This window comes from Miscanthus floridulus, chromosome 10, assembly GCF_019320115.1.
Source record: "Miscanthus floridulus cultivar M001 chromosome 10, ASM1932011v1, whole genome shotgun sequence".
In the NCBI taxonomy this organism is placed as follows: Eukaryota; Viridiplantae; Streptophyta; class Magnoliopsida; order Poales; family Poaceae; genus Miscanthus; species Miscanthus floridulus.
This window is the reverse complement of record NC_089589.1, coordinates 85,770,295-85,842,383: the sequence shown is the minus strand read 5'-3', so window position 1 is coordinate 85,842,383 and position 72,089 is coordinate 85,770,295. Positions and strand designations below refer to the sequence as shown.

The 72,089-nt window shown below is 43.6% G+C and overlaps 2 protein-coding genes, 1 long non-coding RNA gene and 1 pseudogene across 8 annotated transcripts; 3 read left to right on the top strand and 1 right to left on the bottom strand.

The window, feature by feature from the left end:
* The first annotated feature begins 16,992 nt into the window (after positions 1 to 16,992).
* LOC136485006 (uncharacterized) lies at positions 16,993 to 19,957 on the top strand. 3 transcript variants are annotated; one of them, XR_010766294.1, is made up of 5 exons: positions 16,993 to 17,174; positions 17,318 to 17,461; positions 17,586 to 17,652; positions 18,291 to 19,143; positions 19,599 to 19,956. It is a non-coding gene; the product is annotated as an uncharacterized lncRNA (long non-coding RNA). The 3 variants fall into 3 exon arrangements; XR_010766293.1 differs by having other exon boundaries at positions 17,318 to 17,652; positions 19,599 to 19,957; XR_010766295.1 differs by having other exon boundaries at positions 17,318 to 17,652; positions 19,593 to 19,957.
* Positions 19,958 to 41,215: 21,258 nt separating this feature from the next.
* On the top strand, positions 41,216 to 45,276 carry LOC136485005 (TRIBOA-glucoside O-methyltransferase BX7-like; annotated as a pseudogene).
* Positions 45,277 to 50,379: 5,103 nt separating this feature from the next.
* LOC136486827 (alpha-ketoglutarate-dependent dioxygenase alkB-like) lies at positions 50,380 to 58,532 on the top strand. Of its 2 annotated transcripts, none has more exons than XM_066483859.1 (8): positions 50,380 to 50,739; positions 52,435 to 52,555; positions 52,652 to 52,809; positions 53,352 to 53,533; positions 57,385 to 57,523; positions 57,654 to 57,720; positions 57,806 to 57,927; positions 58,029 to 58,532. In XM_066483859.1, the coding sequence occupies exons 2-8, from the start codon at positions 52,446 to 52,448 to the stop codon at positions 58,166 to 58,168; spliced, it is 918 nt and encodes a 305-aa protein (XP_066339956.1). In that variant the 5' UTR covers positions 50,380 to 50,739; positions 52,435 to 52,445; the 3' UTR covers positions 58,169 to 58,532. The 2 variants fall into 2 exon arrangements, with proteins under 2 accessions (XP_066339956.1, XP_066339955.1); XM_066483858.1 differs by having other exon boundaries at positions 50,381 to 50,739; positions 53,181 to 53,533.
* Positions 58,533 to 59,037: 505 nt separating this feature from the next.
* Positions 59,038 to 64,997, bottom strand: LOC136485003 (uncharacterized). 3 transcript variants are annotated; one of them, XM_066481955.1, is made up of 7 exons: positions 64,821 to 64,997; positions 64,698 to 64,738; positions 64,236 to 64,293; positions 62,699 to 62,792; positions 59,609 to 59,693; positions 59,440 to 59,538; positions 59,038 to 59,347 (listed from the first exon to the last, which is right to left on the bottom strand). In XM_066481955.1, exons 1-7 carry the CDS (start codon positions 64,906 to 64,908, stop codon positions 59,261 to 59,263), a joined length of 552 nt encoding a protein of 183 aa, XP_066338052.1. In that variant the 5' UTR covers positions 64,909 to 64,997; the 3' UTR covers positions 59,038 to 59,260. The 3 variants fall into 3 exon arrangements, with proteins under 3 accessions (XP_066338052.1, XP_066338053.1, XP_066338054.1); XM_066481956.1 differs by having other exon boundaries at positions 59,440 to 59,517; XM_066481957.1 differs by having other exon boundaries at positions 59,440 to 59,505.
* Between the last annotated feature and the right edge of the window lie 7,092 nt (positions 64,998 to 72,089).

The following is a 72,089-nucleotide window of genomic DNA, read 5'->3' as shown; positions in this document are numbered from 1 at the left end:
CGACTGTGTGTTCGTAGCGATGCGTAGAATCGTGTTTCAAGCTCTTTTACTTATTTTTCTATGATTGGTGTATTGTTCTAATTTAGATTTTTTTTGCTTCGTGTATGATTGCTTCTGGATGCTTGTGTGGTGCTTTATGATCATGTCTAGTCGGTGAGCTTTACGTGTTGATCAAGGAGGAGTTCCATTGAAGGTTTGGACTAGAAGAAGGATCTAAGTTTAAGGCAAGTATAGTATGGGACCATCCTTGTTGCCTATTCACTGTTAATCACTTAATTCATATTGCATGTGTCTACCTTGGTTGCCACTAAGGATTTCCTAGTACTTTGTACCTTGTGCCTTGATACCTTTGGGTTATTGCATTGGGTAGTATGATGTTAGTGCTCAACTAAAGCCATGATCTTGTAACTTGACTAATGGAATATGCAATAAACACTAAAAGATGCTTTTTAGCAACATAGAACAAGGGGGCTAGAGCATTGGGTTGTTTTATGGTGCTCTAGATTCCTCTCTCTAAGGACTTATATGTAAGTGATCATCCGGGACTTATAGTACAACTATGAGGGCTACATGGCTCTGGCTTTAGCTCAGTATGAGGACATTTTCTAGCTTGTTAGAGGTTACCTTTATTGGCGTAAGAATGGCTTGACGAATTGGGTATAGGAACCCCCTGTCAAATGGCATTATTCCCTCACGGCTATACACATAAGAGTAGAGGTTGTCCTATACCTGATTCGTCAAGCCATTCTTACGCCAATAAAGGTAACCTCTAACAAGCTAGAAAAGGTTCTCATACTGAGCTAAAGCTAGAGCCATGTAGCCCTCATAGTTGTACTGTAAGTCCCGAATGATCACTTACAGATAAATTCTTAGGGAGAGGAATCTAGAGCACCATAAAACAGCCCAATGCTCTAGCCCCCTTGTTCCATGTTGCTAAAAAGCATCTTTTAGTGTTTATTGCATATTCCATTAGTCAAGTTACAAGATCATAGCTTTAGTTGAGCACTAGCATCATACTACCCAATGGAATAACCCAAAGGTATCAAGGCACAAGGTATAAAGTACTAGGAAATCCTTAGTGGCAACCAAGGTAGACGCATGCAATATGAATTAAGTGATTAACAGTGAATAGGCAACAAGGATGGTCCCATGTGTAAGGTCAAGATGGTGACTAGAGGGGGTGAATAGTCGTTACTAAATTTAATCATGTCGGCTAACCGAAAACAAATGCGGAATTAAAACAATTTGGTCTAGCCAAGACTACACCCCTCTATCAAAGTTCACAAGCACCTTATAAAGATCCTACTTAGGCAACAAAGGTGTTGGGCTAGCTAGAGCTCACCTATCTAATTCTAGGAGCAAGGTCACACAAACCTATGCCACTAGTATTTCAAACAACGAGTGATCTCCTACACATGCTAGTAAGCAAAGGCACAAAGCCAACTAAGCTCACTAGCAATACTCAATAACAAGGCAACCAATGCTAAATTAGAGAGCGCAAATACTTAGCTACACAAACTAAGCAATGTGACTAACAAGGTTACACAAACCAAATTAGCCACGCAAGGGAGCTACTTCTATGCTACACAAGCAAGAAGGTAACTAGTGAGCTACACAAGCTAACTAATTATAAGAGCAACTACACAAGCACAATGTATATGAAAGTAACCACAAGCTTGTGTAAGGGGATTGCAAACCAATGGGAAGAAAAATGTTGACACGGTGATTTTCTCCCGAGGTTCACGCGCTTGCCAACACACTATGTCCCCGTTGTGTCGACCGCTCACTTGGTGGTTCAGTGGCTAATTGGCATCACCCTCCAAGCCCGCACGTCAGGCACCGCAAGAACCTACCCTGAAAGTGAGGGTAGCTCAATGACACGCTCAACTAGAGTTGCTCTTCGTGGCTCCCTCGGGGGCGAGCACAATGCCCCTCAAAAGTTCTTCTCCGGATCACCGCACAACCTTCTTACGGGCTTCGACGGAGACCACCACCAAGCCATCTAGGAGGTGGCAACCTCCAAGAGTAACAAGCACCACTGGCTTGTAACTCGATCACCTAGTGCCACTCGATGCAACCTCATGATGCAATCGCACTAGAATCGCTCACTCACTCAATCGGATGAACACTATCAAGCTAGAGTGAGTTAAAGGGCTCCCAAGTACCACCACATAAGCCACCAAGGCTCTAGTGTGCTCAGCAGCCAGCCCAAGGCCGAGACCCCTTCTATTTATAGCCCCCACAAAAATAGAGCCGTTGTACCCCTTCACTGGGCACAGCTCAGGGTGACCGAATGCTCTGGTCAGATTGACCAGACGCACCCTGCTAGCATCCGGTCAACGGATGGCTGCCACATCATCCCTGGCTTTAAATACTGAGCGCCTGATCTCAACGGTTAAGTTGCGACCGAACGCAGCACAGTGTATGACCGGACATAGGACCCCAGCGTCCGGTCACTTCTAGTAAGGTTCCACTCGCGACCAGACGCGTTAGTTTGAGTGCGACCGAACGCAGAACCCCAGCGTCCGGTCACTTCCAATAAGGTTCCAGAGACGCTCAACTACAAACGAACGCGTCTGGTCGGTCATGATTAGACATAGCATCAGCGTCCGGTCCTTCTCCTCTTCTCTGCATTGCCATGTCAGCGGGACCGGACGCACCCACCCAGCGTTCGGTCATGAAGTGACCCAGCATCTGATCGAAGACCGACGCCTGCACCTTCACTGCTGCCACTGACTAGACGTAGGACCCCAGCGTCTGGTCACTGTGTGACCAGCGTCCAATGCACTCTATGAAACCCTACCTTTTCTAAACAGGGCGCCAGTGGCATCGTCGGACTATCCACACTCTACGGGCGGACACTCCATCGGTGAAGTTTTAAACCCTTTTCTTTACCGAGTTGATCCACATCAACTCCAACTTCTCCTTTATAAATGTGCCAACACCACCAAGTGTACACCACCATGTGTATGTATGTTAGCATTTTCACAATCATTTTCCAAAGGATTAGCCACTCAACTTGCCACGCCACTCGATCCTAGTGACGATGCAAAGTTAGATCACTCAAGTGGCACTAGATGACCGATATGCAAACAAGTTTGCCCCTCTTGATAGTACGGCCATCTATCATAAACCCAGTCATCAACTTCTCTACACTCCTATGACCAGTGAAATAAAATGCCCTAGGTCATACCTTTGCCTTGGGCATTTCATTTCGTTTCCTCAAATGTCGATGCAACACATGCACCAACACGATCAACAATGATATGATCCACTTCATATCATCACATGATCATATTGGTTCATCAATCTTGACTTCACTTGCTTTTCACCGTTGCCTTCATCTATCAGTGCCAAGTCTTGCTCAAGCTTCACCGCCACGCGGTCCATCGCTCCAAAGCCTCCGACTTGCCCTTCACTCTTGCAACCGGTCCATCAAGCCAAGTCTTGTCTTGATCTTCCCCACCTTGATCACATGACTCAATGTCATGTCTCATGTGCAATGAGCTCCTTCAGCATCACATGTGTGAGCTTTATAATTTTTCTGAGCCATTTCCACCTATATGGCATATGTTGCTCACACACATGTACCTATGGACTAATCTCCTGTGTATCTCACATAAACACAATTAGTCCACCTAGGGTTGTCACTCAATTACCAAAACCACACAAGGTCCTTTCACCATGCTATACTTGCCTTAAACTTAGATCCTTCTTCTAGTCCAAACCTTCAATGGAACTCCTTCTTGATCAACACGCAAAGCTCACCGACTGGACATGATCATAAAGCACCACACACGCATCTAGAAGCAATCATACATGAAGCAAAAAATAGATCTAAATTAGAACAGTACACCAATCATAGAAAAATAAATAAAAGAGTTTGAAACACGATTCTACACATCGCTACGAATCGGAGCTACGGTTGAATAGATACAACTACCGAAAGATTTGCTTTATACGTGGAAAAGAAAAACTATAGGCCTCATTTATTTTAACTATATAAAAGCTTATATAAATTGAATTAAGTCAAATTTAGATTCGAATTATAAAACTAAAGTAAAATAAATCATATTTTATTTATAAAATCTAGTTGCATAATTATTATTCAAATTAGAGTTTAAACCATGAAATTTCAGAAATAGTGTCATGATAGACATTGTTACTAACGTGTAGATCACGTTGCAATGAATCTAGCACAACTTGAATGGGTCAATTCGGAGTTAAAATGCAGAAGATATGAATTAAACAAGATTTCCTTTATTAAAATAATAGATTAAATCTAACCTCAGATTTTAAAAGTTGAAAACATATCTAATAGTAGTATGAACATGTAGATTATGAAATTATGAACCTAACACAAGTTGAACGGATCAAATCAGAGTTAAAACGGAGAAGTTATGGCTAAAATAAAATTAGTGGCAAATCTGTAAATAAGTGAAAACGTATTTTTGAAGTCAACCGAACAAAATACGCTTTTAAAAGAAGAAAGCATAAACTGTGAAATTGGCAATGGACTGCGGGTTCTATTATTGAAAAGTGCAGGGACTCTTTAGCAAAATGGCCACGCGAAGGGGTATCTTTGCTTTTGGGCCGTCGGATTAGATTTATACAACCGAGATGGAAGCGGGCGGTGAGAGAAAGAACCTGGCTACCAGAATAGGGCCGACGGTGAGGTATCCGTGGTGGCGCCATGGATGGGCTCACCGGCGCTGTCGATTAGGAGGCTACGATGCATGGTTTGATGAACCGAGACATGGGGAGACAGGGGAGAAGATGGGGATCTCACCGAAAAGCTTTTCACGGGTGGAGAAGGCGTGGCAACGATGGCCGATGCGAGATGGTGCACGGCAGCGCTTAGGGCTACAGCGATGGCTTGGCGAACTCTATGCGAGGCAAAAAGCTTGCTGCAAGGAGGGATAGAGAGGAGGCGTGGCTCGGCCGACTATTTATGAGACGTGGGGCTGTATTGGGAGGCATGGCACAAGGCTCATAGCAGAGGTGGGCACTGACGGCGGTGATGCGGTCGTACTCGAGATGGACACGGCGCGGAGAGGATGAAGACGCCCTGATGGGCGGGCCAGGCATGTCAGTGGGGTGGAGAAGAGGAGAACGGCATGGCGTGGCACAGACCTGGGCTGGCTGCACTACTGGGTCGTGCGGAGCAAGCGTGGGAGATGGGCCAACGTGGGGAAAGCAAAGCCACGTGGGACAAATGCACTTTTTAAATTCTTTTATTTCCTAATTTTCTTTTCTTTTACTTCAAAGGCAACTCCAAAAGCATCTTGGAATATTTTCAATTTGAATCAAATCCACACCATTCAAAGAAACAAATGCACCGGCATGTATGCACAAGCATGTTGCTACCTTATGATGAATTTTAATTTAATGAAAATTTTTATTTTCCTATGTTTTCATGAGCACATAAATTCCAAATTAAATCATTCTAGCTCTATTTCCAAAAATTCAAATTTTAGGGTGTTACAATTCTACCCCCCCTTAAGATAAATCTTGTCTCTGAGATTCAGAGAACATCGACTAGGAGATAGAGATACTCTGGCTTTCGATTCTTCTTTACTTCCTCGTGTTGTTCCATCCTCTTGATAAGGATGCCACTTTACCTTGCATACCCGTCAATCTTACTCCAAGTATCTTGCTAAACTGATAACAAGGTTCTAATAGATACTCCAAACGATACTCAGGTAACTTGAATCACTAAGCCACCTTTCCTTTTTAGTCTGTAATATCAATTCTCTTTCTTAAAATATTCACCTTCTAACGAAGCCTGACGAATCTCTTGGTCAGAAGGAAATTCTACTACCAGCCTTCAAAATATTAATGATTCCGGTCAAGTTGCTCAAACTTGGAATACAATTCTTAGTCCTTGGTGTCACCCGAACCTTCTTAGCACAACTCTTCGTTGCTAAGGGCATCGGCTATGACTTTTACTTCTCCAGGTGATAGCACTTTTCCAAGTCATAAGCAATTTCATTCCAATGAAGATATCACAAGCTCAAGACCAACTTAGTGAAGATATTCTGTAGATTCTTGTGATCCTCCTAGATGTCACTTTTACTTCCAAAAAGACAGTACTTCCATGCTTCACAATGGATAACTCTAGATAACATGCTAGGTAGTTTAACTCATGCTTCCTTAGTTGACTTAATGAACAAGGTACTACATTTTTCTTCTTGCATAAGGGCACATCCCACACCTTGACAAGGTGCGTCATTGTAGATATGAAGCTCTCATCCGGATCTGGCAAAGCTAATACATAGGTTTTACTTCAACCTTTTCTTGGACTCCTTCAACACTTAGCTGAGGTCTCTTGACCCAAACTAACTTGAAAACTTCTCTGGTAGCTCTACCAAAATCTTGATGATCTTGGATAAACCTTCATTGAACCTTTAACCACACCTCATTGAAACTCTAAGTTTCTCTCACATCTTTGGGTACCACCACGCTTCTGCTGCGCAACTAGAACGTATGATTCCTCTTCTTATAAATTCTTCCACCTGGCTACCCCCTTAAGAAAAGTCAAACTAGGGGACACAAAAAGGTAGCTTGCATCTTCCTTCTAGATGAGCTAACTAATATCAAGATGTTCTGTCATCCCAATGATACTATTGTGTAGGGGCAACACAAGAAATTCTGAAATTCCTCGCGAGCAAAAAAAACAACAGCGTAGTAAAACAACTGTAACTCTCATTCTGTTAATTCAATGATATTGTAGCTTATACTGTTGGAAAGCTTATAAAATTGTACACAACTTCCTTATATAACACTTTTCCAAATTCCTCAGTTTTCTTGGTCGAAAACAGTGCAGTGCACAAGAGAAAATGTTCTAGGTTCCAAACAGCACAAATGCATTGCCTTGTGATTTTCGTATCTCCATAACCAAAATAGATATCACACTAATTCTTATGCTCAGAGAAAGATATTGAAGTCTACTATTGTCTAGAATTTTCTCATGATTTTTTGTAGTCCAAAAACAAAGATATAAGCCAAAGAGTGTAGACTGCTCTGAAAAGACAGGATAGAGAAAACAGAAGAATACCATAACCCAACTATTTATTGCACTGATCCTTATACCTTAGGCCTATAAACTAAATGAAATTGTGGGAACACCCAACAAGATCATTGCAATCATTACAAAGATTCAAAACAATCATAAGCATAATGATAATTCAACAAGCAATAAAAATGCACAACTCAATCATTGACTCAACTTGCGATACTATCGTTTTTATTACATAAAGGGCACAAACTCCTATTCCTTATCTTAAGGATCTTGGGTAGTCTAGCATGACTTCTTCATTCATCACTCTCATCGAATGCTTCTTTCGGGTTGGGTATCACTGACACTTGTTGGTGGTAGTCCGGTAGTGATCTGACTCTGGCTACTTCCATGGTATAACTATTGATTCTTCTATGGACAAGATTTAATATAATGTCCTTCCTGTTGGCAATGATAACACTTTTTCTTAGTTGGATCCTTCGTGATGTCATACTCCATACAATTTTTGCTTAGAGTATTGTTAGCTTGCTGACTCTGAAGGTTCATCTTTGTTAGACTTGACCACTTTTTAGCTCGCTTGATCTTTCGGGGTTGAAACTCCTTATAGGTGATCGTCCACCCATCTATGCATACCTCTAGTGGAAAGAGTGGAGTAATCTTAGCTTGAGAAACTTCTGACTCTTTAGAGTATGAGTTTATCTAACCAGGGATTGAAGCTGAATGTGGCAACATAGTAGAACTCAAATGTTGATTACTTCCCAATTCTGGCTTTGATGAGACCGCCTTCCTCTTCTTATCCACATTAGCTTCACAACTCAGGTTCACCTTGACTTCCCTCTTATTAGACTTGTTCTAAAGACAAGGAAAACCATAATGTTTACAACAATGACATTGATCCTGACTTCCAAGCGTCTTACTATGAACACCTTATTGAACTTCATCTTCTTCCAAGCTTCTGCCACTTGTCTCTTCACTAGTCCCTTTGGTATGTTGGTTTGACCTTGTGGCAAGCACCGTGGAGAACTCCCATATTGAGTCATTCCTTCTAATACTTGTTGTTGCATAGCTACAAGCTTCTCCTTGTCAAATGCAATTACGGCCAACGTAGCTTGATCCTCCTGACCTTTGATGCTAGTGGTCTCCTCATTATGACCCATCTATATAGATGAATAGAGAAGGTTCAGAATAGAGACAAGGTTTTCATAACAGAATAGAGGCCGAAGTGAGCATAAGTTTTAGCAAATATCAAGGTTAGAGAGAAAGCAAGAACTAAGCAGAGATAAAAGCATACTAAAATGTCCAATTCTATCTAGGCTTACGTCCTACAGTCAGCATTACTCTAATACCACTTTGTAGTACCCGGTTTTAAGGACAAAACCATATACACACCATATGTCAGCCCAGGAAGTCAAATCTCACATATAGCTACAAATAAGAGTAATATCAATAGACAATGCTTAAATACATAACGTATTAGTATAAAGAATATAACCTCTGAGTATAGACAGCAGAAAGACAACTCTGATCTTCAGGCAAAGACTCCAAATCCACAGGGACAACTGACTGGTTGACCACAAGCCTAACTCCTCTAGAATAGCAATCTAGTACCCATCCGAGATTTTTATCCAAATAATTGAAAAATAAAGCAAGCGTAAGTATATATCATACTCAACAAATATAATATGGGGTTCATGAGGATCAAAAGGTTGACACTGGTTTAACTGCAATTAGCTTTTAATTATCACAATTTTAGCAAAGGAGTAGCAACAAGTTTATCATAAGCCCATATAAATACATGATCAGGTAAACATGAATAATGAACAACATAAATAGTAATCATTAGTGAGCATCTTTATCATTAGTATCATTAGTATTCATCATCTATTCCATAAGGGTTCTAAGGCCACTCGTGACCATGAGCACGGCTGATATACCAGTTTTACACTCTACAGAGGTTATACACTTTCACTGCGAGTCGTGATTTACCCTTTTGCCTAAGGCGGCTAACCTCTTAACCCACTACCAAAGAAGGTCGGTAGGGTTCACTATGAAGCCTTTCAAAGGTACGTCTAACAAGTTAGGGCTATTAGATTCACTCCTCAAATGGATATAGGACCCCCCTGTCAAATGGCACAATTCCCTTATGGCTATACACATAAGATTAGAGGCTGTCCTACACCTGATTTGTCAAGCCATTCTTATGCCAATAAAGGTAACCTCTAACAAGCTAGAAAAGGTCCTCATACTGAGCTAAAGCTAGAGCCATGTAGCTCTCACAGTTATACTGTAAGTCTCGGATGATCACTTACAGATAAGTCCTTAGGGAGAGGAATCTAGAGCACCATAAAACAGCCCAATGCTCTAGCCCCCTTATTCCATGTTGCTAAAAAGCATCTTTTAGTTTTTATTGCATATTCTATTAGTCAAGTTATAAGATCATGGCTTTAGTTGAGCACTAGCATCATACTATCCAATGCAATAACCCAAAGGTATCAAGCCACAAGGTATAAAGTACTAGAAAATCCTTAATAGCAACCAAGGTAGACACATGCAATATGAATTAAGTGATTAACAGTGAATAGGCAACAAGGATGGTCCCATGCTATACTTGCCTTAAACTTAGATCCTTCTTCTAGTCTAAACCTTCAATGGAACTCTTTCTTGATTAACACGTAAAGCTCACCGACTAGACATGATCATAAAAGCATCACACAAGCATCTAGAAGCAATCATACACGAAGCAAAAAAAATAGATCTAAATTAGAACAGTACACCAATCATAGAAAAATAAGTAAAAAAGTTTGAAACATGATTCTATGCATCACTACGAACACACAGTCATGAAAAGCAAGCTAATCGAAGCTATGGTTGAATAGATACAACTACCGAAAGATTTGCTTTATACGTGGAAAAGAAAATTATAGGGTTCATTTATTTTAACTATATAAAAGCTTATATAAATTGAATTAAGTCAAATTTAAATTCGAATTATAAAACTAAAGTAAAACAAATCATATTTTATTTATAAAACCTAGTTGCATAAATATTATTCAAATTAGAGTTTAAACCATGAAATTCTAAAAATCGTGTCATAATAGATATTGTTACTAACGCGTAAATCTCGTTGCAATGAATCTAGCACAACTTGAACTGGTCAATTCAGAGCTAAAACGTAGAAGATATGAATTAAACAAGATTTTCTTTATTAAAATAATAGATTAAATCTAACATTGAATTTTAAAAGTTGAAAACATATCTAACAGTAGTATAAACATGTAGATTATGAAATTACGAACCTAACGCAAGTTGAACGGATCAAATCGGAGTTAAAACGGAGAAGTTATGGCTAAATCAAAATCAGTGGCAAATCTGTAAATAAGTGAAAACGTATTTTTGAAGTCAACCGAACAAAATACGCTTTTAAAGGAAGAAAGCATAAACTATAAAATAGGCAATGGACTGCGGGTTCTATTATTGAAAAGTGTAGGGACTCTTTAGCAAAATGGCCACGCGAAAGGGTATCTTTGCTTTTGGGCCGTCGGATTAGATTTATATGGCCGGGATGGAAGCGGGCGGTGAGAGAAAGAACCTGGCTACCAGAATAGGGCCAACGGCGAGGTATCTGGGGCAGCGCCATGGATAGGCTCACCGGCGCTGTCGATTATGAGCCTACGGTGCATGGTTTGATGAACTGGAGACACGAGGAGAGATGGGAGAAGATGGGGATCTCACCGGAAAGCTTTCCATGGGTGGAGATGGCGTGACAACGACGGCCGACGCGGGATGGTGGACGACGACGCTTAGGGCTACAGCGGCGCGAACTCTATACCAGGTGGAAAGCTTGTTGCAAGGTGGGATAGAGAGGAGGCGTGGCTCGGCCGGCTATTTATGAGACGCGGGGCTGTCTTGGGAGGCACGACACAAGGCTCGTAGCGGAGGCGAGCACTGACGGCGGTGATGCGGTCGTACTCGAGACAGACATGGCGCGGAGAGGATGAAGACGCCCTGATGGGCGGGCCAGGCACGTCAGCGGGGTGGAGAAGAGGAGAACGGCGCTGGGCCATGCGGAGCGGGCGCAGGAGATGGGCCAGCGCGGGGAAAAGCAAAGCCGCATAGGACGCGAACCACGCAGGACGGGAGGCGCGGGGCGTAGGCCTAAGCGGAAGGACGGCCTGCAGGAGGAGAATGCTGGGCCACGGGAAGAAAAAGAGAAGCGGGCCACTCAGGCCTAATAAGAGAAAGGGAGAATTTTCTTCTTTTCTTTTTCCAAATCCTTTTTCTTTTCTTAATTCAAAACAAATTCAAATATGAACCGAATTAAGTATAAATATCATTTAAATACACTTTTCAATTCAATTGAATTCAAAATGAACAATTTTGGTAGACTTTCATAAATAAATTTTACAACTTTTTAAATTCTTTTATTTCCTAATTTTCTTTTCGTTTATTTCAAAGCCAACTCCGAAAGCATCTTGGAATATTTTCAATTTGAATCAAATCCACACCATTCAAAGAAACAAATGCAACGGCATGTATGCATAAGCATGTTGCTACCTTATAATGAATTTTAATTTAATGAAAAATTTTATTTTCCTATGTTTTTATGAGCACATAAATTCCAAATTAAATCATTTTTGCTCTATTTCCAAAAATTCAAATTTTAGGGTGTTATAAGTATATTTTTTCATAATATTATAACACAGTCATATTTAAATTATCATTGTAAATTTTTTTTGGTGCAATGCATGGGGCGTGATTATGATATAATATAAAATAATATATATACATATACATATATATATAATAGAGAGATAGAGTCTGAGGGGCAAAATGGTCATTTAACTAAGTAGAATTATTTTATCGTGTATAAATGATTATGTTGAGTTCACAGATTTTTTTTGTTTATATAATTGTTGGATCTATCTGTGGTTTTATACACATTTTACAAGTTCTCACTTTCTCAGTTTTATTTAGCAACCTTTCTCAGTTTTATTTGAAAAGGACAAAATCGCGAAAAAAATAAAAAGTACAGCGTAGAGGCGTTTGTGGGCCTCGGCCCGGTCCACTGCGAGAGCGCGGCCAGGCGCAGGTGGCCCAAGGCGTCAAGGCGCTTTTGCAAAAATCGCCTTTCGTTTCTAACGAATCCCGTCCCAGCCCGACTCACCATTCATTTTGTCACGGGGTTTGCGGTAAACACCCCATACTAGTTTCTATTCGTGTTTTTCCCGGTCCCTAGCTTCATCGGAGAAGAGCACACGTGCAAAGGGTGCTGGCCGGCGGCCAAACCGGCCGGGGAACGGCACGATGACGGCAGAGAGACGGCCCCGCGGGGCGCGGGGATCTCGCGGACCCAGATATGGCATCATTTTAGTAGGAGGGTGGTTGTGTCCGCCCCGGCCGCGTGCAGCGGCGGCGACAACCATGGCCGGCCGCGGCGGCGTGGGGCGGCGACGGTGCGGTGGCCCGCCAATTTGCACGCGGAAGCAGCGCATACTCGGTGCCGATATATGGAGGCTGCGAGGCCAAGGGGCAGCGGCTATAGCCTGGCGCGGCTAGCCGTTGGGGTGGCCGCGGGCCCGCGGCGGCCGCGGCACCTGCGGCGTTCCGGCGAGGTAGCGGTTCCGCAAGGCAAATGGAGCGGTAGAGGATGGACAGGAGCTTACCATGGTTCGAGCGTGGGCGACGATGGGATCAGAGACGGCCCGAGCAGTGATGGCCACGGGAGCAGCAGGTATGGCGGCCACGGCGTTCACGAGGCTCTGGTGGAGCTCAGAGCACGCGGAAATGACGGTGAAGTTGGCAGCAGTGTGGGAGTGGATCAGGAAGGGCGGGATGGCGGGTGGCGGCGCCGCGAGCTGGGCGTCGCCGGCAATGGCGTCTGTGCGCGCACCGTTCGCGATGACCTTGGTCGGAGAAACGCTACGAGAGCGCGCAGGCAGAGGAGGGGATTCAGGTCGGCACGCTGGTGCGCTCGGCTGAAGCAGTGGTGGTGTGGTTGGCCGGGAACGGCGGTGACGGGCGCGAGATCTAGAACTCGGCCATGTCGTCCCTGGCGAGCAGGAGCAGGGGGAGTGTGGGAGGGGGTCGCAGTGGCCCGCCTTTGGAGAGCGAGGGCGCGGCAGCGGGCAGAGCGTCCGCGGCGCGTGGCACAGCCGTGGGCGTGCGTGGCAGCATTCTGCAGACGCGTGGGCGGCACGCGGCAGGCTCGGCGTTTCGTCGAGCATGTGGCGGGCGATGTCAGACGAAACTGCAGCTCGTTGCTTGTTTTGATCCGTGGTTTCGGCATATTCTACTTTCATTCGGATCCAGAGGCTGTAACGAAATATCTTCACCATAGCGTGTTCTACAAGTTTGATTAAAGGCTAAACATTATTAGAGCCATGGTTTAGGATTTAATTAGCCATAAAATTGGGTTAGTCAAGCTGATTTCTGGGTTCCAGCATTAGGTTTTGAAATTCTGTTTTGGCTCTGTTCGAATGTGAATTTCAATGTTCGAATCAAGTTCGACAGGTCCCAAACTTTGCTGAGCTCATGTAATAAGTTTAAACTACAAACATTATATTTGGTTCACGAGTTATCGTTTATAAAAAATCGGAGAACATAGCAAGACTCGATCTACTAGAAAAATTTATTAAAAACGATGGATTTCTACTTCCTCCGGCCTCCGACGATATGTTGGAGGAGGGACGGACAGAGACCAACGGTGGTGGAGGCGAGGGCGGCAGTGGCGCTGAGTCGCGAGACCCTAATAAATTAAATGTTTTGATCTATACGGGTTCTATGCAATCTTTCTGCAGTGGAAACTAAATTCATTCCAAATAATAAATTAAATGTTTCTTTCATCTACATATATTTCATACATTATTGGCGGCTGCATACGGCTTGTATGCAATCTTTTGTGCAGTGGATTCTGCATGACTGGGATGACTGCTAAGTGCATCAAGATAATGCAACGGTGCAAGGAAGCAATTTGTGGCAAAGAAGGGAGGGGGAAAGTGATTATAATAGACACGGTGATTGGATCTAAGCCAAATGATGACATGACATGCAAATCATTGACTAATTAAGCTTAAAAGATTCGTCTCACAAATTAGTAGCAAACTGTATAATTAGTTATTTTTTTACTCTATATTTAATATTCTATGCATGTGTCCAAACATTCGATGAGATAGGGAGTAAACTTTAGGGGAATGAACTAAACCAGGCCTAAATATGCATGTATATAGAAGAACCTGCTTGTATGTGTGAGTTTATATTTGTGTGTGTGTATATGTGTGCATGCTGATTATTTGTATTTGCATTTGTGCTCCGTTAATGAGCGAGAGTTGTGCTGCATTCCCAGATTTACTTATGGATTCAGGAAACATATTTGTGCACTAGTACGGAACCAATTTCCACAGATGATTAATAAGAATCGATTTCCAAATGTTAGTATTGCAATTCAATTTATCCTTGCTCAAATAACATGTATTTTTCCTCTGTTAAGTCCAAATATTCGGTATATTTCTATTTTGCTAACTTTTTCTCATTATTTACTTGTCGCCTTTTTTATATTCTTTCCTGATTTGTCGGTTTGCATGATGTCGGCTTGCAATTTGCTCATTAGATAACCCGGATACAATGATGTTTTTCTATCCTTTCTCATTATCTCTAGCTTGTTCAACTGTCTAACACTACGGAATCTGCCCTATACATCATGTAGCATCTAAGAAAGGCCATCGTCTAACACTACAAAATCTGCCCTATACATCATGTGACATCTAAGAAAGGCCATCGTCATTCTCGGTATCGTCAGCCATCGTATTCCTAAACGCATCATCATTGGTATCCGCAGGTTGTAGGTTGACACCCGTTTTCTCGTAAGTAACTGCCTCGGGGGCGAGGGGGTGGGGGGGGGGGGGCTAAGTTAGGCAAGATCCCATCATCAAAGGTTTGTTGCGGAACATTCTCACTAACATCTCCATGCCTACTCTAGATTGTGTAATCTTTTACGAACCCTCTTGTAATCAAGTGACATCGTATCTGCTCCACGTTACCAAATTGCCTGAGATTTTTGGAATTTCCGCATGGGTAGAATATAGGCTCTTGATCCCCTGGATGACGTTTAGCGTAAGCTTTGGCAGCCGTGATGAAGGTGCTAACGGCCATCAAGTAGCACATGTCCATAGATGTCAAACCGTACATCCACCCTCGATCCATCTCTGCATAGAAAAATTATTCTACTTTATGCCACATAAAAATGGGGAGAGTAATTATAGGAAAATAAAAATTGGAGCCTTCATGAACAACAATTATAGCTCAAAACAATGGGTTTTTAGGTGTCACGTGGATGTGCTCATCAAAATTGAAATTGGTAGCCCCCTCTTGAAGAACAATTATTCTACTTCATGCCACATAAAAGTGGAGAGACTAATTATAAGAAAATAAAAAATTGGAGCCTTCACGAACAACAATATTATTGTAGCTCAAAACAATAGGTTGCCAGGTGTCGCATGCATGTGCTCATCAACATTGAAATTGGTAGCCCCTCTTGAAGAACAAATATTTATTTCATGCCACATAAAAATGGAGAGACTAATTATAGAAAAATAAAATATTAGAGCATTCATGAGCAACAATTGTAGCTAAAAACAATGGGTTCCTAGATGTCACACGGATGTGTTCATCAAAATTAAAATTGATAGCCCTATACAAAAACTAAAGCATCACATACGAGCAATCATCAAAACCATTTGATAGAAATTAAAATGGGTTTATAGGCACTAACCTTTTGGAAGATGGATCACCACAATTGAATGACTTCCTCAAGATCTAATTGAAAAGTGCTCTCTAAAATAGAGAAATAAGAATCAAGCAATCTAGTCATCAACATAATTAAATTACTATAAGTTCAAAAGAGTAAATGCGTGTTACTAACCTTAAAGTAAGAAGACCATGCCCATTCTTCAAAATCCAATACCTTCCATGAGCATTTTATGGTAAAAACTGGCCACAACAACGGAGAGAGAGGTGGGGAAAGGTGCCTCCTCGGATGAGTGTGCCTAGAAAGGGAGGAAAGAAGGAGGAGAATGTAAGGTTTTGTACTATGCAGCTAGCAAAGCCGGCAGTGATAGGGTGCCGGCTCAGGGTGTGTTTGGTTGAGCTGTGGCTGTAGGCTGTGAGCTGTGGAAAAGCTGCTGTGGGCTGTGAGCTGTAGAAAAGCTGAAAACTGTTTGGTTAAATAAGTATAAAATATACCTTCTATCTTTATCTCTGTTGAAACAATTATGGAAGAGCTTTTTATTCCATCAATTTTGAAAAGCAGAAAGCCAAAAACAAAAAATATGATCTTTCAAAAATATACTATGAAAAAATAACTGCTTCTGGAAAAACCAAAAACAGCTCTTTTAATTAGGCTTTTGGCTTTGGTGGGGGCGAAAAGCGAAAGCCAAAAGGCCGTTTGGGCCCTCAAGCTACGAACTGGCATGACATATGACTGTGGGTTCAAACAGGAACCTTCTCGCCGGTTTTTAATATTAGATTAGATGATCTTCAACCGTGAATAAAATGAAGGACAACCGCGGCCTCCGCGTGGATTTGCCGTACGATGTTTTCGACACCTGGTAATTTTTACCGTCTGTCACCGGTTACTCGTCTGATTGTCTACGGGTTAAAACGGTTTGCTGTGGACCGGCTGCGCGCGCGCGGTTGCGTGAACGCGACGTGTTTAGCTGCCGCTTTTGGAGAGAGAAAGAAAATGTAGCATTTTTGTTTTTATTTGACAAAAATTATTCAATTATGGACTAATTAGGCTTAAAAGATTCGTCTCACGATTTCTTAGCTAACTGTGCAATTAATTTTTTTTCATCTATATTTAGTACTCCATACATGTACCGTAAGATTTGATGTGATAAGTACTATGCAAAAAAAAAAAAAAATTGATTTTTGGCTTCAACTAAACGGGGCCTAAGTCCTGCCCAACAGCTCTCGCCACGTATACCTCCCCATCCTCGCTCCTTCCGTCGCCTCGCCTCCTCCGCTTCCGGCCCGCGCCGCCTGCCAGCACGGACACGGTACCCATCTCCACCCGCAGCATGGCGCCATACCGCGTCCACGGCCCGCCTCTTCTCTCCCAGCGGCCGACGAAGAGGCGACAACGACCCCCGCGCAGGCCAAGGTACGGAAGCGAGTACCGCCGACCCGTCCCCTCCTCCCAGATCGATTTCCGTTCTCCACGGTATCCAGCACTGGCAGCCCCGACTTCGTTGGGCCCGCCATCAGCATCCATACTGAGAGCAGCATGTTTGCCTTGTGGTGCAGCATCCGTGCTCGAGCTCAGGATCCTCAGCAACGAAAGCGACACAGCTCGCCAACGACAGTAGCCCCGTGCCTAGACCGTCAGTCGGGACCTCTTCGCGGCCGCCAACAATCCACCTGTGCAGTGAAAGCCAGGCCTCCACCACGGTCCTACGACCCTCCTTCCACATTTTAGATTTTTCACTAGGAGCTAGAGTTTACAGATGTGGTGCTTTGGGGCTTTCGGTGCTCTCTTTCCCCCAAACTAATTGACTTCTTGTGCTACGGTTAGGTTAGGATCAGTGGCGGCATACATCCCCTTGCTTCAGAGCTATCGCAGAACTGCCATTCTTACAAAGGTCAAATTTCGTCCTAATTGGTCGTCTTTGTTTGTTTGTTTTCTTATTTTTTCTTGGTGATACTACTTTCAGTCCTATTCCACTGCTTCCAAGGATTATGATAGGTTCAGGTCCATCCAATAGTTGATTTATTACAATCAGTCAACGAATAACATATACCTCAAAAGTATTTTCACCTTCTATTTTGGTTCAGTTAACTGAACCCATTTGTGAAAATTTAACTTACAACTAAGTACCTCAGGAAGTCGGACATACCAGCAAAACCTGGTATCTCATATGAAGCACTGGTAGAACTTGAATTTGAGCATTAACATGTCAAAAGAACAGTGTATCAGCAAGACAAATCATGACATTGTGGTTGTGGTTATATGTGTGCTTTATAGACTGCTACTCATTTTTCCAGCGGACAATTTAGCTGTTTCTGTGATTTGATTTCCCTTCCATTTGTTACCAAGGGGATACTGCAATCAGTTCAGCATCTAGCAGCCTTACAAGCTGCCATATTTAGTTCCACTTTCTTTCCTGTATTCATGTGTCAGATAAGGATCCGATCTTGTGCCTGGTATTTTAGATATGTGAGGTCTGTTCTTGCTTCCAATACAACTAAACATGATTATATATTTATATCTTCTATGCAGATCAATGGAAAGATATCCTGTACAATAGCTGCTGCTCAACAAAATGGTCAAGCTTGATGTATGTCGGTGTGCGGTGTCGGTTCTACCTGTTCGCCCTGGGTTCTGCTCGAGTGCATGTTATTTCTATTGTTCAATTATGTCTTTTCTCCTTCACTGAGGCCCGTTTTCATCTGCAGCATGTACTTAGTAGATCATTGTCCTGCACGCATCGCACCTTCTAGCTTTGCAGGAAAAATGCGTTGACATGAATACATGATGAGTGTTGGTTTAACATTTGTTTCCTTTCTGTGCTCCCAGTGTTGTTTTGTACATTCATTGACTCAGTGAGTATTTATTAATTAGGTTCAAATTTTTCTGTAGTTCAATGGATAGCATCAGGGAATTGTACAGTTAGCTTGCCTTCATCGTCATTCAACCATACCGCTATTATTGCATCAAGTTGCTTAGAAAAAAATGACAAAGTTCGTGGACGCTTACAATTTTGGTTCTATCGAATAGAAGACTGATTACAGCTGCATCAATTTATATCACTGCCTAGAGTATTCTCCAAAAATACTTCTACCTGAAATAAAAATGACATGGTTTTCCTTTTCCCTGCTTATGGCTGAGATCATGTGTCATGTTGTTTCTTGCATGCTGCCTATTTTCCTGATGCGGTGCTTGCAACCTCAGACATGGATACACATATTTTCAGACAAAGTTCTCATCCATACAACGGACAAGTATAACCGATGACCCCATATGATCAGTTCACTGCCAGGCTCATCAGTCTTCTACACTGCAAACCCATTAAATGGCCTCCAAAACTGCTTCCTGTCAGGTCATGTCTGCGAGTGTGTGAATCTATAGTCAGGTCTCTCCTACTCTCGGTCTTTTTGCTGCTTTCTTTCGGCCTTTGTGTTCTGTACAATAATACTCTGTTATGATAGTATGGATTTAATCTTCCCAATAATGTTTCTGTTGAACTGAATCAAACAGTACATAACACAGATGTATTTTTGATTCACCACTTAAAAGTTCTCCCATCCTGTAATTATCCTTCTGTTTTTAAGCTCATGAATGGCATTGAAATTTAGTTGGCATCGAATTGAATCCAGAGATCCTGTATAATTGTTCCCCTTGTTCTTTTGGTTTTACTTGGGTTCTTAGCTTTACCTGGGAGTATAATTTGCTATGATTCCTTTCAGAAAGACCAGTTTCCTTACAGTGATACATCATGTGTACCAAAATGATATCAGTTAGTTCAAATTTTCATTTTCATTCTTTATGAAGCAATCTTTTGACAACATGCCTTTCCCATAGGAGCAGTTGAGCAGCGGCAGACATGGCTAACGGCCAAACTGAATTGGAAAGAAAGGAAGGGTAAAGGTCAGGAGTATCTTGCTTCAAGATGTGTACTGCCGTTTGTCAACAAATGAGAAGGGTCCAAGGTTGATGAAAAATAGACCTAGTGATATACCGTCTTTTCCCTACAGTCCCATTTCAAAGTTGACCATATTCTAATCAGATCTTCCCCTGTGGCTCATTTGCGCATGTAATCCTTACTTAAATTAATGTGTAGTTTCTGTAGAGGCCATTTAGGCCTGGTTTAGTTCCTAAAAATTTTTACCCAAAACTATCACATCGAATCTTACGGCACATACATAAAGTATTAAATATAGAAAAAAAAACTAATTGTACAGTTTGGTTGAAAATCGCGAGACGAATGTTTTGAGACTAATTTGTCCATGATTAGCCATAAGTGCTACAGTAACTAACATGCGCTAATGATGGATTAATTAGGCTTAATAAATTTGTCTCGCAGTTTCCAGGCGAGCTATGTAATTAGTTTTTTTATTAGTATTCGAAAACCCCTTTCGACATCCTCGAAATATCCGATGTGACATCCAAAAATTTTTATTTCGTGAACTAAACACAGCCTTAGTGTCATTCATGTCAATGTGTATTTTTTCTATTTTCTTCGGCCTTTATTGCTCCAGCCCTAAATAATGTAAAATAGCTTCTCCTAGTAGATAAAAGAGGAGAAATATCTATAATACCATTTTTTGTTTTCTCTATTTTCAGTCTTTTTTTTTCTTCTCTCCTCCCTTGTATCGAGTATCTTCTATTCCCTTCCTTAACCGTTCGCTCATGCCGCCACTCCCGCTGGGAGCCCCGTCCATCCCCCACCACACCCTGCCATCCCTCCCTAGTCCTGGACGTCGCCCTGCCCTCTCCCTCCTCTGCCTTGTCCCACCACCGGGAACCTTGACTTGCACGTTGCCCCGCCTTCTCTCTCCTCTGCCTCACCCCTCCTGTCGAGAGCCCTGCCCCTGGTCCTGCATGCTGCCTCTTTTGCCAGGAGCCCCACCATCCCCGGTCCCACAAGCCACCCCTTCCTGCCACTCCATGCCGCCCTCACCCTTCTCTGCCTCAGTGGCCCCCGCGCGCACCCCTCTCTCCTTTGTCTTGGGACTACCGACTCCAACGTCGGTTCCACCGAGCTCCATTTCCGAGTGTCGCTCACGCCCATGTCGCCATGGAGGAGGCATAGTGTGGGGCAGGCCCACAAGCACGGAAGATGGAGTTGGAGGAAACTATAATTTTTAGCTCCACGACGTTCTTCATCACTCTCTTGGCGTGATTTTCGGGCGGAGCAGGTGAAGCTGTTCCTCCTCTTCCTGGTTGGTTCATAGAGCATAGAAGCTGTAGACGAAGTGGTGTCTGGAACGGTACCAAACGCGGCCTTAGTTATGTCATAGATTATTAGACAGTTATTTGGCTTACTGCTACAACAATAGTACGTCACACTTTCTCAACATCATGTCCCAAACATTACTGACTTTTTTTATTGCTAAATTTTACCACAATTGTAGTAATTTTACTTACCATATTTTGTCTGACGGCCATAGTTTACTTAAGACTAGATGTGACAAACTAGGACACTAACTTAACACGCCTTTATTAATTTTATATAGTATAATTGGTCTGTTTTTCTTCGTTATTAGAATACAAGATGATATCGGATTGTCTCATTTACGTAAAAAGAAAAGGTTGACTAACTATTGATTGTCAAATGGACAAAATATCTAAACACCGTATAGTGCTTGTTTGCATAGATGAGTACCGGACCACACGTGAGAATAATAACAAAAACAATGCAAGGGGCCCACGCACTGGTCTTATCTATGTGATGATGGTGCGAAAGCGCTCAACAATATATATATATCCTACTGCTGGAGATCCTCCGGAGTTGGAGAATAGACTGTGGAATAGCTCCTGCATAGCTTTCTTGAAGACGCGCTTATGCACGCGCCTGCTTCTGCCAGCACCGTTATCAATGAATAGTCGCTTTAGTCTCTTCACTGGAGCTGCGTCTCCCTCTGCCTTTTGTTGGGTCATTTGTATCTCTAACTTTAAGTTGCTTAATCTGCATTGTGATGTGGAACCTGTCAAACTTTGTGATCGTTTACCCCATCAACGGTTGAGTTATTGCTCACTGTCTTATGCCCAATCCTACTGCTGCATCATAACTATGTGTTATCTGCATGTACTAGCCATCGCAGTTCTGTCATACAATCATCCTTATTTTAATGAGTAGTAGAAGCTGGCAAATTCTATGTTGGAACATAAGAGGTATCAATGCAACTGGTAAGTGGGACGCAGTACGAGATAAGATTGAAGAAAGTGTGTACTCAATCTTTTGCCTCCAGGAGACGAAAAAGAACATTTTGATCATGCTTTCATCAGAAAACTTGCTCCCAAGCGTTTTGATTCTTTTAATTTTGTGCCTTCGATGGGGGCTTCGGGTGGCATTCTAGTGGGCTGGAATAGCTCTATTTTCATAGGGCAGGTCCTTGACAAAAAGCAGTTTGGCATCACCCTCTCTTTCACCTCAGTACATAACATGGACACATGGCGTCTCACCACGGTCTATGGACCTTGTGCCCAACCAGATAGGTCAGAATTTATCAATTGGTTCAGGGGCCATCTTATCATAGATTCGGATAACTGGCTCTTCCTTGGTGACTTCAATTTCTATAGATCCCTCCAGAACCGCAACAAGCCGGGAGGAAACCTATCTGATACCCTAATCTTCAATGACGCTATTGGACATTTGGGCTTAATTGAATTTCAATTGAAAGGGAGGGCCTTCACCTGGAGTAATATGCAGCAAGACCCTCTCCTAGAGCAGCTTGACCAGTTTTTTACTTCGCCAAACTGGACACTCGACTATCCTAATACTGAAGTTCTACCAATGGCTAAGATAACCTCTGATCACATCCCTTGCAAAGTGGAAATTGGCACTGAAAGCATCTAGGCCCCTAGTTGAATTTCGGTGATTAATGACAATACGAGATTACTATGACTAACGTGTGTTTTGCAGAGGCAATTTAAGTTAGGTCATGGTAATGGCAATTGATTGGACAGTCATGGTTGTCATGCCCCTATGATGGAAATCGTTTTGGTTTTCAAAGGATGGACGACAAGGTTAAGGATGTACTAGTTCTAAGTATCGTTTGGTGTTGAAGAGACACTTAGAGTAGTTTAAGACTTTGTTTTTCCTTTGGTCGTACTATTAAGGGGGTATGAACTAGTAGCTTGACCTAGGTGAGTCTAGTGAGTTAGGTGTGGTGCACACTTATCAAATCTAGCACTAGGTAGCTCCAGAGTAGCCCTAAGATTAATTGGAGCAAACTTCATTCACATATGATTTCGAGTTGGAAGTGAATGGAGGGTCAAATGACTGACCGGACGCTGGTCTGGTTGTGACCGGACGCTGAAGGGTGAGTCCGGTCAGTTCATTTGATCAACTGGAGCTGTCTGGTTGCGACCGGACGCTAAGTGAAATGTGACCAGACGCTGGGTGCCTGCTTTCGGTCAACTCCAGAGAGGTTCTAGAGAGGGAGATTCCTGATCAGACGCGTCCGATCAGTGCTGACCGGACGCTGGTTAGGATCTAATAACTGACCGGACGCTGAACAGCGAAGTGATCGGGCTCTAGGTGTCAGCGTCCAATCAACATCAGTAAGGTTCCAGAGAGCAGTTTTCATGACAGGATGCAAGTCAGAGTCCGGTCAGAACTTAACGGCTCTTTCTGACACAGTGGCGGGGATAACTGACCGGAGTGTTTGATCACCCTGACCGGAGCGTCCGATCACCCTAACCGGAGTGTCCGGTCACCCGGTAGAGTGATGACTCAGCCTCCCAACGTTATGTTTTGAATGAGGGGGTATAAATACTTACTCCACTCGTCCAAGGGAGACCTCTTACCCATTTGTTCAGCTGAGAAACATCCTTGAGAGTGCAAAGGAGAGCAAAAGCCTAGTGAGATGATTGAGATTTAAGAATCCAAGATTAAGCCCTCATTAGTGAAAAGAGAGTAGCAAGTGTGCATCCACCCTTCTCATTAGGCTTGTTGTGGTCAAGTGAGAGTTTGTGCTTGTTACGCTTGGTGATCGCCATCACCTAGATGACTTAGTGGTGATCGAGAGTTTGGTGATCATCCAGCGGAGCTTGTGGATGACCCAACTCAAGTTGTGAGCAGTTCACCATGATGGAGTGTTAAAGAATCAGCCCGTAGAGAGCACTTGATCCTTACGTGGATCAAGGGGGAGCTACACCCTTGCACGGGTGCTCCAATAAGGACTAGTGGGGAGTGGCGACTCTTTGATACCTCGGCAAAACATCGCCGCGTTCCTTCTCCTCTCTTTACTTTAAGCATTTACATTTGAGCAATTCATTTCTTGTCTTTATATTCTTAGAATTGTCATGCTAGAGTATGATTGGAACCTAGGGTGCAAAACTTTTGTACGGTAGAACAATAGAAACACATTATAGGCACAAGGGGTAAAGTGGGCTAAGTGTAGGGTTTAATTATTGCAAAGAATTTTAGAATTAGCCCAATTCACCCCCCCTCTTGGGCATCTTGATCCTTTCAATTGGTATCAGAGCCTTATGCTCGCTAAATTAGGCTTAACCGCCTAGAGAAAGATATCCCACGGGGATAGACCTCCTCCTATTTTTGAGGAAGATGATTTTCCTTATTGGAAAATTTGCATGGAGGCTTATTTAGAATCCTTAGATGTTGGAATTCTTAGAGCTGCCTCACAAGGCTTTCCAAAACCTAAGGATCCCACCATCCTTCAAGGCGATGAAGTCAATTACGAAAAATAGAATGCAAAGGCTAGAAACACCATCTTTAGAGGCCTTTGCAAAGATGTTTTTAATCGTGTGAGGAACCACAAGGACGCCCATGCACTATGGTCGGACATTTATGCGCTCCATGAGGGAACAAAGAGTGAGCGTGAGGAACGCTATCATCTTGTTATGAAAAAGCTTAATTCTTTTGAGATGTTTCATAAAGAAAGTGCTAATGAGATATACTTACGCTTGAATGTTCTTGTAGAGGAAGTCAATGGGCTAGGACTTACACAAATGCAGCCCTCCGGTGTTGTAAGAAAAATCTTGAGTGTCCTCCCCATTGATAAATATGGGCATATTGTGACTGTACTTCATCAAGGTGATCTTTTCACCGTTACACCAACTCAAATATTAGGAAAGATCAATGCACATGAGATGTATGTGCACATCACACCACAAGATGGCTCTTCTTCCACCAAGAAGAAAGACTTGGCATTCAAGGCTAGCCAAGAGAACAAGGGCAAAGCAAGAATTGAACATGAGAGCTCAAGTGATGATGAAATTGATGATGCAAGTCTTGCTCTCATGGTAAGAAGAACCGCCAAGATGCTTAAGAAGCTCAACAAGAACGGTGTCAAGTTTGATGGCAAGAAGTTCTTCACTAGCAATAGAAGGAAGTCAATCTCTGAGATGGATTGCTATAATTGTGGAGAACTTGGATATCTAGTTCATCAATGTCCCAAGCCCAAGAAAGATAAGTACAAGAAGTATAAGGGCAAGAAAGATGACTCAAGTGATCAAGATAATGATGAGAAGAAGAAAAACAAGCCATACAAGAAGAAGGATGCCAAGAAGAAGTATTTCCATAAGAAAAAGAAGAATGACAAGGCATACATCGTCGATGATTGGCTCATGAATATTGATTCATCAAGTTGCTCATCCGATGATGATAGTGAGAACAAGAAGGTAGCCGCTATTGTGATTGACTCTTCACTATCTTCACCGACACCACCGCCATCATCCTCTATACACCTATGCCTTATGGCCAAGGGTGAAAGAAAGGTACAAAATGATGATGATAGTAGTGGTGATAATCATGCTATCAACGATGATAGCGATAGTGATGATGAATTTGAATCACCTTCATATGATGATCTTGTCAAGTTGATAAATCAATATACTAAAATTATTAGAAAGACAAGAGCAAAAAATGAAAAGCTAGAACTTGAGAATGACTCACTCTTAGCTAAACATGACATAGTGTAAAAAGCTTGTGTTGAGCTTAGAGAAAAAAATAAAACTATGTCATCCAAACTCAAGGAGCTCAAATCATCTAAAAAGGAGCTTAAAGAAAAACATGATAAACTTGAGGGGATACATAATGAGCTCACCACTAGCTACAATATGCTAAAAGAAGAGTATACAAATCTTAAGGTTAATCATGATAATCTTGTTGTCTCTCATGAGTTATTATCTAATGAGCCACATGATGCTACTAACCATGTTGTTAAGATTGATATAGCTACATCGTGTGATGATTTGATTATTGAGAGCATTGAGCAAGGTTCTAATAGGAAAGGCAAGCTAGTGGTTGAGTCCGACAACTATGATGAGTATGTCAAGATCAAGAATGAGAATGAGAAGCTCAAGAAAGATCTTAAAAAGCTATCAACCACCAATACCATCATGATAGAGAACCTTGACCATGATTGTGATCTAGCTCTTGAGAATGAGAAGCTTAAAGAAGTGAACAAGAAACTCAATGAAAGGATCAAGATGCCCAAGAGGGGGGGTGAATTGGGCTAATTCTAAATTTTCTTGCAATAATCAAATCCTATGGATAGCCCAATTAACCCCTTATGCCTAGAAAAGTGTTTCTATCAAATTAACACACAAAAGACTTGCAACCTATGTTCCAAACTTACTCTAGCATGGCAATTCTATGAATGTAAAGACAAGTATTGAATTTCTCAAAGTAAATACTTAAAGTAAATGCTCAAAGTAAATGGAGAGAGGAACGCGGCGATGTTTTGCTGAGGTATCGGAGAGTCGCCACTCCCCACTAGTCCTCGTTGGAGCACCCGCGCAAGGGTGTAGCTCCCCCTTGATCCACGCAAGGATCAAGTGCTCTCTACAGGTTGATTCTTCGATACTCCGTCACGGCGAATCACCCAAAGCCACTCACAACTTGAGTTGGGTCACCCACAAGCTCCGCCGGGTGAACACCAAGCTCCCAATCACCACCAAGCCATCTAGGTGATGCGATCACCAAGAGTAACAAGCACGAACTCTCACTTGACCATGCAAAGCCTAATGAGAAGATGGATGCACACTTGTCTACTCTTGATTCACTAATGAGGTTTCACTCTTGGATTCTCAAATCACAAACACCTCACTAGGACCTTGCTCTTCTTGGCACTCACAAACGTGTTTCTCAACTGTTGAAATGAGCAAAAGTGACTCCACACACGAGTGGAGCTTCTATTTATAAGGCAGCCTGAAAAACAAACTGTTATGAGCTTCTGTGGGGTGACCGGACGCTCCGATCATGTTGACCGGATGCTCCGGTCAGTTCAACCCATGAACCAGTAGTAATGAGTTGACCGGACGCTGGCAGGGTCCGGTCAGCACTGACCGGACGCGTCCGGTCGCATAAAACCCTTACTAGAACCTTACTGGACTCGACCAGACGCTGAACCCTCAGGGTCCGATCAGTATTGACCGGACGCGTCCGGTCACACTTTCTCAAGTCTGGACCCTTACTGGAGTCGACCGGACGCTGAATCCTCAGGGTCCGGTCAGTATTGACCGAACGTGTCCAGTCACACTTTCTCAAGTCTGGACCCTTACTAGAGTCGACCGGACGCTGGCCCTCAGCGTCCGGTCACACCAGACTTGTTCTCCTTGGTCAAATGAACTGATCGGACCCTGCGACCAGCGTCCGATCGCACCGAAGCCAGCGTCCGGTCAGTATTTGACCCTCCATTCACTTTCAACTCTCGATCATTTGTGAATGAAGTTTGCTCCAAAGGATCTTAGGCATTCATAGGAGCTACCTAGAGCTAGTTTTACCAAGTGTGCACCACACCTAACTCACTAGTCTTAACTAGGTCAAGCTACCCGTTCATACCCCCCTTAATGGTACGGCCAAAGGAAAAACAAAGTCCTAAACTACTCTAAGTGTCTCTCCAACTCCAATCGACACTTAGAACTAGTCATCCTTAACCTTGTCGTCCATCCTTTGAAAACCAAAACGATTTCCATCGTAGGGGCATGACAACTTTGATTGCCCGATTGATCTCCATTACCATGACCTAACTTAATTGCCTCTACAAAACACACATTAGTCATAGTAATATTGTATTGTCATTAATCACTGAAACCCTACTAGGGACCTAGATGCTTTCACTCAAGATGGAGAAAAATCATGATAAACTCAAAGAAGAGAACAAGAAGCTCAAGTTGGAAAAAGAACATCTCAAGACCGGCTTGAGCAAGTTCATAAGAGGTCAACATCTCCAAAGTGAGCTACTCATGAATACCGTAATGAAGATGGATAGAAGTGGCATTGGGTACTAGGCACATCAAGAGAAGAAGGCTCAAGCTCAACACCAATAACAACACAAGTCAAAGCCAAAGCCAAAGCCAAAGAGGTGTTTTAAGTATGGACAAGAAGGTCACTTTGCCCATGAGTGTCAAACTCCACCACCACAACCCTTGCCCAAGCATGCTAGACCCTTTGCTTTCAATGCTCATTACATGCTTAGAAAGGATTCTAGTAGAAAAATAAAAGTCATGTTCTTAGGACCTCCCAACCAGAATAGGCCCAAGAAAATTTGGGTTACAAAGTCACTTGTTGAGAAAGTCAAGGGCCCTCAATAAGTTTTGGTCCCTAAACAAGCTTGATCTCTTGTGTGTAGATGAACTACAAGACCGGTAGAAGTCATTGGATAATTGATAGTGGTTGCACTCAACATATGACCGGTGATCCTCGTATGTTCACCTCACTAGATGAAGAAGTAGATGGCCAATAAATGATAACATTTGGTGATAATTCAAAGAGCAAAGTTCAAGGATTGGGCAAAGTGGCAATATCAAATGATTATTCAATTTCAAATGTGCTATATGTCACTTCATTGAGCTTCAACTTGCTATCCGTTGGTCAATTGTGTGATTTTGGTTTTCAATGCTTATTCACCGAGAAGGAAATGGTTGTATCTAAGAAAGATGATGATCAAATTATATTCAAGGGATTTAGATACAACAACCTATCTCTAGTAGATTTCACCTCCGAAGATGCTAACTTAAAGACATGCCTATTCACCAAAACATCACTTGGGTGGCCATGGCATAGAAGACTTGCTCATGTTGGGATGAGCTCACTCAAGAAGCTTATGAAGAATGAATTGGTGAGAGGGTTGAAGGATGTGAAATTTGAGAAGGACAAGCTTTGTAGTGCATGTCAAGTCGGCAAGCAAGTTGCAAACACTCATCCTACAAAAGCTTACATGTCAACAATAAGAGTGCTAGAGCTCCTTCACATGGATCTATTTGGACCAACAACCTACAAGAGCTTGGGAGGAAATCTCTATTTCCTTGTGATTGTTGATGACTACTCTGGATACACATGGGTATTCTTCCTTCATGACAAGACCAAAGTTGCATCATGTTTCAAGAAGTTTGCCAAGAGAGCACAAAACGAGTTTGAAGTGAAGCTCAAGAAGATAAGAAGTGATAATGAAAAAGAGTTTGAAAATACAAACATTAAAGCTTATTGTGATGAAGTTGGAATCAAGCATGAGGTCTCCACAACATATATTCCTCAACAAAATAGTGTAGTTGAGAGAAAGAACCGGACACTTATCACACTTGCAAGAACAATGCTTGATAAGTATACTACACCCGAAGCTCTATGGGCGGAAGCTATCAACACCACATGTTATGCATCCAACCGCCTATTCCTTCAAAAGTTTCTTAGCAAGACACCTTATGAGTTGCTCAATGGGAAGAAGCCGGATGTCTCATTCTTCTAGGTGTTTGGTTGCAAATGCTACATCTACAAGAAGTAGCAACACCTAGGGAAGTTTCAAAGATGTTGTGATATTGGCTTTCTTGTTGGTTACTCATCAAAGTCCAAAGCATATCAAGTATTTAATCATGCCACCGGCTTTGTTGAAGAAACATATGATGTGGAATTTGATAAATCTAATGACTCTCAAGGAGCATATGAGAATCTTCATGATGTAGGTGATGAACCATTAAGGGAGGCTATGAAGAACATTCCAATTGGAGACATCAAGCCTAAAGATGATAAAGATGATATACAAGTGATTGATCCACCTTCTTCATCAAATGTGCCACAAGATGGTGATAAAGATGGGAGAGTTGAAAATGAAGATACTCATGTCTCTCATGATCAAATGGTGGCACAAACTCAAGATGTTGATGCTCCACAACCTCCCCCTCAAGTGGTTGATAGAAGAAATTCACCTCTACTTCAAGCTCAACCATAAGATCTTATCATAGGGAGTCCTTCAAAGGGTGTAATGACTCGCTCTTAAAAATTTGCTTTATTTATTGAACATCACTCTTTTTGTCTCTTGTGTTGAACCTAAGAATGTCGAAGAAGCTCTTCAAGATTCTGATTGGATAAATGCCATGCATGAAGAGTTGAACAACTTCACTCGCAATGAAGTTTGGACTCTCGAAGAGCGACCATAAGGTGCAAGAGTCATTGGAACAAAGTGGGTGTTCCACAACAAGCAAGATGATCAAGGCATTGTAGTGAGAAACAAGGCAAGACTAGTTGCAAAGGGGTTCTCTCAAGGTGAAGGGTTGGATTTTGGAGAGACCTTTACACTAGTTGCAAGACTTGAGGCCATTAGTATCCTCCTTACATATGCATCGCATCATGAAATAAAATTATATCAAATGGATGTTAAAAGTGCATTTTTAAATGGCTTCATAAATGAACTAGTCTATGTTGATCAACCTCTCAGGTTTGAAGACCCTAGATATCCTAATCATGTTTATAGGTTGTCCAAGGTGCTATATGGGTTTAAGCAAGCCCCAAGAGCTTGGTATGAACGTCTTTGGGATTTCCTCATTGAGAAGGGCTTCACCATTGGGAAGGTCGACACCATACTATTCACAAAGAAGCTTGATGGAGAAATTTTCATTTGTCAAGTTATGTTGATGATATCATTTTTGAATCATCAAATGAAGATTATTGCAAAGAGTTTGGTGAATTGATGTCAAAGGAGTTCGAGATGTCTATGATTGGAGAGCTTACATTCTTTCTTGGTTTTCAAGTCAAGCAAATGAGAGATGGGATTTTCATCTCTCAAGAAAAGTATACCAAGGATCTTTTCAAGAGGTTCAATATGGATGAATGTAAACCAATCAAGACACCAATACCATCTAATGGACATCTTGACCTAGAAGTGGGAGGTAAAACGGTTGATCATACTCTCTACCGCTCTATGATTGGTAGCTTATTATATTTGACCGCATCAAGGCCCGATATCATGTTTAGTGTGTGTATATGTGCTAGATTTCAAGCTAATCCTATGGAAGCTCATTTGATTGCCATTAAAAGAATCCTTAGGTACCTTAAACACACACCAAGCATTGGTCTTTGGTATTTCAAAGGAGCTAGATTTTAACTAGTTGGCTATTCTGAATTGAATTATGCCGGTTGTAAAATTGATAGGAAAAGCACATCCGGAGGGTGCTATTTGCTTGGTAGATCAGTAGTGTCTTGGTCCTCCAAGAAGCAAAATAGTGTGGCTTTATCCACCACCGAAGTGGAATACATTGCCACGGGTGTTTGTTGTGCACAAATACTTTATATGAAGCAAACTTTGCTAGACTATGGTGTAGTTCTAGAAAAGATACCTTTTTTGTGTGACAACAAGAGTGCGGTAAAACTTGCTAATAATCTGGTTTAACACTCTTGCACCAAGAACATAGATATCCGCCATCACTTTCTAAGAGATCATATTGCTAAAAATGATATATCACTAGAAGGCAATGTTTTCCTAAACGTTAAACGGTCTTTACACAGTCGCCCTTCATTTAGCGTTTAGGCTGTTTACACGGTGTTTAAATGAAGTTAAACGGTTTTGTACTTTTTTAAAAAACATATAATTATATATGTGCATGTAAAAAATTAAGTATTCTAGCATTTATACATATTTATGCGAGTAAAAATAAATTATTTGGTATGTATATATATTTATGCATGTGAAAAGAACCAAATATAGATATTTATGCATGTAACATATCAAGTGTACACATTTATTAATATAATAAACTTAAGTATATAAATTTATCCATACAAAACTGAACTAGATTTACCTCGTGTTCGTCTAAACAGCCGTTTAAACAACTGTTTAGCCCGTTTAATACAGTTTATCTCCATTCCGTTTAGGTCGTTTAGACCGTTTTTCCTGTTTTTTAACTGTTTAAACGGTCAACTGTTTAATTTCCGTTTACCCCCTAAACAAAATAGTTTACCACCATTTACCGTTTAGTGGCCGTTTAGGCGAACACTACTATAAGGTGTAAGGACCAAGGATCAATTGGCGAATATCTTCACTAAACCGCTAGATGAGGCTATATTTTGTCGGTTGAGAAATAAGCTCAATGTGCTTGATTTTAGTAACTTCACTAGAAAATGAGCTTGTGTTGTCCTTTGCATTACATTGTAATATACAACATGTTTAATTTTTTGACAATGCATTTAGGGCTTGTCTAACATGGTTAAGATAACCGCCAAAAAGCGTGTGAAGAAGCTTAACCTTGGATCAAACTTGATAAGCAACTAAAATTACTTTCAACTATTACATTGCATATGCATGTGTGTTGCTTTGTCGTTTCCTTTCGATTACCCGTTTATTGCCTATTTTCTTAAAAAGAATTATAGCCTAAGGTAAAATATTTTGAAAATTTTGAGGGTTTGAGAGAGGTCACTCACATCAGTCCCAATTGGTATTTATTTGAATCTTATTGAAGTTGGAACTTGATTGGGAACAGGCAGCACGAAAAAACTTTGAAGAATCGCTAAAAAATAGTGACCGGACGCAGCACTGGACTCTAGATTCTAGCGTCCGGTCAGTTCACAGGAGGTGAACAGAATCACATAGGAGTGACCGGACACTGAAACAGTACTCTTCCTGCGTTCGATGTGTTGATGTCCCTACGTCTGGTCAAGCAAAGAAGACGAACTCAGGATCGACCCAACTCTGGCTACGTCTGACCAAGGGTAACAAGACACGTCCGGTCACAACATGAAAGAATTTGGACCTCATTGTAGTCGATCGGACTCTAGGTGGCAGCATTCGGTCTTTGCCACCAGAGCGTTCGGTCAGTGGAAAATGTGTGGATCCAGAACTCTATTCCATTTCCCTTCTTAATCCAACACGGGCGGCCACCTTATAAGACTCCATACGCCGTGTCGCTATCTGCCCTAATCGAGATCGCACCACCGTGCCCTATCCCCACATCGCCTCATCCAGTCACTGCGCTCGTGCCATCTCGCCCATGGCCGCCTCTGCTTCATGTCACCGTGCCCGCGCTAGCACTGCCGTAGCCCCTGCCATCGAGCTCCCATGCCCACGCGTCGTGCCCTAGCCATGACTCTATCGCTGAGCCCGCTCTGCACTCCTGTGTCTGTGCTCGTCTCAACCACCGCATCGCACTGCTCTGCGCCTCCATGTTACTTTGCTCCGCCATGCCCTCATACACCCATGTGTCACGCCGTCGTTTGCCCTAGCTTGCGCCTACACCGCCATTCACTGCCTCCACCGTCGCGCCATCGCACTCATGTCCACATAGTCTCGCTAACCCTAACCCTAGACTTCGTCGATCCTGGTGGTGCCTCGTGGTTCATTCCTCTACTGATTGGTCGTTGGTTCGTCAAGTAGCAAGCCATCGCCTCTAATTTCATATCTACTACTTGCTTCTTAGGGTTTCACATCTCTAGATATATATTGTGATTATTTATATATTATATCTACTCCATCGTGCAACGAGTCGGTGTTGTTGAGGTTGTTTTGGCAGTGGTCAGTTGACTCGGGGCCAAGCCCGCGAGTATGTATCGAGGCCAAGCCTTGCGAGTGTCAGTTAGCAGTTGGTTCCTGTTCATGGTAGTAATTCTCTTCAGATTCAGCAATGGCACAAGTCAAGAATGCCGATGGTGGTCCTGGTGATGAGGATCCAAGGCCTCTGCCTTGCCTGACTGCTCAAGAGAAGGGGAAGGCGAAAAAGACCACAACAAAGAAGCGAGAGCTCATTGATGTGGAAGCTGAGAGAGAGAGAGAGCAGCAGTGGCAGCCGTCGCTGAGCGAGCGGAGAGAGGTAGAGCTCGGAGTGGTGTCTGTATTGTAGATCAGCTATCACCAGCTCAGAGAGCCACCGTCGAGAAGAGTCTTCATGGTAGTCCTACTAGGACTGTCATGCTTGGAGGATGGCATGTTGGTATAGATGAGAGTCAGCCTTAGGGGGAGACTATTGAGCAGCAGACACAGCCAGCAGAGCAGTTAGAGGATACTCAGTAGGCAGAGCAGACTAAGCAGACAGAGTAGGTAGCGTCGCCATAGCTTTGATGCTCTGGTCGTACACGTACTCAGGTGTCGCCGAGGCCTGAGACATAGAGGAGGGCTCTCATCTATCTCCCAGACCATAGGGTCCACCTCCGGTGACTCACCTTGACCTAAGGGTAGCCATAGCCAAGCAGGTGCAACAGCTTCATTTCGTGCAGTTTGAGGACTGGTTTCCACCGAGGTGGGATAAGCGTGCTTTAGAGCACTTCTATACACCACTGCAGGAGGACTTCTATAATGCTTATCTAAACAGTGGAGTTGCCTTCAGATCTTAGAGAGTTTGCTCCATTGAGTCACTTATTGCAGCTGTAGGCAAGCAGATCCGCCCTCACCTCTCATATCTACCAGGGTTAATAGACCTTCTTGGATGGACTACCTGCTATGTTCCATCATGGGTCCATGAGTTCTACTCTTCACTTTGGATTGATCCGAGACACAGATTCATATACTTTGCATTCAGAGGTCGTGACTACAGACTGTAGAGCTCGAGGGTCCAAGAGATTCTTAGGATTCTAGAGTCACCCATTTGCCTTCATGAGGTTTGCTATGGTTAGACAGAGCCTCTAAGACGCCCTCATGGCGGACTTGTGCCACCCACAGATCTGATCCAACCATGCTTCACAGAGCCATTTAGCAAGGGTCGAGCAGGACACCACGTGACCTTACTCCTATAGCTTAGCTTCTTGATGCTATCATGAGGAGGACTTTGCGCCCGAGGATGGGTTACCATGAGGGTTTGACTCGCATTCAGTTGTGGTTAGTGAATTCTCTGGTGTAGCATACCGTATTTGATATTTGGGATGTCATACTATCAGAGATGGAGGACACTCTTGCAGAGGGGTTCAGAGGTCATCGACAGCTACCTTATGCTCATTGGATGACCTTCTTGATTCGAAAGGCAGTTACACAGAAGTCCCCAGAGACGATGGCTGAGTACACAGGTGCTACTACTAAGTTTCCTCCATATAACACGACTCAGATGCTCCACCACAGTAGTGCAAGGACACTTCACCAGCCGAGTCATCGCCCAGAGGTCCCAGAGACAGCAACCTAGCAGGATGAGATCATCAGGGGCATTACAGTGATAGAGGAGGAGCTTGATGCTTAGTAGGAGGGTGTGGTCGAGAGTGACCCCAGTGACTATTCTAATAATGACTGCCAGCCTATTCCTCATATGCCTCCTCGACCACATGACAGAGAAGCTAGTGGCTCTAGCTCAGCACCACCACAGCCACTGTAGACAGATCTAGCTCTTCTAGCAGTACTTGAGCAAATGAGGCAGGACCAGGCACACCAGGCACAAGAGACAGCAGCCGCAATTGCAAAGGTTCATGCTCGACAGGATGAGTTCCAGAGGCAGCAGCAGGCCATGCAGCAGCAGCTCATGATCTAGCATCAGTTACTTGGGTTCATGCAGCACGTTTTCTCTACTATCGGGGCCGCTCCTCCATAGACTACACCTTAGATAGGCCAACCTACCACCACTTTTGTGACACCAGCTATACAACCCAGTGGCTTTAGAGTCAGGGACAGCTAGCTACTTAGTTTGTTTCACCTACAGAGCAGGTGTCCTAGTGGTTTGCTTCGCCAGTGACAGCCTAGGTTCCTCACTTCACTCCCATTGTTATGGGCTTCACTCTGCTTCAGAGCTCCTCAGTGCTAGTGACTGACACCCTAGTATCCAGGAGTCTCGGTGCAACTTTCAGTGAGCTTATAGGGTAGCCTACACTGTTAGAATTGTGAGTCCCTATACCTACCACAGTTGCTCCAGTTACTAGGACTACAGAGATGCTCTCATCATCTGTTGCTTCTTTAGAGCCACCTCCTACAGTGATACTTCTAGAGTCACAGGATGTGCTAGTTCATGAGCAGACCTAGACCGCCTCACCTTCACTTCCAGCGATAGAGGGTCAGACTGCTCAGAGCTTAGGGTCAGAGGATGATGCTGCACAGTTCTAGATTTCTCACCGCACCTCTACGCCCGACTCGTCTGCTCCTACCCCACCATCCGACCCTTAGGTTTTGGTGCTTAATGCCAAAGGGAGAGAGGGATCAAGTATGTTAGATCTAGGGGGAGCGGTACATCTAGGGGGAGCTTATGATTCATTTCTATTGGGTTTTTATGTGTGAAACATTATGCATTCACGTTTACCTTTATGCATTGCATTACATACTTATGGTGGTAATACTTATGTGACATATGTGCTCTCTACTTTGATTTATATATATGTCATGTCACTTGGTTATGCTCATTTGCTTTGCTTCCGTGTTTTTACTCCGATTCAAATGAGCTTAATTTCTTGTACTCATGCTTATTTCATATTTATTGAGTACACAATGTTGGCTTGGGTCATATAAGCATGTCTGACTCCTTTGCTCTTATTGTCAAAAGCTTATATGAACCAAGCATGTTGAAAACCTCATCTCTTTTACATATTCAAGATTGTATTGTCATCAATCACCAAAAAGGGGGAGATTGAAAGCATATAGGGCCCTAGTTGGGTTTTGGTGATTAATGACAATATGAGATAACTATGACTAACGTGTGTTTTGTAAAGGAAATTTAAGTTAGGTCATGGTAATGGCAATTGATTGGGCAATCATGGTTATCATGCCCCTACGATGGCAATCGTTTCGGTTTTCAAAGGATGGACGACAAGGTTAAGGATGGACTAGTTCTAAGTGTCGTTTGGTGTTAAAGAGACACTTAGAGTAGTTTAGGACTTTGTTTTTCCTATGGCTGTACTATTAAGGGGGTATCGACTAGTAGCTTGACCTTGGTGAGTCTATTGAGTTTAGTGTGGTGCACACTTGTCAAATCTAGCACTAGGTAGCTCCGGAGTAGCCCTAAGATCAATTGGAGCAAACTTCATTCACATATGATTTCGAGTTAGAAGTGAATGGAGGGTCCAATGACTGATCGAATGCTGGTCTGGTTGTGACCAGACGCTGAAGGTTGAGTCCAATCGGTTCATTTGATCATCTAGAGCTGTCTGGTTGCGATTGGATGCTGAGTGAAATGTGACCGAACGCTGGGTGCCTGCGTCCGATCAACTCCAGAGAGGTTCTAGAGATGGAGATTCCTGATCGGACGCATCTGGTCAGTGCTGACCAGACGTTGGTCAGGATCCGGTAACTGACCGGACACTGAACAGCGAAGTGACCGAACTCTGGGTGCTAGCATCCGGTCAACATCAGTAAGGTTCTAGAGAGCAGTTTTCATGACCGGATGCACCCGGTCAGTGCTGACCGGATGTAGGTCAGGGTTCGGTCAGAACTTAATGGCTCTTTTTGACACAGTGGCGGAGATAACTGACCGGAGTATCTGGTCACTCTGACCGGAGCGTCTGGTCACCCAGCAGAGTGATGACTCAGCCTCCCAACATTATATTTTGAATGAGGGGGTATAAATACTTATTCCACTCATCCAAGGGGGCCTCTTGCCCATTTGTTCAGCTAAGAAACATCCTTGAGAGTGCAAAGGAGAGTAAGAGTCTAGTGAGGTGATTGAGATTTGAGAATCCAAGATTAAGGCATCATTAGTGCAAGGAGAGTAGCAAGTGTGCATCCACCCTTCTCATTAAGCTTGTTGTGGTCAAGTGAAAGTTTGTGCTTTTTACTTTTGGTGATCACCGTCACCTAGACGGCTTGGTGGTGATCGAAAGTTTGGTGATCATCCAGCGGAGCTTGTGGATGACCCAACTCAAGTTGTGAGCGGTTGTGGGAGATTCACCGCGACGGAATGTCAAAGAATCAGCCCGTAGAGAGCACTTGATCCTTGCACAGATCAAGGGGGAGCTACACCCTTGCGTAGGTGCTCCAATGAGGACTAGTGGTGAGTGACGACTCTCCGACACCTTGGCAAAATATCACCGCGTTCCTTCTCTTCTCTTTACTTTAAGCATTTACATTTGAACAATTCATTTCTTGTCTTTACATTCTTAGAATTGTCATGCTAGAGTAGGATTGGAACCTAGGGTGCAAAACTTTTGTGTGGTAGAAGAATAGGAACACATTATAGGCATAAGGGGTGAAGTGGGTTAAGTGTAGGGTTTAATTATTGCAAAGAATTTTAGAATTAGCCCAATTCACCCCCCCCCCTCTTGGGCATCTTGATCCTTTTAGGCACCAACATACCTCACTCCAACATTTTTCGCTTTGAAAATTTTTGGGTGGAGCATGCAGGTTTTCTTGACATGGTTCAAAATCAGTGGACTATTTCACAGCAACAGTCATCGGCATCTAGATCTATTTCCTCCAAATTAAAGGCTTTGCGCAGTGCCTTGAAGACCTAGAGCCGAGGACTATCCAACATATCCCTCTTGATCGCCAACTGTAACAAGGTCATTCTTTCCTTGATGCTCTGGAAGATAGAAGGTTTCTTTATAATCTAGAACTCAATCTTCGGATCATGATAAAAAATCAGCTTGCTACTCTGCTGCATTATAAGAATATCTACTGGAGAAAGAGATATACAGTGAATAGAGTTAAGTTTGGGGATGAATGCACCAAATTTTTCCACACGATGGCAACAATCTCGCATAGGCGAAACTCCATTCCCCAACTCCTCAATGAGCAAGGTCTTTGGGTCCATGACCATGAAGGCAAAGCGTGGCTGCTCTAGAATTCTTTCAGAAAGCGCATGGGTTTAACCACCAGCCCAGTCATGATCTTTGATCTATAGTCGCTTATCACTGCGGTACCTGGTCTAGACGAGTTGGTGTTACCGTTTGGACATGAGGAGATTGATTCAATCATCAAATGCATGCCAATCGATAAAGCCTCGGGTCCTAACGGTTTTAATGGCATGTTCATGAAAATGTGTTGGCAGATTATTAAGCAAGATTTCTATTCCCTTTGTGATGAGTTCTATAATGGCACAGTAAACCTAGAGTGTATCAACAACTCCTACATCACTCTTGTGCCCAAGACCAGTAACCTAGAGATAGTCAATGATTTTAGACCAATCTCATTGCTGAATATTAGTCTAAAGCTGTTGACAAAAATCCTGGCAAACAGACTACAGAATGTCATTCTCAAACTCATTCATTGTAACCAATATGGTTTCATTCGTTCGCGTTCCATTCAAGATTGTCTAGCCTAGAGCTTTGAATATATTCACCAATGTCATCACTCAAGAAGAGAGGCTATAATTCTCAAACTGGATTTCAAAAAGGCGTTTGATAAAGTTGAGCACTCTACTATCCAACTGATGTTGCAGCATTTGGGCTTCCCAGATAGATGGATATCTTGGATCCACTGTATCTTTTTTTGAACTATCCACTATATCTTATCATTGGGATCGTCAGCAGTGCTCCTAAATGGTGTCCTGGGCAAATTCTTCAAATGCAAGAGAGGTGTCAGGTAGGGAGATACACTATCCCCCTTGTTATTTTTCATTGCATCTGAACTTCTTCAGTATCTCATCAACAGGGCGTCGGCACTTGCACTACTGACAGCACCCATCCCTTGTGAAAATGGTGAATTCCCCATAGTCCAGTATGCCGATGATACCCTCCTCATTCTTCAGGCTGATGCACATCAATTGTTCTTCCTGAAAGCATTACTCAATAGCTTTGAGACTGCTTCAGGTCTCAGGGTCAACTATAACAAGTCACAGATCCTACCAATTAATGTCAGCCATGATAGAATGCAGCATCTTGCCAATACGTTTGGCTGTCTAGTTGGATCACTGCCGTTCACATATTTAGGGCTACCGATGGGCACCACCAAGCCATGCATTGAGGACCTTACACCAATCATGGACCGGGTTGAGAGAAGATTGTCAGCATGCTCCATGTGGCTCTCTTATTCAGGTAGACTACATATGGTTAATTCAGTTATTACGCCGATAGTCATCTACACTCTTTGTACTTTCAAGGTTCCAAAGGGCTTTATTGACAACATAGACAGGGCCTGTAAGCAATGTCTCTAGAGGGGAAATGATGACACCACGCGAGGAGGCAACCTTGTGGCGTGGCCGGCTGTCATGAGGCCTAAGGACAAGGGTGGTTTGAATGTGATCAACCTGCGTTTGCAAAATGATGGTCTCCTCTTGAAACAGCTCCACAAGTTTTATAACAAAGCGGATGTTCCATGGGTGAAGCTTGTTTGGAATAAGTATTATGTTGGCAAAGTGCCCCATGAATGCAGAGAAATGGGTTCTTTCTGGTGGCGTGACTTCATGCATCTCAACACCATCTACAGAGGTGTTGCACGCTGCACATTGGGAGATGGCTCAACAGTTTCTTTCTAGGATGATCTATGGTCAGACTCGATCATGTCTGCTCAATATCCAAGACTCCACTCGTATGCTAGGAACAAGTCTATCTCGGTACAGGAATTAATGATGCATGAAGACCTTGATGACATTTTTGTGCTTCCACTATCAACCCAGGCTTATGAGGAGATGATGGATCTACAGAATCACCTTGTCACCCTAGAATATGATGATAGCACCGTAGATTCCTGGAGAATGCTATGGGGACCCCCAATATTCATCACGGCGGTTCTACAATCATGTCTTCAGTGGCATGGCTTCGACTCCTTACTTCAAGGTACTCTGGAAATCTCAGTGCACACCTCGTGTAAAGTTTTTTGCATGGCTAGTGTTGATGGACCGACTAAATACGAAGACGATGTTAAGAAGAAGGCACCTGAACATACATGATGATGTACTCTATGTTATGTGCAACCAAGGTGCGGATGAAGATATTGATCATCTTTTCTTTACGTGCCCGTTTGTGGGTCAGTGTTGGACCTCAATTAATTTATCCTAGGACGTCTCCCTGCCACTAGCTGAAAGATTGATGAGGGCCAATGAGGTGCATGCTTTGGACTTCTTCGTCGAAGCATCCCTAATTACAGCATGGCAGCTCTAGAAACTTAGAAACGACAAGATTTTTCAGCGTCGAGACCCAACTCCTTCTCTATAGCTTGTAAATTTCAAATATCAATATAATTTGCAATCTGTTAGACTGAGGGAGGACCTTAGGCCTTCCTTTTACTTTTGGCTAGATGCTTTCAGTTAAAACAGGTTTGTAATCTTGACCGTTGCTTAAACTATTTATAAAATCTACTGTGGGATCTCCCCCACAGTCCTTTGTTTAAAAAAAAACAATATATATATATATATATATATATATATATATATATATATATATATATATCCAACTCTGTACAGTAGAACAACAAACACTATCAAATCTACCAATCATGGTGGAGCAGGAGGGTGCCGGAGATCCCCACGACGAGATGAAGGCGAGGCACAGCGCCAACACCGAGGAGCTGCGGGAAGCCCACCATGAGCTCTGGAGCCATGCTTTGGGCGACGTCAAGTCCATGGCCCTCAAATGCGCCTTGGACCACTGGCGGAGCTAGGTACAGGCAAACCTGGGCAGCGGCCCCCCATTGCTCCATGCAAATTCCCAAGGTACAGAAATACAAATACAAGGCCATTACTTAATAATAGTGCAGATGGCTACTGTAAGGTACAGAAATACAAATACAAGGCCCACCATGAGCAAGCAATCAGGCTAGGGCATAGCAAGCAACACAATCCACATTTAGCCTCCATTTCTACTTCCTGCTTTTCTTCGTTATCAAAGTGGCAGTGTCTCCGTGGCTCACAACAATTAGGTTGCAATACATCGTCTCTCCACCGCAGATGGCTCTGCACTTGGCATACCGCAACAGAGCTCTTGCCAGCCTACGAAGCTCTCGTACTACTGTAAGGTCGTCTTCATGTTCAGCACGTGCTTGTAAAATGCACCCCCCCCCCCCCCCCCCCGCCGCACGCTCCGCCACTACCTTTGACCTACGTATCCCTAGTACCATTCAACCCTGCGGCCGAGCCGCCATGCTAGGCAAGATCCTCGCCGCCAGCGACCTCCCGGCGTCCAGCCTCCCCTACCTTCGCCGACTCATGCGCACGTGACAGCCATGCACATCTTCGCAATCAGCCATGATCCCGACAACAACGACCCTGCTGATGATGCCACCGTTGTCTCGTACCAGCTCACCCCGACATCCCGCCTACTCCTCAGCGGTGGCCGCGATGCCTCGTATTTCACCCTATTGCCTACCATTTACCCCATCGTCCAGCAGGGTCTTGTATCCCCCATGTTCAGCATGAGCGATTGGATGAAGCACCGCCACGCGCTTGCCATGTCTCTCTACGAGATGGCAACCAACAAAGGCGCATGGGAGTGCGTACAAGGCAACGCCGCATACAGAGCCAGCTTCTACAACTCCATGGACGCCCATACCCGCCTTGTCATGCACGTCGTGCTTAGCGAGTGCCCTGCCGTCTTCCATGGCCTCACGTCGCTCGTCGATGTCGGCGGTGGCTGCCATCGCCAGCGCCTTCCCACACATCAAGTGCACCGTCATGGACCTCCCTCATGTTATCGCCGAGGCTCCTGCCAGCACTGGACTGTGCTTCCTTGTCAGCGATATGTTTGAACACATCCCACCGGCTGATGGACTTCTGCTCAAGGTATATATCTTTCGGATTTGCTCCATCTTTTCGGTTTTACACTTGATGAGAAAGCACTCTCATGAAATTAGTTAATCAATAGAGAGGAAGAAAAAGATGCAATCTTTAATTAGTAGTCTCTCTGCCACCAATCGGACTACCTCATCTCGGTGAGCGAACAAATAAATAGATATAAGAGCATCTCCAATTAATTGTTTCTAAAAATTCAGTTGGTAAATCAATGAATTTTTTATGTGGATAAAAAAAGTTTGGAGCATATTTGTTAGGTTCATCTAGACAATTTTGCATTTCGAATCCAGGACTATTTAAAATTACCAACCACTTTTATATTTTTTCTCTCTTGTATATTTGCATTAGAAACCATGTCTTTCTTATTCATCCTCACATCTTTTCACCTCCAGATTGGCCGACAGATACACACACCTATATTTCCGCACGGGTGGATAGTGCTGAAAGATTGGGAGTCGAGATAGGGAGTTGTTGGAGAGCATTTTTTTTCAGTCTCGCAAAAAAAAAGTTAAAATTAGGAGTGAGTTTTTGGAAACTCTTGTAGATGCTCTAAGCAACACCTTTATTATTATGTACGCCTACGACCGAACGAACCGTTTGAGGGGTTCCACACTTGTGTTGCTGTGAGATGAGCGAGTGAACGAACTCCTACCTAGTTCACGGCTGTGGATTCTAGCAGATTGGCATAGCCTTTAGCGACATGATATATATGTATATATGTGTTATAAAGATCATGAATCACACAAGTATTGAAAAACTTGAACTAATTTTATTATATTTTTATAACAAGATCTACACGATATAGGTGATAAAGACGATAATAAAACAGGCTTTACATTTTCTGTGTCATTAGATTTGTAGATTTGTTAATATGTCTGTCTAAGCTACAAGCCATGTGTGTCACCGTAGGTGTATATAAAAATCCGTAACCACGGTGCAACATACGGACATATATCAGACCGGTAATATATAAATCAGCACTAACAGAATACCTACTTAAAATAGGTTTTTCTTTGAGGAAAAACTACTTAAAACATGTTTATCTAAAATTCATGGTAAAACCTATTTTCTAAAAACATTTATGAATCATGAGATCCAAACAACCACTTAAGGTAAGTTTGGATGCGTTTGTTGAGTGTGGACAAACGCGTCGCGTTGATCACAGCGAAACATTAGCTAACCCTAGCATCAGTTAGCACCATTGGCCCACGCGCACGTTAACCTTTTGGCCAAAAAAATCCGGTCGACCGGATCTTGGGCAGCCAAAATTGCTCACCAGTAATTGACAGGCCGCGCAGGCAAATGACATCCACATACATCGATCTTTAGGTTTTTCCTCGCTTTCTCACTTATGGTTTTGGTCTCCTCTGTTCAAAAATATAATTTAAGGCATAGACCTTTTCCCTCATATATTAATTCATAAACGGTAGGTCTTGTCTTTTGGTATTAAAAAATATGTCTTAGGCTAGTCTCAGTGAAAAGTTTTATGGCGTTGTTTTTAAGACTGTCATGTCATCTAAAATGAAATGAAACATGGATGAAACACATACTTTCAATGAAAAGTTTCATTCTATAGTTTCCTAGACATTTAATTTCATGACCCATAGAGAGTTAGTATTCGTGTCAAGAGAGTTTCGTCTCCACAAAGGCCCCATTCATGTGCTCTTAAACCCGGCTTGATCCGCTTCTTTTTTCATCCGGAACAGTGTTTTTCTCTCACAAATTCCTCCAGATTCCTCCAAACGAACGGGGCCAAAACTCACTTCTTCTCTCTTCTTAAAAATGTTGTCACGTCATCAAAAGCGTCTATGTGGCAGCTTATTAAATACAAATGAAATTCTGATAAAACTCCTGCTGAGACTGGCCTTATTAGAGGCACTTTGACATTTTTGCTTCAAGTTTTATGTCCTAAAATTTTATATAATTTGAATATAATTATTGGCTAAATTTACCTTCACATGTTCATAATAAGATTATCATTTTTTGGAGGAAAAGAGTATCAAGTATTATGTATTTAATTTCATTCCAAATAATAAATTAAATGTTTTTTTTATCTACATATATTATACATCGGCGGCTGCATACGGCTTGTATGCAATCTTTCTGCAGTGGATTCTACATGACTGGGATGACGCTAAGTGCATCAAGATAATGCAACGGTGCAAGGAAGCAATTAGTGGCAAAGAAGGGAGGGGGAAAGTGATTATAATTGACACGGTGATTGGATCTAAGCCAAATGATGGGGAAAGTGATTATAATTGACACGGTGATTGGATCTAAGCCAAATGATGACATGACATGCAAGGAGACACATGTTCTGTGTGATCTTCATATAATGGCTGCGGCGAACGGAGTTGAGCGAGAGGAGCACGAGTGGAGGAGGATCTTCCTAGCAGCTGGATTTCGCGACTAGAAAATCACACATATTCGCGGTATTCCGTCTATCATTGAGGTATACCCATGATGAGAGAGAGGAGACAGGAGAGACATCGTTATTATATATGGTGTGATATATCAACGTTGATCACTATTGAATGAGGGCAATAAATTAGAAAGTGTGATTATTAAAGGTTTGTCACCCATGGATAGTGGCCAATCTTTTACCCACCATTGCGTGCTCACACAATTTGTATGATCCGTGTTTTGTAAATAAGCATAGAAGAACATGCTTCTATGTATGAGTTTATATTTACTTTGTGTGTATATGGTGATTATTATTTGCATATATAAGTATTAATGTGCTGTTTGGATTGATCACCAGAGCAGTAATGACAGTGGAAAGGATTGCTCCTGCCATTTGTTACAGTGTAATGATTAGCGCTATCTGTTTGGTTGTGTGCGACACTCTGGCTGTAATGCTGCATGCAGTGGAGGGGTGGAATCGAATTGGATATATAATGGCTAGATCGAGGGGAGCGTGATTTTGCACTAGCCTAGATCCGATCCCAGCCAACACACCGAACGAACCAAACAACACCAAACTTTGTGGACTGGTACGGAACCGATTTCCTGAGATGGTCATAATCAACTCTCAAAAGGTAGGTATAGCAATTGTATCTTTGCAATTATCTCTAGAAATTGTCAATCTTTAGCATAGGCAAAACTTAATCGTATTTGATACATCATAGTCGTGACAAACGTTGGTATATTCCACGTATACGTGCAGTGCTGGCATACGAGTTGTTAGTCCCAGTGCTAATATCACATCGTACAATGGTTGTGTTTCGAACAACTTCTCTCAACCTCGTTTAAATTTAAAGCTGGCTTTCTACCGCAACTAGCTTTCATAATTAATTTACACTGTCTACAGATTCTCAATGTCATTCATCTGAAGGTGATATTACTGCTCATGAAGACGCTTGTAGTTTGTGTTCCGCAACAGCATGGATGAATGGCCATGTAATATTTTTTCCATGATACAATTAAGATATTCGGATGGACGGACGTCTCCCTTCGCTCACTTCTACACGCACCGTCGCCTAGCAACCCTATCACTAAAAAAATACACTTATACATAACGGTTTACTTTGGTCACAATAAAGCGAAAATGCGTCACAGTTAACTCACCATAACGATCGAAAAAACATCATGTATCCCGCGTCATACATTTATTGGCCCAAATTGAGTCGTCATAGATTGACATTTGAGTTCGTCATGGATTAGTTGTCCGTCTATTATACCCAGCCCAGATCCAACAATAGTGACAAAAAAGAACATCACAGATTAATGCGAAATCATCACTGCGTTAACATACAGCACATCTTATAATACACCAATCATACAAACAAACATTGATTCTTTCATTTATTGGCATGTCCACTATTGTCACATATAGTTTGAGTACAATCAATTCACAGCCAAACTAATAAGTATGTTTGAACTAAGATTTCATCTGTAGGGAGTCTAAAATAAACAAACAGTAGTATCCATGACTCCACGAGTACTTCAATTGGCTTGCTGTCCATATGATGTGCTACTAAGCAAACTCCAGAAGCTTCCTAAAAATCAATATGAACTAGCGTGAGTGCCCACGCTTCGCGTGGAAAAAAAGGGGGGAAAATGGAACGGGTGTGCACTGTTCCACAACGGGCATATACTGTTCCGTATCGGGTTTATACTGTTTTCTTTATCGGGTTGGTACTATTCTGTATCGGGTTGGTACTGTGCATAGAGGAGGTGGTACCCGCTACTGCTGATCTACAGTGATATGAGTCTTGGGGAGTCTCGGCTGAACAGTGGAACCCGGGTTGGTACTGTTCTTTATCGGGTTGGTACTGTGCATAGAGGAGGTGGTACCCGATACTGCTGATCTACAGTGATATGAGTCTTGGGGAGTCCCGGATGAATAGTGGAACGAACACAAATTTAAAGTTTTATATAGATATGAAATGAGTTAGTTTTGAGCAAAGATTCTAAAAACAAATGCCATCTATTTATTAGGATCCTAGTTGAAGACAGAAACAATCAAAGTAGATTATTCTAGGATTGCACTAGTCAAAATCTGTGTTAACTAATAAAACTGATGGTTGTAACTTCTAGGATTGCACTAGTCAAAATCTGTGCTAACTAATAAAACTGATGGTTGCGTTGTGTGCTCTTGAAGTGGTCCAAGCAATCTTTGATGGCCTTCTCAATGTTTCTGATGTTTGTAATTAAAGTCTGACGTATCCAGATATGGTTTGAACTTTGCTAATATTTCAACCTGTTCAAAATTACTAATCAGATAGGAAGTTGCAGTATAATATCAGCTTAGATGTAGTTTCTCTTTTCCCCACTAGTGTCTAATCAAAATCACAAAGCTACCCTAAAATAAATGATATAGGAGTATGTACTAAGCCACAACTCATGTAAAATGAGCTGTGGACAGCATATGCTCGAAAGGATATTTGGGATTAACAGAACAAAGCTATATCAGTAAACTCTGTTCGGGACTGTTTGTGCATCAAAGATACCTCTTCTTTTGAGTGAACATGAGACTTGTGAGCTCCATTCAACTGCTTTGCATCTTTGTCATAGTCGTTGGCCAACACAGATATAAGCATGTGCAGTGTGTTCCTCCTGAATAGAAATATCATGGAGACACCCTTCTTGTTTAAATAACTAACTATATCTTCAGGATTTTTCAAGATTCTCTAGGAAAACACAATATTGGAAGTTATGGCCAGGCATATATTTAACATATGGTAGGCGTAAGCATAACTCCAATCATTCTGATAAAAATGAGCAGAGCAAGTTTCAACATGGATCATAATTGTTAAGTGTCAATGAGCTTGGATGGTGAATTTTACTTAGTACAGAGTTTTAACTTTTAAGAACTACAACCTGTAAGCATGTTAGTACTTGGCAGTTGGCACATAGCCACATAAGCCATAGCTTTGAGAAAAACATCCATATATGCAATATGATAGAGTTGAATCATAGCTATAATTCTTGCAGAATCCAAACTTTGGTAAGGAAAATAGATCATATAAAGGACTACAACCTGTAGGCATGTTAGTACTCGGTAGTTGGCACATAGCCACATAGGTAGCAGCAGTAATAATTCATCTGAAGCTAGAGATCAGATGCATAATGGAGCCGATAGCTGGACAAGATAGTAATAAGCACCTCCTAGAAGCACTTTGGTCAAACATTCATATCTGAATAAACAATGAATTTATGAAATAGGTGAGCTCCATGCAATTGACGGCTACAATAATTATAAGTATACACAAAACTAGATCCCAAATCACGGATATGATAGTGTCCCAACACTAACACGGATCTAAGAGGCAACCCTAACCCCAGATCTCCAATCAATATACCTGAATTCGATTCACGCAATAGTGCTATGCCCTGGAAATCGCAGCAACCTAGCGCGCCCAGCACGACACGGCCATGGCGCAGCGTGTGGCCAATGGTTCGGAGAGGAAGCAAGTGAGGCAGCGACCGAGAGATCTAGACTACTCATACCTTGATGTCGCCGCCGTTCATAGATTGACGTAGCCCAAGAGGACGACGACCTACATCCTCCTCCACGAGATCCGGTGACCGCGTCACTAGGGCGTCGTCGCGTCGAGGCCGTCCTGTTGCTCACACGGCATCATCGGCTGCCCGTGCCTCGAGGCTCGTCGTGTTTTGGAGGGTCGCGACCTGCTGCCCACCGGGGCACGGCCCTCGCCAGTCGGGGGTGCGGCCTCTAGCCCGCTAGGACGCGGCCCTCCGCCGTCGGGGCTCGGTCTCCTGCCTAGATCCGACAATGGGGAAGGGGTGAACGATGGATGCAAGTGGTGGTGGATGGGAAAGGGGGCGCGGTACATGAACACGTGTGGATGTGGGAGAGAGGCTGGTGGATTAGGTTTAGGAATTTGCTTTCCTTTATATTTGTTTTATTACCCACAAGTCCGTCATAGATTTACCATAGAGTTGCGTAAATAATCTATGTCGTCCAACCATGACGACAACTTAACCAATTGTCATAGATATATCACCTCAAGAATGAACCATCACATATGACAATATTCTATGATGATTTCTTAAAAGGTCACTAGTGAACCGTCATGTATAAGGGTATTTCTTGTAGTGTATCCGCTTATCCTATCCGCGCGCCCCGATGCTCGCTACGCCGTTTCCTCCCTACGTCGCCGTGCCCATCCACCCATCCCACTCCGCCTTGCCGTTGCCGGTCCCCCTAAGCGCCGCACCCCATCACCTGCGCCCTCCTCCGCTCTGCCTCCCCATGCTGCCTCCTCCACACAGCATTGCCCATCGGGCCTAGTTTGCCCCGCCCGCCTCCACCGCGCTGCCTCCTCACCGCAGGCAGCCTGCTCGTCGCGTCCACCTCAACCGAGCTAACGAGCCTCTACGACGGATGCTCCAGCAAGCAGGCGAGGGGGCGAATTCGCGTGACACCGTGCCCGCCGATGAGTTGCCCATGCTGCTACCGCACAACAAGGTCCATGCGCCGCCGTCAACCTCCGCGCCGGCATGCCTCCATTTGTCCAAGCAAAGCCCGTGTTGCAAGAGTATGTTTCAAGTGTTCAGATGTTTTATCTGGATGTTGCAAGTGTTTCATCTTGATGTTGCAAAAGTAGATCGGAACATTGTACATGTTGCAGTGGCTATACATGTATGTTTTAAGTGTATGTTTCAAATATTTCATCTCGTTTTCTATACATATGCTTGTAAGTGTTTCATCTGGATGTTGCATATGTTTTCACACATATGAAGTGTTTTTAGGTGTTTTTCAGTGTTTCATACGCATGTTTCGAGTGTTTTAACTATTTTTGTACGTATGTTGTAAGTATTTCATCTGGATATTTAAAAAGTAGATCTAATGTTACAGCTAGTGTTTCAGATGCATGTTTCATGTGTTTTATCTGCCTTCAGACGTATGCTGTAAGTGTTGCATCTGGATGTTTCAAAAGTAGATCGGGTGTTGCATCTTTGTCTTTCGTTTTTCTGCTGCCTCACCTTCGCCTCGGTGTCTCCTCATCTCGGTGTCGGCTGGGCATCCACTGCCCCCTCCACTCTTTTGGATGCTGGCGTAGTCATTTGCTGTAGTTGCTGACCTCGTGCATGCGCGTGAGAAGCGGAGGGGGCGCGAGCGGGGACTCCCCACGTGCAGTCGGGCGCGCGCGGGATGTAGGTGCACGAGGGGAGACAGAGTGCAGATACGGGTGTCTAGATGTGGGCATCTGTCCAGACGTTCGGGCGCTAGCACTGTCTTATTTTATATATATATAATTATCTGTCCAGACGTTCGGGCACTACACTGTCTTATTTTATATATATATAATTTCCTTGGAGGATAACATGTATAGTTTGCTAGATGTGCAAATATGGCCCATCAGGCCAATAGAAACCAGCGGTAGCAGCCCACGAAGCCGAAAAAACCCATCGCCGTCTCTTGCGGCTCGCGCACCTGGGAGCGGCGCGGGGAACCGTGGAGACACGGACCACGGACGGAAGCACGGCGACGGCAACCTTGCCCGGTGCTCGGTCCTCCTCCTGCTCGCCCTCTCGGCCCTGCGCGGCTGCGCGCCCAGGCCGAGCGGGGCAACGCCCCAACCCCAGCAGCCAGCGCCACGCCCGGCGGCGCAGCCGCGGCGGCGACCACTCGACGGCCACCCGCCGGCGCCCGGTGGTCCGGACTCCAGACATCCTATCGGCCCCCTACGGCCCTCCCACTCCTAGTCCCAGTCCCAGTCCCAGCTCGAGCTCCGGTTCAAGCAAGGTGAGCACAGTCTTGACTCTTGACAGTCAGATCCATTCTTTAGAGTAAGAATTGAAGAATTTTCATTGTAGAGATGAACGGTTTGAAGAACCTATGTGAGGTTCCAGTCAGTGGCGAAGCTAGAGCAAATTGATGGGGTTGCCCCACTTAATCATAACTACAGTGACTCGTATGATGTTCAAAGAAAATATCATATCTAATGCGCAACTACCATATTTTAACATTAAAATTTGACTTCCAGCAATAACGATGAGATTTTGGTCGAAACATAAGGTAGAGGTAAATGATAATAACACTCACCATTTAACGAAAAGAAGACCACATTGAGCACTTTAGCAAAATACGTCATCCACTCCAGGAGACCAGGATCAAGATCCCACTAGCCTAAAAGGAAAGAGAATAGATAGGTCAATTATTTAGAAAACAAACTGTACAATTATCTATTAAGAGTAGACGTGTTGCATTACCTACCAGAGATCATATTTACGCTATTTTCCTTCCATGGTCATGAAACTTCCAAACTCATCAAATCATTCCGGAATAAACTTTCTCGTCTTGTCTCCAATATCTGAAACAAGAAAATTACATTTGCAAGCATAATCAAATTGCAGATCCGCACTATTATAAATGTATATATAAAAAGAGAGAAAACCCAGCTAATATTAACCCTAAACCAGTAAACCTGTAGGCTACAATTTCAATTTTAACACTATGAATCGGATGTGATGCCTTGCCTTTTCTTTTGGACCAGAAGAGAAAGCCAGAGAGGGGTGAGGCTGTTCTTTTCAAAAGAAAAAAGAGGGGTGAGGCCGTGAGGGACTGAGGGTCGTTGGCGGGTTCTTCCGCCGGGCGCCGCCTGCTAGTTGCGCTGTCCGGTGCTCTGCTCGGCTACACAGCTACTTCCTGTGTAGAGCCGTAGAGATGGAAGGGGAAGGGACGTCAGCGTCGCCGCTGGCCGGCTTGCGCTCGCCGCGTTGCCATCGCCATCGGCGTTCAGGCGAAAAAACGTGGACTCGCGGGCATATGCGGCTGCGCGCTAGCGAAAAGTCGCGGCCTCCTGGTCTCCTGGGACCCTCCGTGCCTTCTCCTGGAAGGAGCCTGTGAGTGCGAGGTGGGCTTGGGCAGTTGGGCCTCAATCTCTCAAACATGTTGCTTGCTAGCCAAACTGGCTTGGTAGGGGGTGCCTCGTTTTGGCCCAGGGGGGTGCACAAGGGGTGAAATGTTGATAGTAACAATGTATTTTTGTTTTTGGCCTGGGTGCCTAGGCACCCGGTGGACTTAACTAGGCTTCGCCCCTGGTTCCAGTTATGCTTGTTGACACAAAAAAAACATGAACAATTATCATGTTGTTTACAACCTTCTTAAGTTGGTGCTAATTCTTCCCGTAGCCACTGCTAGTGTTGAAAGAGTGTTTTCCACGATGAATTATGTGAAGAACAAGTAAAGGAATAAAATGGGTGATGAATATTTGAACAATTGCTTGGTCACATTTATTTAGAGGGAATTCTTCAGTCAAGTGAAAGATGATGATATCATTAATCTATTCCAAACATGGGATCGTAGAGTTATATTGTAGTAGCCTTGCTGTTTTGTAATCTTTCTTAATCATTAGAGGCAATGGCACTATGCCACTATGTCCAAAACTTGTACTTTGCTTATTACTATTGCACATTTATGGCGCTTCTGACCCCGCAGCACTGCCGGCAATGTATGGCGCTTCCGATCCCACAGCTGCAGAGCGCACGGCGTTTCGGTGTGCCGAGAAGCAGTACAAGCTTTACAAGCCACTCAACCTCAAGGGCAGGTCCAGGTCCAGGTCCGGATCTCGATCCCACTTTCTTCCCCTTCTTGGGGTTGCCATCATCATCTCTTCTCCCAAACCCCCCAACCTTGACATCATCCAACACTGCAGAAGCAAGCCATCCGGCGGAGAGGGAGGTGGTGCTGACCTGTCAGCGGTAGTTGACTTCCACGCGCTGCTTGCTGCCGACGGGGAGCTTCCCGCGGGGATTGGTCGGCGTGACTGTGCCGGGTTCGACCGCCCTGTGTTCTGCTTCTTGGACCGACCAGGTAACTGTGATCTCCCTTCTATTCTTTATTCGGGGCTAAATTAGATCGTCCGGTTTGATATTTTTTTCACTTGCCAATCTGAACATTGCACTTCGAACAGCGGAAGGTTTTGCAAACCTTGCCTTGGTCGTCTCTGTGTGAAGAAAATGCTGTTTTAGTCCTGTGATGACATATCAGGAGTAAAGCTTATGTAAATATCAAATCATCATGTTTAACATGTTTTACAATAAAATAACGTTCGTGCCCAGATCTGTGTATAAACATCAAAACATGCAAGTCAATTCTTATTTTCCCATATGGCTGACAAATCATAACGTCATTACACCAAATATGTTTCTGATATATCAGTATTCATATCTGTAACTCTGTAGGGTTCTATTTCATTCCTGGTGCTTTATCAACTGCGGAACAATGCTGTTGGATCAGGGAAAGCTTGAAAACATTTCCGCAGCCACCTAATAGGACTAATTTGACTGCAATATATGGTTCAATTTCTGACTTACTCATCGCTGCTGAAAATCAAAAGATATTGGTTGAAGCAGAAAATCCTGATATCCAAGAAAGAAATGAACAGAATAATTGTGGAGGGAAAATGGAATACAAATACTTCAAATTTGTGGACTCAGAGAGCCAGAAAGGGGAAGAGCATAGGTCAACCGCAGCAACTACCCTTGTGAGGAAGCTCCGGTGGAGCACCCTTGGTCTGCAATTTGATTGGTCAAAGGTATGTATCCGCTTTCTTCCATGGCAATGCTAACTGCTAACAATAAGCTCATTTATATTATTGCTTGGATTCTGGTTTGTGGTGGCATTGATGTATTATGAATTTCCAATACATTATACTGCAATAAAAATTAAAAATATTCTCAAAAGGTTCTACAATTATTTCAAAAGTGTTCGATTCAGATCAATCATATTATTGTTATGAATCTAGAATTCCATTGGAGTGTCAAGTGTATGTCAAGGCCCATCCTATAGGACCATACAGCCCATGAGGCTCTCTATATATAGTTGTCATCTCCACTAGTGGAGATCATTCTCTCAAATCCCAAGGTTAGTAACATGGTATAACAGCAAGAATTAGGGTTAGGTTAGGTAGGATTAGTTCAATCCTCCACCCACGACCCAAATCAATTCAGCGACCATTTTTTCACAAGAATCACACGTTTCTTCTGGCTTGCGGCCCGTTGGCCGGCGTTTCTTCGTAGCCGCCTGTCGCAGATCTTTGTCCGGCCACCGCTAGTCGATGGTCACCATTGCGTGGATCTCTTTGTTTCTGTGATTTGGGCTGTTGGTTTTTGACCTAGCACTCATGGTCCTGCTCTATGTATTCACCTCTCTCCACGCGGATGTACTTTGCTGTTGATTATGGGAGATGATGTGGAACATATTTCTCATGTGAAGAAACAACTTGGTGTGCAATTGTTTGGGTGCTCTCAGTTATTTCTTAGGAATTGAGTTTTTACATTCTGCAAAGGGATATTATCTTTCTCAGTCCAAATGCATATAGGAACTTATTTCTCAGTTTGTTTTTGAAACAATGGCAGGAGCTCTGCCTTTCAGTTAAGACGAATGAAGTTTATATATAAGCAAAGGTACCCAAGCGTGGCGCCAAACACCACGAAAGGTTAGCCCACCCATGCAACGCGGTAGAGTACACACTACCTGAGTCATCGTTGCCGAGCATGGTTGCAAAGTAGCCAGTAGCTTCGACTTCCTGAGGCAAAACACCGACGACCTGTCCTAAGATGTCAGACCAACGGGCCCAAAGCAGGAGGCTACAACAGGTCATCGTTGCCGAGCTCAACGGCTTCGCGAAGAGCAACTCCGACTTCCTGGCTTGATCCCACGCCCCGCCCGCGGCGATTGCCGAGCCTCTAAAGCTGAAACCCAGCCGTCGGAGAAGGAGGGTTCGACCCGCGTCATCGTTGCCGAGCTACATCCCCTGATGCAGCAGCTCCGACTTCACGATGCAGAACTCGCCGTCTCGCGTCAACCGGGCGCCGAGAGGCGGAGGACATCCGCCGAAGGAGACATCACGGCCGAGACGAATTTCCACAGTGACGCCTTCATGAAGAGTACGACGCCGATTGCGCCGCCGTCGCTTGTCCAGGAATGGACCGGGTTTCCACCCGTGGAAGACATGGCTGGGGGCACGAGAACACGACGCCCCCAACAAGGAAATCAACGCCCACAGGCGTCGCTGTCGCCAAGACTTTCGCCCGAGGTGCCCCTAGCACATACGTCGAGCCAAGATGCTGGACCCTAGCCTGTCGCCACCGTCGTCGTCACTGCCATCCCGCAAAAGCCCCTCCAGAGCGGCATCGACGCGCCGGCTGCCACATAGCTGCGTCGGCCGCCACCCCCTCAGACCGGGCAACTAGCAGAGCTGGACTTACCCTGCCACGTGCGTCACCGTTCCGCACGCCGAAGCCGTCGCCAGCTGTCGTCGCCGGCTTAAGCACCCGCCGTCGACGCTGCCGACCTCCTCCAGCCACCGTCAGGCGCATGCCCCACCACAGGCGCCGCCCCTTGCCCTGGGGGCACCGGATCTGGCCGTCAGGGCGCCAGACCCAGTGTCCCCAGCTAGCGCCGCCGCCTCCACGCCATGGTCGAGGAGGAAAGGGGGAAGCGGAGGAGGAAGAAGGAGCCCCCGCCACCGCTCGGCGCCTGCACGGGCACTGGCCAGCGGCGCCGCAGCCGTAGCAGGTGGCCCCGCCGAGCCCCACGCGGCTCGCGCGAGGGCACACCCTGTCGTCCCGCTACTACACACGCCGCCAACAACTGCCGAGCGCGAGGAAGAGGAAGAGGCTCGCCCCAGGCCGACGCAGCCGCCACCGCGCGCGCCCCAGGGCGCAGCGCCTCGCACCACGGGCGCCGTACCCGCGGATCCGGTGACTACCTGGCGTCTTGGACAGGAGCCACTGTTGCCCAGCACCCGCCTAGGCGCGGCCCGCCGGAGATCCGCGCGAATCCGGTCCTTGGACCGCCAGATCCGGACACCGAAGCGAGGAGACTGCCCCAGACCGCCGCTGAAGACGCCGGCGCCGCCACCAGCCTCAGCGACCTCGCCGTGCCCCAGGATGCCGCAGTGAGCTCGTCCCCCGACCGTCGCAGCTTCCACCGCGAAGAAGAGCCTCGCCGCCGCCCTCCCAGCAAGCTGCACGGCCATGCCGGCGGCCTGCTCCAGTGACGGCGTGACTGGAGAGAGGGAGGGAAGGAAGAGAGGCGGCTAGGGTTTGGGTCGCCTCCCATGTCGCTTGCGTGGGGGCGACGCGGGGGGCGTTTACAGCCATTACTGATTGTTGACAGATAGCCGGCCAGGCCTTATTGGCCGTGTCTATTGGTCGAGCCTGGGCCTTGAGCCCGTACGGTGGTGATACTTCTATAAACCAACTGTAGATGATAGTTGCCTATATATGTACATGTACTCCATGGCTCTAGTCTACCTATTTTTTTACTGTGCAATTCCTTTGCTTCCACTGATAATTGCACGGCTGCAACACCGAGAGATCTGCGCTTGCAGCTTCATGCTACTGATGGTATACCTCTTGAGGATCCTTCTTGCTACCTTTATATTTATGGATAGCCTTGTTTATCTCACTGTTACTAAACCTGATATGGCTCATGCTCTTCAGTCTAAGTCAGTTTGTGAGTGCCCATACTTCTGTTCATTTTGGTCATTTGCTTCGTGTGCTGAGATTAAGGGGGACATCATCTCAGTGTTGGTTTTATGCTCATGGTAATCCGCTTCAGCTTCATGCTTACTCAGACTCCACTTGGGTGAGTAATCCCACAGATCACCGCTCTCATAGGCTATTGCATTCTTCTTGGTTCTTCTCTTAATGGAAGTCCAGGAAACAAGCCACTGTATCTCGCTCGAGCACTTGCTACTACCATTGCAGAGGTTGTATGGCTTCGATGGTTGCTAGCTGATTTTAATATTTCCTGTGGTGCCCCACACCTGAGATTGCCAATGATCCTGTGAAACATGAACTTATCAAGCATATCGGTGTTGATGCCTTCTTCACCTACTCTCATTGGTATCAGAGTTTCTCTTCAGTATGTGTCCTCAGAATCAGAGTTGCAAGTAGCACATTTTTTCGCTAAAGCATAATCTCGAGAGCAGCATCCACTTCAGATCCTTTGCTTCCACCTTGAGTTGAAGGGGCTGTTAACTGTATGTCAAGGCCCATGCTATGGGCCCATGAGGCTCTCTATATAGTTGCCATCTCCACTAATGGAGATCATTCTCTCAAATCCCCAAGGTTAGTAACATAGAGCACATAACAGAATATTACAGCTGTAAGGACTTTCACATAGCAGTTGACTTAAGGAGCTATTCTGCCAGTTCATAATTGTTCAGGTGAAACTATATTTGGACAGCCATTGGCCATATAACCTGTATTGGGAAAAAAAATCGCTGGTGGATATAACCTGTATTGTTATGACACTAGGTTAAATATTATATTCGATTCTTGCTTGACTGCATAATTTGTGCAAACCGTTGCTAGAAGTAGCATATTATGTCTTCATTTTCCTTTTTCTTTTGTAAAAATCCTTATGCTTTGGCAGCGCAACTATGATGTATCACTTCCACACAACAAGATTCCAGATGCTCTAGCTAGTCTTGCAAAAAAGATGGCTATTCCAGCTATGCCTTCTGGAGAAGAATTCAAGCCAGAAGCTGCTATAGTGAACTATTATGGTCCAAGTATGTATAGCTTGTCCCTTAAGATAGTGAATGCCTTAGATTGATACATTTTCTTTGGAGCTGTCTTGATGAGCTGTATTCATGCTCCTTTTCATTTCTGTACTGAAATACTAAGCTTTGATTGATGTAGGGGACATGCTTGGTGGCCATGTTGATGACATGGAAGCAGATTGGACAAAACCTATTGTAAGCATAAGGTATGATGGTCCAGCTTCTTACCTTTTTCGTGATCTTTACTTCTTCTAAACATAACGTCTTATCAGTTGCCATTTATTCTTTTAGTTTGGGCTGCAAATGCATCTTTCTTCTGGGAGGAAAGACAAGAGATGAAGTTCCAACAGCAATGTTCCTGCGCAGCGGTGATATAGTTTTGATGGCTGGGGTAGCACGAGAATGCTTCCATGGTATTTTACATTATGAAATGAAAGTTATTTGTAAATAAGTTTAGAACACCATAGAACATAACATTTCATTTCTATTTTGACCTTTGGTTTACATTTCATAGGTGTACCACGGATCTTCACAGAGAGTGATCAACAAGAAATCTCTGCACTGATTTCACAACTATCCAGTGGAGATGATGTCTTTATCTTGGACTATATCAAGAACTCTAGGATAAATATCAACGTCAGACAGGTCTACTGAAGATCAGATTGGTTGCAGACTTACACATGAAAGATTGGTGCGAACTGCTGCTTTCTTGCTGCACAGTCAGGTCCATTACCGTAGTATGGCTTGATTAGGGGCATCTGGAATAGCAACGGAGGATCTAAAGCGTTGGAAGGTGCTACAATAGTCATCAAACTAACCATATGTGTAACTTCCGTTGGATGAGTTTGTTTTTTTTTGGGTAAAATTTGATAACCTGGCAAAGATATCAAAACTTGTGCAGGATTGCTGATCTAGGGATTAGCCATCGCTAGCTGATTTCATGTTATGTTTTCTGATGTGAATATGCTCCTCAATTTTGCTGCTACTCTAAAGATATTTGTAGATCTGTTTGAACTTATTGCTTGATGTTTCTCATTTTGAGGAATCTTTGGCTTTCTCAGAGTTCATTTGCTAGTATCTGTATGTTCTCTCATCTTGAGGAATCTTAGGTTTTCTCAGAATTCATTTGCCAGAATCTTGGCCAAAGTTATCGTAGTATCATTGGATGGATTGAGCTTTTGTTCAGTACTGCATGACTATCCAAAGGTGCTTATTTGTTTTATATCCGGAGGTGAAAATTAGTTCATAGAATCTATTTGCAGGTTCGCGGATAACCCGTCTTGCATCCCTTGATGGGATTGGGCAGAAAGCTATCTATCTTGCAAGACTGAACAAACCTAAGATGATTTGTGACAGATTGTTTTATTACATGTCTTCTTCCAGTTTAAAGATTGCTAATGGGTCAGCACATATACAATATATAAACAGAGCAAGGTTATGCAGTCCTTTTTTTCTTCAGCCTTATACGAGACTTCATAAAGAATTCAAACAGCGAGAATCAACACTTCTAGTGTGCTTCAATATTTGTAACTCCGAAAAGGCTAAGAAAGGAGCATCCACGAGAAGCATATTTGCAAAATTCAGAATGTGTTACATCCCTGCAAAATGAGTATGTTCTACAGGGTTACTTGTAACAGCTACATTTCTCAACATACAATGTGTAATCACCTGAAATCAAATAGACAGGACTGCTCGCTCTTTTTAGCAAGTTATACAAAGGTACTAATCTCATCTGTTGGAAATACATCACTTTTGAACAATCTGTTCGATTTGCTCTGGACTCAAGATCGATGCATTGATGTCAAAATTAGCTTCTTCCAATTCTTTGTGCAACTGCAAAAGGATTACAGGCAAGTAAACATGTATGTCTTCTTTTAATCTAGAATCTGGGGGAAGGGGAATGGGGATGAGGAAGATGCACATACAGTCCCAAGTATAACAGATTGGCTCTCTGGGCTATATTTCCTCATTTCAACAAGCATGTTCAGTTGCTGGAGCAATACCTCGCACCATGTAATTAGCAGCTTGATCAACAAAACAACAAATTACACGAATGTTTCAACAGGAATAATGTGGAAGGTGGTGTCTATTCACCTGTTCTTGTATTATTTGTTGAGCATGTAGTTTTTCAGCTAATTCTCTGGGTTCAAGCTCAGCTTCATCAATAGCCATTTCTTCTCTATTAAATAAAATGACAAAAAAAGTAAATATGAGTCTTTGACCACATTTACTCTAGGAATCTCGGCTGTAAATCTCTAATGTAATAGAGTAGGTGTTGCCACAACATTTCCTTGTTATAACACCAGTTTTCACATGGTTTTTCTTATGTATCTTGTTCTGTGCGAAGGTTACTCAACTAATTGATTGCTCATTTCCTATTAAAACGAATCAAGAACTAACATATAATTGATTGCTCATTACAAGCGCAGGTTTCGAGGCAGTTCATGGAGGTTTTGGGTATGGTAGTAGGAATCAGGAGGGGGAGGAAGCTCTAGACTTCGCGGTAGCTTTTGACCTGATGATAGCCAACACTTTCTTTAGAAAGAGAGAATCTCATCTAGTGACCTTCAGTAGCGGACAACACTGTAGTCAGATTGACTTTGTCCTCGCAAGAAGAAAGGACAAACGAGCATGCTTGGATTGCAAGGTGATACCAGGGGAGTGTGTTGTTTCTCAACATAAGCTTTTGGTGGCAGATTTTCGTTTTCAGATGCGTGCCCGTAGGGATAAACAAGCTAAGATTGAAAGAACAAAGTGGTGGAAACTGAAAGGAGAGACGTCAGAGGTATTTAGGGAAAGGGTTATCAAAGGGGGCTCTTGGAAGGAAGAAGACGACATAAACAATATGTGGGACAAGATGGCAATCAACATTCGGAAGGTAGCCTCAGAGGTGTGTGGAGTAACCAAAGGAAGGGGACGTGAAGCTAAAGATACTTGGTGGTGGAACGAGGAAGTCCAAAGGGCTATTAAGGAGAAGAAAGAATGCTATAGATGCTTGTACCATGACAGGAGTGTGGACAACATAGAGAAGTATAAGGTGGCAAAGAAGACTGCAAAGCGAGCTGTAAGTGTGGCAAAGGGTAGAGCGTACGAGGATCTTTACTAACATTTGAGTACGAAGGAAGGAGAGAAGGACATTTATAGGATGGCTAGGGTTCGTGAGAGAAAGACACGGGACTTCAACCAAGTTAAGTGCATTAAGGATGAAAGGGAGCATCTCTTGGTAAAGGAGGATGAGATCCGACATCGATGGCAAGAGTATTTTGACAAATTGTTCAATGGTGAGAATATGGACACAACCTTTCACTTGGATGACTCTTTTGATGACACCAATAGGCGCTTTGTGCGAAGAATCCAAGAATCTGAGGTCAGAGAGGCGTTGAAAAGGATGAAAGGAGGTAAGGCGATGGGACCGGATGGTATCCCAATCGAGGTGTGGAGATGCCTCGGGGACATAGCTGTAGTATGGTTAACCAAGCTGTTCAACCATATTTTTCGATCGAACAAGATGCCTGATGAGTGGAGGAGAAGTATATTGGTACCGATCTACAAGAATAAAGGGGATATTCAAAGTTGTACAAATTACTGAGGAATTAAGTTGATGAGCCATACTATGAAGCTATGGGAGAGAGTTATCGAGCATCGCTTGAGAGCAATAACGCGGGTCTCTATGAACCAATTTGGTTTCATGCCCGGAAGGTCAACCATGGAAGCCATTTTCTTAATAAGACAAGTTATGGAGCGGTATAGGGAGAAGAAGAAGGACCTACACATGGTTTTTATTGACTTGGAGAAGGCTTATGATAAAATACCAAGGAATGTTATGTGGTGGGCGTTGGACAAACATAAAGTCCCAACGAAGTACGTCGGACTCATTAAGGACATGTACAGCAATGTTGTGACTAGAGTTCGAACAAGTGATGGAGACACGGATGACTTCCCGATTAGGATAGGACTACATCAAGGGTCAGCTTTGAGCCCTTATTTGTTTGCTTTAGTGATGGATGAGGTCACAAGGGACATACAAGGGGACATCCCTTGGTGTATGCTTTTCGCGGACGATGTAGTGCTAGTTGATGAAAGCCGGACAGGAGTGAATCAGAAACTGGAGTTATGGCGGGAGACTTTGGAGTCCAAAGGTTTTAGACTTAGTAGAACTAAAACTGAGTATATGAGATGTGACTTCGGCACTACTACTCGGGAGGAGGAAGATGTTAGTTTGGAAGGTTAAGTAGTGCCTAGGAAGGATACCTTTCGATATTTAGGATCAATGCTACAGAGGGACGGGGATATTGATGAAGATGTTAGCCATAGAATCAAAGCAGGGTGGATGAAGTGGCGGCAAGCGTCTGGTGTCCTATGTGACAAAAGGGTACCACAGAAGCTAAAAGGCAAGTTTTATAGGACGGCGATTAGACCTGCTATGTTGTATGGTGCAGAATGTTGGCCTACGAAAAGACGACATATTCAACAGCTAAGTGTCGTGGAAATGCGTATGTTGCGTTGGATTTGCGGTCATACAAGAAGGGATCGAGTTCGGAACGATGATATACGTGAGAGATTAGGGGTAGCGCCAATTGAAGAAAAGCTTGTCCAACACCGGTTGAGATGGTTTGGACATGTGCAACGGAGACCTCCAGATGCACCGGTGCGTAGTGGAATCCTAAGTCAGGATAGTAACGTGAAGAGAGGCAGAGGAAGACCGAAGTTGACTTGGGTAGAGGCAATAAAAGGAGACTTGAAAGGATGGAATATACCCAAAGACTTAGCCTTAGATAGGAGTGCTTGGAAGACAGCTATTCATGTGCCTGAACCTTGATTGCTTCTGTTGGGTTTCAACTCTAGCCTACCCCAACTTGTTTGGGACTTAAAGGCTTTGTTGTTGTTGTTGTATGTTCATATTTACATCTAATATATAAGTATACTTATATTAGTGCTCTCTCCCTACTATTAAATGTATAGGGAAACATGGAACTAATATTGAAACCGAATAAAGTACCATCCATGATTGTAACTACAAGACTAGACAGGTCAACCCAACATATACAAAGAGTTATAAAATTGCTGCTCACCAGCATTATGTTAGCTGACTAAGGGAAATGCTAAGCTTTATCATCACTGCCCCCTTCTTTTCTTACGGTATACTATTTTAGACTTATTGGGACCAACATGTAAGACACTTACTTGGCAACAAATTGATAGAATTTAATCATCAAGTCCTTGTCATTTTCGTAAACAACGTTGACCTTTCCTAGGCAACCAATACCGAAACTTGGATCTGACATGCAGAAATAACATGTCAAGATGCATCATGTCAGAAATTGTTGATTTCCACACTAAGGCTAAGGGGAGTACAATCGTTTTTAAAAACAAATCTGAAATGTGAAGGAAATAAACAATATTCTTTTAAGAAGTACACTACTAGAAATCTAGATTATTTAAATGCAACAAGCATTATATCGTTGGATCTTGACCTAAACCAACGAGCAATCAAGTACTCAGCAAAACTACTTGATACAAAAAGCAATGACCAGCAATCCAGCATAGTAAACTTGTAGGTATGCCTGGCATGTCAAAGCAGGCAGAGTAAAAGGATTTTATGTTCTACAATGTTTAACTTATCTGTGCATGACTGCATGAATAGACAAGACTAGTGAATGTTATACCTTCATGTGCCATAGATATTTCAAATATTGAGTTAACCATAGCCAAAAAAAAAAAAACCTTCACCAAAACATTAAAGAAAATGGTAATATCTAATAGAGTTCAATCCTGGAGCAAACCAATTTCTGAAGACAATCAAAATAGCAACTACGAACATATATACAGTTTTTCCTTCACCATTTGGCAGCTTCAAATAGAATGATAGATTATTTAGATTCCTGATTTTAAAAACATAGCCTAACTCTTATGGTTCTATATTCCTACTGCTATTTATGGTTCTTCTAAATTACTACTGCCATGGACATGCCATTTTCAATCAAGACAAAACTGGTAAGCTCTATTTAGAAGAAATAAAAGTGATTGATGTAGAAAAACATATACGCCATTATCATTAAACAACAAGTGTTCTGTCTCTTGCAATATATATAGTTGAATTTTTCTCTATCCTTGTCTACTATAGATCAATTATTCACTTATTGTAATAAACATGCTAGTAGACTACAGATATAATCGACCCAAAGACTAAAGTTCCTGATAACCAAATAAACTGGTCTTGGGTTCTTCCCCTTTTTTCTTAATATAATGATACGCAGCTCTCCTGCGTGTTTGAGAAAAAAAAACAAATAAACTGGTCTATGAATCAATAAATCAATGGGCAACATTGAATATATCATGACTAAGAACCAAACTGGTGGGCATGAATGCTATTTACTAAATCACATGTATGACACACAATACCATAATAAACATTGTCAAAAGAAGAATACCCAGCTAATTCCATATCAGTGAATCTACAAAACGCACATACATCAGCATATGTTACATGGTGTCACATCATGATATCAGTAGCTGTAGATATGATAACATGGCCAATAGTCCAGGGTGTTACATTGCAGTTCTTTCTTTATACGTATAGTACATGCATCATCTTTCTCAATTTGATTCTTACTCCTCATCTGCATCCAATCATTGTAAACTAGTACATGCCTAAATGCTACAGCCTACAGAAAACCTCAGAGAGACAACATGGTGTTCAAGTGGAAGGCAATTCGCGTACCTACTCCCATCTCACGAAGAATCTCCTCTTGTATTTCAGTGGTCACGGCAACAGCCTCCTACAGGGAGAACAAAGCACAAACACACTGTAACTTTCACATACATGTCCAGGCCTTCACATGCAAATTTGTGCTAAACAAACTGAATAATCGTTTCACAATTTCCCACATCGCAAGGCCCAAACTAAAATTTTGAAGTGACCCAAGGCAATCGAGCTGTATAAGTGAAACGTCAAGCTAATCAGCCAAAAGCCCAAAGATGTGGACAACCCGACATTTGAAGAACCGCACCGCCCCGCCCCCGCCCAACACCCCCCCCCCCCCCCCCCCCCCCCCCCCCCCCCCCCCCCACCCCCCCCACCCCCCACCCCGACGAGCCCCATCCATCCCTCGCAAGTCACAGGAGACAATGAGAGCGCCAATCTAAAGAACCGGAAATGGCGCCCGGATTGCGAGCGTCGCACCTGCTTGTCCCTGACAGCGTCGGCAATCCGCTGCTTGACCTCTGAAACGCGGGGACAGGGAACAGAGGTTAGGGAAAACCGAATGGGGAGCGAACCGGAAATGCGGCGAAGACGGGGACCCACCGGGGAGGGAGGTGAGGAAGGAGAAGCGGGAGAAGAGGCGGAGCAGCTGCTCCCTCGTCATCATGCTCTCGCCGCCGGCCGCCGCCATGACCGTTCCTTTCCCTTCCCTTCCTGCAGTCTGTCAGTCTGCCAGTCTGCGGGGTCGGAGTCTGTGTCATCTGTGGTTCTGGTTCCGGTGGTGCCTGTGTTTCATTTTTTGTTCGCCTCATTTTTTGCTGTTATATATATATTTTTTTGGAAGGAAAGCAAAAATAAATATGGGCCGTTTGTGGTCGGGTGCACATGTCGAGAACATGGGCTGTGAAGAGCTATTTTGGGCTTTCCAGGTGCATCGCTGAAGAGGGAGGGAAACGCTTACACCTGGGTGTCCGGATGCTCGGGCACTTGCTTAATGGACCTGCGGACCAGTCCAGGGAGCCTTCCCAACTCCTGCGCTAGAGTGTTCGCAACTACTGCCTCCACCATGCCGTCCGCCCATCGCGGCAGCTACTCCATCACCGTCCGTCCATCGCGGCTGCTACTCCACCTCGCTGCCGCGCGCCCATCCCATGCCACACGCTCCTTATCCCCGTCGCATGCGCCTCCCTCTCCCTCCCATCGCTGACCCTGGTGCTGGTGTTGCTTGCTGCGTCCGTCACGCACGCCGCGTCCCCGCCCGAGCCAAGCCCAGTGTTGGTGGCGCTGGCTGCTGGTGGTGCTCACGCGCGCCACTGGTGCTGGTCGCTGGTGGTGCTCGTGCGCTGCCGTTTGTCTCGGCTCCGATCCCGACGGTTGGAATCGACTGGCTCCAGCCTCTTCCATGTTGCTAACGCATGTTTCAAGTGTTTTAAATGTTTCATAGGTATATTGCAAGTGTTTCGTACGGACGCTGCAAAAGTAGATCGGGATGTTGCATATGTTGCAATGGTGTACACTTACGTTGCAAGCTCATGTTCTCAATGTCTCATCTATTTTTTCCGACGTATGTTGCAAGTGTGTTTATCTAGATGTTGCATAAGTTTTCACGCATATGATGCAAGTGTTTTATCCGGATGCAATGTTGCGTATGTTTATAATGGTTTCAAATGTTTTTAGGTTTTTTTGCAAGTGTTTGAGACACATGTTTCAAATATTTCATTTGTTTTCAGACGTATATTACAATTGTTGCATCTGAATATTTTAAAACTAGATCGGGTGTTGCATCTTTCTCCTCGCGCTTTCTGCTGTGTCGCCTCGGTGTCAGGCGTAGAAAGCGAGCAGGAGGAGGCTGTCCCCACGTGCTTGCAAGCGGGTGCAACAGGCGAGACGTGAGCAGGCAGGCACAGGACGTGGGACGGGGGCAGCGGCGTGGGCATCCCGAAGCCCTCCACACACACACACACACACACCCCCGACCCCACCCCACACACACACACAACAGGAATTGTCAAGTCATGCACAACATGTATTTTGACCGAACAACTACGGAATCATGAAAATAATATAATATTGCAAATATTAATTAAAGTAATGCATGTTATCTTTTGTTTCGTAAAAAAATAATTACCCCCTCGAGCAAAAGCAATAGTCACACTTTACTTTGCATGGTTCTCGATGCATACAATTTTTAAAAATGATTTTTTTAGAATATAATCTAAACTTTTTTTTTAAAAAAATCATTCGATTGTACAAGCATTATTGGATACAGATATACACACATATAACTTACATGTTTTTAAATTAAATAATTTAAAAGTTTTTGACGTTTGTAATTTTAAAAGATTTGACCAAACCTTAGCGTTAGCATCATGTTTTTGTGAATAGGGGTTGTATATTTTAACTAACACATACTTGAATTATGAGTAAATTTAGTACATAATATCGTATAATCAAATTATTAAAAATATGAAGAACAGTGTATTCTATTTTTTCTTTACCTGAAGATTATTTGTGTATGGGGAAATTTGTTATCAAAGTCTAACTTTCGGTGTCGAGCAAAGAAAATAAATAGGAGTACATTCCAAATTGTAAGTGGTTGAGTCTAATTTTTTTAATATATATATATATATATATATATATATATATATATATATATATATATATATATATATATATATTCAAAATGGTTTACAATTTGGGATAGAAGGAGTACATACCAAGCACCGCAAATGACGAGCAGCGTTATATATAGGATCATGTCCATCCATGTGACCATGTCCAATCTGCTCTCAAGTCGCTTATATATAGCTAACATTTTAAGAATGTTTCCCATATCTTCCATGACTCATTAACAAAATAATATGCTGTCCTGTCTGTCCATGCTCAGGATAGTTACACGATGCGTGGTGTATCTATCCAATTTAACAATCTATATTGTACATCAGTATCAAGTGGAACATAATGCATGGCTAAGCGAGAAGCTCTCTGAAGCTACGTACGTACGCCGCCAAGCAAGTCACCCACTGCAGCTGCAGGTTGTCCCAATCAGATGAGCATGACCGTGAGAAGAACGCGGATCGTCGGAGGAACAAATTAAAACCAAATCGTACGTATCTAATCTCCAGCCGGCAAGATCTTTGACTCGCGCGTAGCGTGCGAAAGCGACAGCCTCGCCTGCAGCTGCAGGGGCCTTCAGTATAATTATATATTCGAGCTTCATCAGGCAGCTAGCGCCGCCAATAATGCCGCCATCAATTGTGGATTTGTGGTGCTAATTGAATGACGGTAAGGCCTCGATCCGTCGATCGCCACTAACTAGTGGATTAAGTTGTTTTGTGTGATGCATGATGGTGATCAATCGATTGATGCTGCACTAAACTTACAAGTCAAGAAACCAACTGCTCCAAAGCAGGTTCAATCTACCAGCTGGGGTCAGCTCAGCACACTCAGCTCCGGTAAATTGCTGCAGTGGAGAAAGCGAGATATAGTATATCTTGTTTGCCTTTTTCCTTATAGTTTGCCTTAGCTTTGTCTTACCTAAGTAAACTTCTCTAATGATTTTTAACCAAGTCTATAAAAAAAATATATCAACATCTACAGACGTACTTATAAATAATTACAGTGTCCATACATATTTTATGAAAAAATAATCAAATTAATTTGATATAGTAGATATTCATACATTTTTCTATAAATTTAATGATCAAAGTTAGGGGGCCGTTTGGATCCTTTCATTTGGAGTAATTAAAATCTACTTAATAAATTATGCTATTTGGCTTAGAATTTGACATTCCACCACTTTTCAAAGTTCACATATAAGCCTATCTCAAATTCATAGGGTATCATCCTATGTTTCTACTTTGCAACTTATAATACGCTCTTCAATCACTCTCCTATGGTAGAAATACAAAACTTAAATATCTCTCTCATATAGTCAATAATTATATACAAATATAATCCACATACAACCATATTATCTTAGTTAATATGTGTCTAAATTATGATTATTAAAATGAATTCAATTTCAAGGATCCAAACGGGGCCTTAATGAAATTTAGCTTAGGATAAAACTTATGTTTTCGGGCTTGTACCATTGTTTTCTTATTTTGTTTTCTTATTAATGTAGTTCTCCGATAGTGAGATAAATCATTCGTTCCCCGAATAAATGTGTGTGGTGTATATAAACAGCGTGTTCGCTTGTTGGTTTCAGTCAGGGCTTATCAGCCAGCTAACAGTATTTTTCTCTCACAACAAATCAGTACTAGCCGGGCTTATCAGCCCAGAAACCAACCAGCGAACAGGCTGAAAGACAACCCAGCTGAAAAATATGAATAAATCATCCGGATATCAACCATACATGTCAGTACATATATAGTGGGGATATGATAAAGACACAAAAGATTCCAAGCCACCAAACATAAACTATAGATATCCAGATTCTTGCTTTGTCTAATTAACTTGTGACACTTGAGCAGAGATGAATACGCAAAACTAGATAGATCTTTCGTTTCACGTAAGATAAAGTAAGACAAGTAAGAAGAGTAAGCAAGAGGTTTTTCTTGTAATCATGTCAGCATTTTTACCCTTGAACCTCCGAACCGGCATGGTTGACGAAATATGCTATGTGCACAATTTATTGAGCAATGGCATCATTGTGATGACTATACCTGCACAAACAGCTTTCACCACATCAAAATAACAACAACTAGCTAGTAGCTATCTATCACGTCCAGTGATGTGACTCGCTTGACTACAGAAGCCAATGAACTATTTACCTTAATACACATGCTATGCTACGACCTTTACTAAATGTGAAAATATATATGGAGCTGTTTGGTTCCGTCGCCAGATAATGTGTTGCCTCGCTGAGCCAGGATATATGGAGCAGACCTGTTTATTTGGATGTATTGCCTAACCACCTGTCTCATGCATGCGAGTTTTGTCTTGCCAGCCAGAGAGAGCTGAATCGGTTCTTTAGGCTAGACACGTTTCTCGTGCTCCACAACTCATGATGAGAAACCAAAGCGCGCCACAGTAACCTATCGTTGATCCAGCAACACAACTTTGCTGAAGTTCCTAAACATGGGAACCAAACTTTACATATGCACACATATGGGTACAAGTTACCTAACCACCGGTTTAGTACGTGGACTCCTCGGTAGTAGATGGTGCTAATTAGTTGTTATTTTTTAATCTATATGTTATGGTTCTACTAAAAAATAATTTTTAGAGATGTCCATTTTTAGAAATGGCTCAATCAAAAAACATATCAAAAATAGTTTCGCAGACAACCAACCTCTAGAAATCAATTTCTAGAGACATATTTCCAAGCGCCTCCAGAGATGTCCTCTATGAGGCAATTAGAACACAACTCCCTCCAAAAATAGGATTTCTAGAGACAATTGAAGTAGAGGAATTTTTAGAGGTGGTTGGAAACTTCACCACTTCTAGAAATTAATTTCCAAAGGTGGCTAGCAATATGGTCCAAATAGGTGCAAAAACAAAAAAATATAACCTTTTCCAAAATCAAGTCATATGAAGACAAAGTTTATTACATAAAAGTTAAACTTGGTAGTTGACGATGACTTTTTCATTTGAAATCATTTAGGGTCCCAAATTTATGTTTTAAGTTCTTAGATTTTGAAATTCAAATTTTAGAAGAATGGAGAGACAACCTAACAAAGTTGTTGTACTCGACGAGATCTATAATTTTTTAGTTCAATTTTTTTTCATTTGAAATGGTTTAGGGGCTCAAATATTCATTGCAATACTTTACGAAAGTAAATACAAAAAGGACAATATCATTCACTTGGTCACAAATAAGTTTGTGATGGAGTTGTAAGAAATGAACACGTGAGGTTTGAGATTCCGAGTTTGATCCTCGGACCACATGTGTACAAAAATCGCATGATGTGACTTGTGTAAACAAATTTCTAAGTTTTTTTGCTTGATTTATGAATTCTATAAAAAAACGTTTTTTAGAGGTGGACCACCTTATAGACTACTTGTTGCTGGGTTCATAAACCCGGGGTTCCTAATGGGTCTGCTTCCTAGCAAAAAGCTCGGTCAAGCAGACGACGTTGCGGATGACGCGCAACTCGTGGGTCGGCCCAGGTACCTAACGAAAGGCCGGAAGAGTGATCCAGTCTCCGACCGGAAGGCCTCCGACTCTGACCCGCCTCTATGACCGGAGGGCCTAGCCATGGAGGGGCGACACTTGCTTCTGACTCCAACCCGCCTCTCCGACCGGAAGGCCTGGCCAAGGAGGGGCGACGCTCGCTTCTGACTCCGACCCACGTCTCCGACCGAGAACACGCCAAACCTCTGCCTGCGGCATTTCTCCGACCGGCGCAGTCGGAGCCGACTGTGAACGATCGAACGGGGACGCTGGCTTGGTGCGGACCCGAGAAATCAGGCGGAGCAGATAAGGTAAGGCGCACAAGTCAACCGTAATACCAAGGACCGTACCCTATACACCTATAGGACAGTACTGTCAGGCCATGTCAGAAGGGTACCTTGCAACCTTCCAGACACTTTAGGACACGAACAGTGTTGTGGGCGCCGATATTTATCCTACAGTATGGTAGGTGCCGACATTTGTCACACCTAAAGAACACGATGGAACCAACCACATGCATTCGGGCGTCAACAGTTTTGTAGGCGCCGACAAACCGTGTCGTACCCGACGGCGTGGGCAACAAGACTAGGTAGCACACACTCCTCCCCTGCATCTATAAAAGGGGATGCGCCCTCTCCCAAAAGGAGGATCGATTCAACAAAGAAACGAACAACAGATAGATCATTCCGACTCACTCTCTGCTAGCTTTAGACATTCTAAAGCTACACAGAGCGCACGTTTGAATACCTAGCGCACGTAGGAGCTCCCGTCACTCTCGTCCCTTTAGTCTAGAGTCCAACCGGACCTCTAACACCCCCCATCTTACTCCCACTCGTTTGTAACCCCACAACAAACTTCGAGCACCTGGGCTCAGGAATAAAGTCACTGACTGACTCAAACTGGATGTAGGACACGTTGCCTGAATCAGTATAAACCCTGTGTCATTGAGTGCTAGGCCACATCCAATCACAACATATGGCAAAACGACAAATATTTACTAGTTGGTCACTTTTCGCACCGACAATTGGCGCTGTCCGTGGGGAAGACGCCGTACGTTCACGCTTTTGGTCATCGGATGGCCCACCTTTCCACCATCATCGGCATGGCGGGTTCAAGCGATATGACTCGCTTTGGCTCGCTGGAGTTTCCCACGCTCCCACCTGTTGGGATGTGGGTCCCCCCGTCTTCGAGCCGTCCTAGACCTTCCTCTTCTGAATCCTGGACTTCGTCGCCAACCGGCTCAGCGTGCTTCGCCTCCATGAGGAGGCACTTGTCCCAGCGCCCGTCGGAGGAGGAGCGCCCTCCGTCGGCCCTGAGACACCCAACGACCTGAACAACGAGGCACCTGCGCTTCGCTCCGAGCCTACGCTAGGCTCAAATCCCACTGTGAGTAACGTATATATTGTTCTTTACTTGCTGTTTAATATCTTCCGCCGACTCTCCGGAGGGACCCCGTTGTCCCCGCCGCGACCGCCATGCGACCGGTTCCCCTATGGCCTCGTGTCCCTCGTGGACGCGTACGCACGGGGGCTACAAAAGATGCTGACGTCGTCCCCTCTCACATCCGAATTCATGGGGATGGCGGGCTATGCTCCCGCCTCTTTCGACGACCTCATGGATGACGAGGTTGAGAGCGATGGCTCCAGCATCGGTGATGTCGTGGCACCTATCCACCCTGTCCCGGGAGTGCGCTATGGCGGACGCTCCTCGATAGCCACCGGTGGTAGCGGAGTCTCTACAGACCCACACCCCTT

Bases quoted from the DNA above. Each gene is read 5' to 3' on its own strand.
- LOC136485003 (XM_066481955.1), bottom strand. From the start codon at position 64,908: ATGGCGGCGGCCGGCGGCGAGAGCATGATGACGAGGGAGCAGCTGCTC. The intron at 64,739-64,820 runs GTGGGTCCCCGT...CCCGCGTTTCAG, and splicing joins CTTCCTCACCTCCCTCCCCG to AGGTCAAGCAGCGGATTGCC. The intron at 59,694-62,698 runs GTAAGTGTCTTA...TTTATTTAATAG, and splicing joins TTCTATCAATTTGTTGCCAA to AGAAGAAATGGCTATTGATG.
- LOC136486827 (XM_066483858.1), top strand. From the start codon at position 52,446: ATGTATGGCGCTTCCGATCCCACAGCTGCAGAGCGCACGGCGTTTCGG. The intron at 52,810-53,180 runs GTAACTGTGATC...GTAACTCTGTAG, and splicing joins CTGCTTCTTGGACCGACCAG to GGTTCTATTTCATTCCTGGT. The intron at 57,721-57,805 runs GTATGATGGTCC...TTATTCTTTTAG, and splicing joins AAACCTATTGTAAGCATAAG to TTTGGGCTGCAAATGCATCT.